The sequence below is a fragment of the Staurois parvus genome, unplaced genomic scaffold (genome assembly GCF_062004578.1).
Source record: "Staurois parvus isolate SC_StPar_1 unplaced genomic scaffold, SC_StPar_1.0 ptg001698l, whole genome shotgun sequence".
Taxonomy (NCBI): domain Eukaryota; kingdom Metazoa; phylum Chordata; class Amphibia; order Anura; family Ranidae; genus Staurois; species Staurois parvus.
Window position 1 is genome coordinate 8,753 of NW_028319494.1, and position 72,089 is coordinate 80,841.

Sequence of the window (72,089 nt, forward strand, 5' to 3'; positions counted from 1 at the left end):
TACCCGGAAATGCAAAATCAAGTGTATGTATGTGTGTGTGTGTGTGTGTGTGTGTGTGTGTGTGTGTGATTTTGCGTACCCCTGTAGCAGTATTTCTGCTTTAGGGCAGCGGGAAAGCGGTTAATTTGGCTGAATCGGCAGCTTTTATAGACACAAGAAGCTCTGAATACGGCAGCTGGGAAGTCTCGGGTTATGTTTGTGTGATTCATATATTCCAGTTTCATTGCTGGCTCTTCATCCCTCGTACTGGCTCCTAATTTCATGTAATGTCTCCATTATTATCCGGATAATCATAGATTAGCCTTTTGTTTTCTGATACTTCTGCGTATAATCCATTCTGAGAATAACAGAATCATCTAATATGAAGATCAGTGTTCGGACTGCGATCAACTTGTGATCCGAATTTTAAACACATCGAACTCTAAGGCAAATAATAAATGTTCCCAGCAGAGAAGCCATTAACCTGTTCAGCTGTCTCAACTGTATACCCCCCATAGGAACAGAACCATTGTGAGGCCTCATGCACACTGGATGTCAAAAATACCACTTTTAAGGGTGTTTTTTGTTTTATTTTTTATTTTTTTTCTTCTTGTTCTAAACGCCCCTTCATGTTTGCCTGTGTGTCCATGCATACATAGGCATTTAGAGGCAGACCCCCCCCCCCCCAGAGCCAGCACATTCAGAAGGAAGTGTTTTGCCACTAAAAAAAATGTCTGACTCTCCTACATGCATGTACACATTGAGTCCTGGTGAGTCCTAACACACTTTAACGCTAGGTGCGTCAAGTACTTGAGCGTTCCTTCATTTCAATGGCCAGAATAAATTAATATTCTGGCCAATGAAATGAATGAACACTCAAGCACTTCATGCGCCTAAGTGTGTCTGCAAAAACATGACTTTAGGCACGGTTTTGATGGTTCTATTTCCTGAAGAGCTGGGAAAGCTCCCAGGGTGCATGGGACCTTGCATTTCTGCTGCGGGCTTGTTGATTCGACAATAACTTCATTATTTACCCCCCCGGTCACTTCAAGCCCGACTTTGAAATTGTGCAACTTACAGTGAAGTCGAACGATTTCAAAGTTGGGGGACATGCTGATTTCAGGTGTGATTTGTAAGACATCTGACACAGATGTCTATGCAAATCGCACCAAAAGTAGTGCATGTACTGCTTTAGAAATTGGTGTGGCTCTGACCAAGTCAGAACCGCACTGATTTGACCGCTGTAATTGCGGACAATAGGGTGCGACTTGGCATACGATTTTCAAGTCGCATGGCATGCAAATCGCATGCCAAGTCGCACGTGATATGACCAGGGTGTTCAGATATCAGGTTAAAGGCTGCCATACATGGCTCCAAGTTTGGCACCACCTGGCTCAACAATAGTCAATTGTATTTTTTTCACCATATGTGTCCCACTGCGGAGATTTCCCTTCACTTCCTTTCACATAGCCAAACCGGAAGTGAGAGGAAATCCTTGAAAATTAAGGGAATTCCTTGGTCACCAGAACTAGTGTTCCCATTGGAAGATTTTCCTCCTATCGCTTTTTTAGGGATTGCTTTTCTTTTACTTTCACTTTCAATGATAATGGTGAACAGGACAAATGGAGAGGGTGAATCTCCCTAAGGCTAGGTTTACATCTGTGTGGGTGGTGCGGCTGCAGATCCGCACGAAAATGCCGTTCTAATGGCACGCCGTCCGCACTGGAAAATGCAACCGTACTGGGAAGCGAGGTTCCCATGTGAGCTGAATTTTCAGAAGAAGTGCAGAGACTTCTTCTCTGCGTGTCACGGGGCAAATGAATGGGCTCTCATGCCCACACAAAATGCGGTCCGCATGGTCGCATATATGTGAACGGGGTACAGACAGCAATAAAAATTTACAGATGTTCTAATTCCTCTCCACTCTGTCCAAAACAAAGAAAGTTTTGCCTTTAAGCTGGCCATACATGGGTCGAATTCTTTCGAAAATCTTTTCCAAGAATTGTTGTTCAAATTTTGCACAATTAGTGGGCCACTGCAAAGGTCGATTTTCGAGTGACCATCAAATTTGAGTGATCGGGCATGTTGGAAATTTTGTGAAAAACTAATGAATTTCTAATCAATGATGGGAGAATTTTGGGAGAAATTGAATTGAAAAAAATGAGCATGAGCTGTGACCTGAAAAGAAAATTCTCAGCCACGAAAAATCTTTTCTGTAGAAATATATAAGGTGAAATTTAAAGACATGGTTGGTCAAATTTCAAAATCAATGGTGGCACCATCGGATTACAAAATGTATGACATTTCAGATTTTCTAAAGAAAATTTCGTTCAGAATTCGACTCATGTATGGCCTGCATTAGTTCTACTTTAACTTTTGCTGAGGGAGCTGTGCAATAAAATCGAAAGCAGGCACTGTTCAGGTACACTGACAGCTACTGGAGAAATCTGCTGGATTTCTCATTTCTGTAGGCTAAACAAAAGAAATCTATAAGTGTATAGTTAGCGTAACGCGTGCATTATTTTTTTAGGACAAACAAAATTTTTTTCTGGTGGTGTATTACAAAAATTAGTTGTTTTATTCAATATGTAGACAAAAGTAACAAAACTAAAGCACACAATTTTTGATAATTTTGATCAATGTTGGGTAAAAAAAAACCCCATTGTAGATAAGAAATATTCATTTTATTCTGCTTTATTCCCTGTTTAAAATGACACTAATTATGACTCTGGTACAAGACACTGTAGTCATTTACAAATGAAAAAAGGGGTTTATTTCAATTTTACATAGTTGCATAGTTAGTCTGGCTGAAAAAAGACAAAAGTCCATCCAGTTCAACCATTAAAAAAAAAAAAAAAAAAAAAAAAAAAAGTTATAATCCTATACCCACAGCTGATCCAGATTCCTTCCTGATCCCCATAGAGGCAATTTTGCACTTATTGTTTAGCAATACTACAAAATAAATAAAACAATGAACAACATATCAACAAACAAAAGGGATAAGTGGAAAAATATTAATGGTTAAAAAAGCAATAATGTAACAGTTAAGGGGGTGAAGGAGTTAATTAGGACTGTTTTAGGATAACTAGTGGTTAATGAGGGATTAAATAGAAAAAAATTTGTTTAAAAAAAAACTTTTTTTTTTTTGTCAGGTTGCTTTCAATGATATCATATTCAGAGTGAAGCTCATCCTTTTGATGAGTGAAAATGTTATTTTGTGTCTTGCTATCTCCTGGACAATGTTTATAAGCAGTATCAGACAGTCCATTGATTGACAGCAACACATTCTACAGCTGCTGTATTTACACAGCAACTCCCACCTGTCATTTTGACAGCCAGGAGTTGAAGGCAAATACACAACCTTTGTAATAAAAAGACCTGAACGCATCCACGTCTTGCCCGTTTAGTCCTCAGCCATCCAGAAGAGTACAGTTCCAGCCATAGGAGTGAAATTTTCACTACTTGTCGGTTACAACCTATGCAATCTATACATACAAAGAAACAAATAAGTTCAGAAATTAAGTTATGTGTAATAAAATGGAGAGACACAAGGAAAAAGTATTGAACACATGAAGAAAGACAGGCGCAAAAAGGCATAGAAAGCAAAGACACAAACTGAAATCTATCAGTAATTAAAAAGCAATCCTGTCCCTTGTCAGTGCTAATTAATATCAGTTGGTTCAGTCTCAACTGATGACTTCTAAAAAGGTGTCTCATTACCAAGGTGTCATGCAAGAAACATCTCCTCATGATGGGTAAAAGCAAAGAGCTCTCTCAAGACCTTTGCAACCTTATTGCTGCAAAACGTGCTGATGGCAGAAGGATTTGTAAACTTCTGAATGTTCCAGTGAGCACTGTTGGGGTCATAATCTAGAAGGTGAAAGAACATCATTTTACCATACACTCGCCACAACCTAGGTGCTCCTCGCAAGATTTCTGACAGAGGAGTGAAAAGAATTAGAAGAGTTGACCATGAGCCAAAGACCACTTGTGGAGAGTTTCAGAAAGACCTGGAATTAGCAGGTACAATTGTTTCAAAGAAAACCATAATTAATGCACTCACGCTATGGCCCATATGCACTCTCACCTTGAAAGATTCCATTGCTGAAGAAAAAGCATATGAAGCTGGTTTAAAGTTTGCTGCACAACATTTAGACAAGCCTGTGAAATAGTGGGAGAATATAGTCTGGTCAGATGTGACCAACATTGAACTCTTCAGATGCTGTAATACACACCATGTTGGGAGGTCAAATGGCACTGCACATCACCCCAAAAACACCATCCCAACAGTGAAGTTTGGAGGTGGGAACATCATGGTGTGGGGCTGTTTTTCAGCATACGGTACTGGCAAACTTCATGTCATTGAAAGAAGGATGAATGGGATAAACAAATAACAAGACATTCTTGATAAAAATCTGTTGCCATCTACCAGGATGATGAAGATGAAACGAGGGTGGACATTTCAGCAAGACAATGAACCCAAACACAAAGCCAAGGAAACTCTCAACTGGTTTCACAGAAATTAAAACTGCTAAAATGGCCCAGCCAATCCCCTGACTTGAATCCAATAGAAAATCTATGGAAAGAACTAAAGTTCAGAGTTCATAGAAGAAGCCCATAGAACTTTCAAGATTGGAAGAATGGCTAAAATCACACCTGAGTAATGCATGCAACTAGTTTCCCTATACAGGAGGTGTCTTGAAACTGTCATTACCAACAAAGGACTTTGTACAAAGTATTAAATAAATTTCAGTTAGCGTGTTCAATACTTTTTCCCTGTGTCATTCCATTTTATTGCACAAAACGTCTGAACTTATTTGTTCTGCTTTCTTTGCATGCATGGATTGCTACTGACATGTCTATTTCATGTCAATCGCACCTTTAGAAATATATTTACTGAGAAAAATGGTGACGTGTTCAATACTTATTTTATCCGCTATATATAGGTCTGTTGCTAAATGTATGGTGGGGGGGAGCAAGTAATGGACAACTTCACTAAATGTAAGGCTATCCTTTTTATAGGTAAATAGACACTTTGTAAACAAGTAGGACATTTCCCCAGCAGGGACACATATAATAGTGAACACCTGACAGAGGTTCTACTCCTTTCCTGTTCTCTCTAGAAGTAAATGCAAAAGCTTTATTGGAGTTGGAGTTTAAATTGCAGGCAGTATTGTGGGGAAGGGGGTATTTTTTTATACAGCTGACTTCCTTTCCTATCTTTCTATTAAAATCTATAGGTCCACTGCATCTAATACCTGCACACAGGGATGGTACTCCATGTGAGGAGAGCAGCTGTGTTTATTTTTCCATGCTGATGCTGCACGGCATGACACAATGTACATAAACCCCTGCTGTTCATTAGAAGGCCTTATTTTCTGGTCCCTGGAAGTTATTGATCATCTGTTTTCTGCTCATGTGAATGCTGTACTGGATTCACTCATCTTCATACTGTGGCTGAAATCAAGCCAGGATGAGTCAGCTGCTGCTGTGCACCATTAACCCTCTCCTGCCTTTATGTTGACACCATCTCTTTGGACTCGTTGGACCCAGATTGTTGGATTCTTATGAGTCCAGCTGGACGATCAGCTGCAAAATCAAATATCTCTTGTCTGTTCCTTTTGGATTACCACATTTGACAGGTGACAGAGCAGGACTTACAGTCCATGACTTTGTTCCCTAGAGTCAATATTTGTATATCGGAGTTCTCTGGCTTGAAGGGGCTCCTTGAGGAGGCATTGGAAGTTGCATGCTTGTAGGAGGGCCGTTGGGCTCTTTGCGTTACTGGTCCCTGATCCTAGGTTCACACTTATGTAGATTTCAGTGCTTTCTCCAGTTTGCAGCATCTCCCTACAGTTCATTTAACATGATTTCCTATGCATCTAGTTCACATCTGTGCATTTTGAGTGGATATTTGAAAAGGTCAGGGACTTTTTTTTCGCAGCAGATTGTGTTTCTCGTGTGATAGAATTCAATGGAACTGCACCAAAAAACATGAGTATTGTGTTTTTTTTAATGCATTTTGTGTGATATTAAGCTGGCTGTGAAGAATCGGGTGGCTGCCGGCATCCTTAATAACCGAGGAGTCGTCATATAAACAAACCTATTGCCGGCAATTTAAAAAAAATTAAAATTAAGAATCGGGGAAAAAAACAGGGTGGCTCCGCCCATTGGCACTGACAGCTGATGACTCATTGATTGTTAAGGATGCAGCAGCTGCCTGCTCCTTAACAACCATTTTTACTGGTTGTTAAGGACACCAAAATGCAAAAAAAGAATGCATCAAAAATGGGTGTGAAATCTGCATAGATGTGAAGCTAGCCTGACAGGCTTAGAGGTACTTTCATATATGGAATGGCTTATGAATACTTAAAATGGACCTTCAGTATCTTACTCCTTCTGCATGAATACATTCTTGTCATGTCACAGTTTTACTATATATATATATATATATATATATATATATATATATATATATATATATATATATATATATAATAATTTTTTTTTATTATTATTATATTTTTTTTTCTTTTAGGGAAAAAATGGCATAGTTAAAAAGCTGCTCTTGCCTGCCTTGAGATGATGGTATAGGCTTACCCTAGGTTCACATCTGTGCGGGTGGTGCCGCTGTGGATCCGCACAAAAATCTGTGCAGCTGCACGACACGCACAGAGCAATGCAGACCCACAGGTGGGTGCCATTCATCCTAATGGCACACCGCCCGCACGGGAAAACGCAACTGTACTGGGAACCGAGGTTCCTGTGCGGGTTGCGTTTTCAGAAGTAGTACAGGGACTTCTTCTCTGCGCGTCATGGGGCACGGAAGTCCATTGAAATGAATGAGCTCTCGTGCCTGTGCAAAACGCGGACCGCACGGCCGCATATATGTGAACCAGGGCTAACTGCAGGCAGGAGGAAGCATTTCCTCAATCCCTTATTCCCCAGTGATCAGCCTGCAGCATTGTGGCTTTGTAGCAAGTCAAAACGCCAGAGGCTGCAGCAGGGACTGATCTGTGTCAGACATTTGTGAGCACAACCAAGAACTGAACAGGCCATAAGGTTTACATAATTATGTCATCTCCGAGTTGGTATTTCAGTCCAGGAAGTAGATGGTGACCCTGGATGATGCCTGAACATAGATGGTGCTGTTCTTCTTCTGGAGAGAAAAGCTGAAGAACTCATTGTCATTGTGATCTGTGTGAGAGATATTAAATTCCTAGAGGTGTTACACTGACACATTACTAAAGCGATACACTGTGAGAAATTCGCTCTGTGGCCATCTCCAGCCTGACATCCTTCAATTAAAATATTGAAGGAGCCGGGTAGAAAATTGTCATTAGAACAGCGGCTGCATCAGTCGTATGCAGCCACTGTTAGGGTATCCTGACAGCCGCCACTGGCATTGTGGGTAATTGCTGTTTTAATATTAAGTTGTTTCCAGGTCTCTAAGCTATTCTGTGGAAGGGTTAAATGTGTTCCAGCAGTGCCGTTACCAGTCAGGTCACTTTAACTGCACCTCGTATGGACCCGGAACACTCCCATCTGATAGAACAGCATTCACGCCCTATGAGCTCACTGCTCACCTTATCTGACAATACATTTTATTACAGGCCAGAAATCCCAGTGACTTCACCTCCCGCAGCCTCCGATTACAGCTGGGAAGGGCAGTCATTATTGCAGCCCGCTCAGGTGGCAATTGACCAAACTTTATATAAGACACCGCATGGGTTACTAGAGTTCAAGTTTACAGCAAAGTTCTGAAATGTACCCGGTGTAATGATTAATTTGATCTTAGTGACTCGTGTTACTTTATGGTTTTTAGAATGGTATTCTGATTATTCATTTCACTTTGTCAAGAGAACCTGAATATTTGACAGGACAAATGTGACAAAGCTTTACTTTTTACATCTCTTTAACAAAATGCCAGAAAAAATATGCTAATATGAGCATTTTTCCCCCAGGTTTTTCTGTTTTTGTGCCAGTGTTTTACCTCCATTTAGCAGTGTATAACTGGTTGTTAAGGAGCAGGTGGCAAGCTGCCTGCCGCATCCTTAACAACGACTCATGAGTTGTCAGCAGGGTTCCCCACTGACAGATGAATGTAAAAAAAAGAATTGCTGGCAGTTACAATTTGAGAGAAACAAAATGCGTGGGGGTCCCCACCACCCCCTTGTGATGTCATCAACCCTTTGCACCCCAATCAATGATGTCACAAAGGGGTGAAGTCATCCGGTGAAATCATTGGGTGCCCCGCCACGTTCTGCATGCTCGGATGAGGGTCTGGTATGGATTTTGAGGGGACCCCCACACCAATAATTTTTTTTTTTAAATTCTGATGTGGGGTCCCCTTAAAATGCATACCATACCTGAGGGGCCTGGTATGTATTGCGGAGGACCCCTACACGTGTGTGTGTGTGTGTGTTTCCCCTCAAATTTTAATTGTCAGCAACTCTTTTGTTTACATTCAGCTGTCAGCGGGTAACTCATTGACAGGTGAAGAGTCATCTGTTGTTAGGGATGCGGCAACCGGCTTGCTGGCCCGCTCCTTAACAACTAGCTGTTCACGCTGGCGGCTGCCACTACAGTGAGGAAAATAAAACACTGGAAACTGGCTCTTGGCAGCAGTTAGCAGCATTTTTTTTTCTGCCTGCAAATTGCTCCCAAAAACTCATATAAAAGCATTTTGTTTTCTGTTCCTACAATCTGGAGCTTCAAAAACACTTCTATCCTACAATAGTGTGCCCGGCACGCTTCTATCCTACAATAGTGTGCCCGGCACGCTTCTATCCTACGATAGTGTGCCCGGCACGCTTCTATCCTACAATAGTGTGCCCGGCACGCTTCTATCCTACAATAGTGTGCCCGGCACGCTTCTATCCTACGATAGTGTGCCCGGCACGCTTCTATCCTACGATAGTGTGCCCGGCACGCTTCTGGCCTACGATAGTGTGCCCGGCACATATTTTTAACAAGCAGTAGAAGAGTCTTAGGGCTCCTACCATATGTAGTTGAATGCGTTTTTAAATGCAGGAGGAAAGTAGATGCAAGAACAATTTATGCATTTCAGTGCGCCTAGTTTACACCATTGCAAATACGCCCTGTGTGCATGAGGCCTAAGGCTTATTACTCATGTTTAGAGCAAGGGAGTGTTGTAAAAGAATTCGCTGTAGGTGTCAGATATTCAAAGCATGACCGTCTTTATTTTTTTTTTATGTAAAACTTTTACATTGAGAATGCATTCTGACAGCAATTACATGCGAGAACCCCAGGAGGGATTCCTGCGTTTAGCTGCTAGGAGGCTGCCCCATTGAAAGCAATGGGAGGCTGCCAGCTCTTGCAGCTAATCACACCGAAACGCATGTAATATCTCATTCTGTGGTCAAATGTGAGTGATCAACCCTAAACACACAGTGTCCCCCTTACTAGAGACCAGGGACCTCACTAAGACTGTAGCCTATCCATTTTCTAGAGACCAGTGACCTCACTAAGAATGTAGCCTATCCATTTTCTAGAGACCACTGACCTCACTAAGACTGTAGCATATCCATTTTTTAGAGACCACTGACCTCACTAAGAATGTAGCATATCCATTTTCTAGAGACCACTGACCTCCCTAAGAATGTAGCCTATCCATTTTCTAGAGACCACTGACCTCCCTAAGAATGTAGCCTATCCATTTTCTAGAGACCAGTGACCTCACTAAGAATGTAGTCTATCAATTCACTAGAGACTACAGCATCAATGAAAATGCAGCTGGTCAATACACTATAGACCGATGACATCACTGGTAATACAACCTATCCAATCACCAAAAAGCTTGGTGACGCTCACTCACTGAGAGTGCAGCCTTTAATGTATTGGATCACTAGAGAAGCCATTTTGGAAATTGCATACATTTTTTTTAAAGCTTGTGTGATTTTTTTTTTTTTTTTTATTGATTTTTTTCTTTTCTTTTTTAATTTATCATCAAGAATTTTCTTGGTATGCTTTCATCTGTCACATACTTTGGGATGGTGCCGGGTCCTGGACTGCCTATTGGGTCAGTACATGGCTGGCACAATAAAAGGAGAAGCATCAATTTGGTGTTGTGATCTCCTTTTTCAAGCAATAAGCAGATCGGAATCTGCACGGTTGGAATATAAACGTGGCTTCTTGCTGACGCATGGACTGCAGCCTGTATTATCTGTATTTCTTCAGATGGAAGGAGTCCTATTGCAGAGAGCTTTGAGGACATCCACTAGGAAACGTGTGTGAGTGTAAACAGGCTGTCATCTCTCACCTCCTTTCCAGGGCTTTATCGCTGATGTCACCCAGTTAATATTAAACCGTAGATTTCATGTTGTTTCAGACTGAGGCGGCTGAGACAGAAAAAAGTCAAGATCTTTTTATGAACCAGGCTGCCTGCAAATGTTATCACCAAATAGGAACTTTATCCAGTGATGTTACTAAAAATTGAGACCTTGATGTGTCAAAAATGACTTCCTAAATACATACACTTGGATTGACCAAGCATACATGGTTGAACCAAACAGGGAGGCTGAAATGAAAACCAAGGAGCCTAGGCGTAATGATCGGCTAAAGCCCAGCCAATCAGAGGTTCCCCAGTGCGGTCAATGAGTGGTTTCTATTAGACGTTGTGGTCTTCCACTCAATCATTTCATGCTAGGGATTCATTTAAGCAAGATCTTATGGCAGATGTTGTCTTCTGGTCCATTTATTGATTCCAGAAATAAAAGTTCACCATCACTATATTGTACAACTACATGACATTCATGTAATTCTCTCAGTGGACACCGAACAGCTGAGATCAGGCTGCGAATCGGAGCCAATTGCATTGCAGTTCTGTTCCTATGACATGTTCTAGCTGCAGGGTGATCCATTCAGGAATCTTCGAGAAGAAATGATGTTCTTCAGCTGCAGTTGTGCTCTTTTGTAGTCCAATAAGCAGGCAGGGCACACTGAAATCTGCAATAGTGAATAATGGTGTCATCTGCTATATAGTGTGCTAGGGATACTTGGATTGGAAGACTTTGGGGCCGGCAGATCAAATTCAAAATGAATAGATTCATTTTTGTCTTCAAATTACATCATTTTGGTAAACTGAACAAAGATTGCACCGTCAGCTTGTAATGTGTCTGGTAACCCTAAAAATGAATGGTATCACAGCACACCAATACAGGCATTACCACAGTGAACCCAGCCTAAAGGGCCAGCTGTTTCTGGTTGTCACCTTGTTTCTTCTTCTATGGTGTGCATAACAATCTGACAGTTCTAAAAGCAGCGTGTAATCCATCTCTCCTGGTTGTGTGTGCGCATGCGGTGTCTGTGTCCTGGTCCCCTGCAGGCAATGACCTCATCTGTTTGCAGAAGCCGTGTCTGCTCTCTGCGGTTTGGTCTTGGCTCATCCTGGAATTTTTATATGTGAAGAGTCATTGATGAACTCAGGGGCTGTATTGTTGTTTTTTTGGACAGAGGGAAGTTTTTTTTTTTTTCTAAATACCTTCTCAGAAGTGCTGCAAATGTTTCTACGCAAAACACTTTCCAGGGTGTCTTCATACTGCTGGGTACATTTGCTCTAAAATTAAATTGGATGTAAACCCAATCAAAGATCTTGCTTAATATTTACCATTGTCCCTTCAATATTCACACACAGGCTCCTGAAGGCAACTACAAGTGGTCATTTAAACTGGTCCACTCTTGTCCCCATCATGAAACCTGAGAAATGCCATGCAGCCATCGCTGGAGTTCCTGTAGCCAGTAATGGTTGGAAAGAGGCTGCAGGAGATAATCAGCACTGAGATGCTAGAAAGGAGGAAAAAAAGGAAAAACAAGTATTTTCATGTTAAAAAAACAAACAAAAACAAAACACAAATGTTTGATCCACCACGCGCAGGGCCAGCTAAATTTAATCTGGTTAGAATTTCCATCTACTGGTAAACTATTGCCCTCAGCCTTCCTTTTATAATCCGTTTAAAGCAGGAACTACCTACAACTCCTCCTAGATTGTAAGCTCCAAGGAGCAGGGCCCTCCTATCCCTCTTGTATTGAACTGTATTGTTGCTGTATTGTCTCCCGTTATATATTGTAAAGCGCTGAGCAAACTATTGGCGCTATATAAATCCTGTATAATAATAATAATAACTATAAATGCAACCCCATGATGTCTTGTCATTTTCTGCGCTTCTTTTCTGCCAGCATATTAGTTTAGGGCAGCAATGGGCAAACTACGGCCCGCGGGCCGTATACGGCCCGGCGGACCTTTTAATCCGGCCCGCGGAGCGTGATACTGTCAGGATGGCTGTCAGGATGTGTGTAGGCGGGGCAGCGTGACGATTGCGAGGGGAGCTAGGCTCCTCTCACAGTCCGCCCTGAAGACCGGTGTAGCATGAAAATCTGTCTCCTATGAGGATCTGTCCCCCTCGACGTATCTGCGCATGTGCCGGAGATCGCCGATCGGCTGCTAATGCCTGAAACTGGCACGTGCGCAGATACGTCGAGGGGGACAGATCCTCATAGGAGACAGATTTTCATGCTACACCGGAACGGCGCGGGAACACGGCGAGAGGAACGTGCGGAGCAAAGGTAAGTGAATTGACACAGGGGGGACTTAATATGGGGGATGAATTAATATGGGGAATGAATTACTATAGGGGGGATGAATTAATAGGGGGGATGAATTACTATGGGGGATGAATTACTATAGGGGGGATGAATTACTATAGGGGGGATGAATTACTGTAGGGGGGATGAATTACTATATGGGGGATGAAATACTATATGGGGGATGAATTACTATATGGGGGATGAATTACTATATGGGGGATGAATTACTATGGGGGATGAATTACTATGGGGGATGAATTACTATGGGGGATGAATTACTATATGGGGGATGAATTACTATGGGGGATGAATTACTATGGGGGATGAATTACTATGGGGGATGAATTACTATGGGGGATGAATTACTATATGGGGGATGAATTACTATGGGGGATGAATTACTATATGGGGGATGAATTACTATATGGGGGATGAATTACTATGGGGGATGAATTACTATATGGGGGATTAATTACTATGCTTACTATGGGGGAATATTACTATACTTACTATGGATGACACATACACATCATTAATCTACTCTTGGTCCGGCCCCCGGGTCCAATATATGAACCCATTGCGGCCCTCAAGTCAAAAAGTTTGCCCACCCCTGGTTTAGGGGCATGCCAGGTTTTTACAGTGGTTAGTCCTCATGCACATGGGACGTTTTTACAGCGGCTGTTTTTGGCTTTTGATGTGTTTTTTTTTTTTTGTTTGTTTTTTCTACAGCCAGTAAACCCCCCAGCATGTTATCCTATGTGTCCATGCATACATAGACTGTAATCAACGTTTTTTTGGCAGGGGCATTTTTTGGCTGGAAAAAAAAAACAGGATTGGGGGTTTTTAGAGGAGTTTTATAGCTGTAAAAACGCTCTAACACTGAAAAACACAGTAAATCGCGGCAAACCTGCATTTTTGGATTTTTTTTGTAAAAAAACCCCCATAAAAAACACATGCAGCAAAACGCTGCTAAACACTAATACAAAAACGCTGAAAAATTTAAGTTTTTTTAATGTGACTTTACACAACTAACGTTAGCAGTGTTAACGCCTTAGCCCCAGCGCCTCCCGGCTCCCTCAGAAGCGGGGCAGGGTTTTAAGGTCATGTGACCACCTTGATTCGCTGTCCCGGAGGCCACATGATCGGGAAAGGTCCCGATCGTAAGAGGAGATCAGGACCTTTCCGTGAGTACCGTAAATGTGTGCTGGGAGCGCGCAGGGTGCGTGCTCTCTGCACACGTTTTTCTTAATTGCACGCAAAATGTGCGGCCGCTCGGCGTCAAGGCCCAGACGTGTGGCCAGCGCCAAGAGGTTAAAGCGCCCAGTGTGCATGGAGATTCCCACTACAAGAAAACAAACAAGATTAAACGTGATAACCAGGTGTATATATTGGAGCGCAATTTATCATTTTAATGCGGAATACCAAGCAGCTGTAAAAGTCCCTTTTTTATATAGTCCAGTTATATGGTAACTTGCTTTGGATCTAATTGGATTAATGTAAAATACATGATTTGATCTTAAGTTTTGTGGTGGGGTAAAGTGAACCTGTCCTCCATTTGAATCTTTATACAGGTGTACTGAGCAAAGCAGAAACCACAGGTTTAGAAAAGCATCTTATGTGCTCCTCTCTGATTTAGTTTCACATTGTTACTGGTGCCTGATTTAACAGCCATTCCTGACAACTGTCCATTTATTTTATTTATTTCAGGTACTTAGATAGCGCCGTCAATTTACACAGCACTTTACACATATATATTGTACATTCACATCAGTCCCTAACCCTCAAGGGGAGTACAATCTAAGATCTCTAACTTACATTCATACATACACATACTAGGGTCAATTTAGATAGGAACCAATCCACCTACCAGCATGTCTTTGGATTGTGGGAGGAAACCAGAGTATCCGGAGGAAACCCACACAGGCACAGGAAGGACATGCAAACTCCAGGCAGGTGGTGCCGTGGCTGGTATTCGAACCAACAACCCTAGTACTGCCAGGCGGAAGAGCTAACCATTTAGTCACTGTGCTAGGTATGTGTCCATGATGTCCATAGAAGCTAGGTATTCCTGGTGAAGGGAGGAGATGACAGACCACTTTCAGTGCTTTGGAGATCCAAGATAGGGCACACTGGGTTAGGGAATTGTGAACAGGTTGCAGTAAAACTATTAAAAACTGTTCTATTACAGGTAATGGGGCAATGACACCTTGATCCAGAAGACCTGAGGGGTCTACTTGAAGCTCTGCAAACTGGTGGCGTGGATGGAAGGAGGAACTGAGAAGGTCCTTCTGATAGACAGTCACTCTTTCATTGAGAGTCCCTGTATTGGCCACTGAAGCAGTCTAATAGGACAAGAACGATGACAGTTAGTGGGGCTTAGCCACAGTCAAGGGAGTTGAGGCCCAGTTTACAAAGTGAAACTAAACCAGAGAGGAGCACACATGAGACTTTTTCCCTCTCCTGCCTGCGTGGAGCAGACTGGGTTAAACAGACACAATCAGTGAGCTCAGCCCTCTGTTCCTGGTTTCCTCCTTGTGATTAAACATAATACTGATGACCTCATTGTGTGTTTTCTTTCTCTGTCCCGGCTTTAATTGCCTGTGTGTTCCTGTAATGTTTTATTGACGGATTTCTTGTCTGTGATTTCCCCCCCCCCCCAGAATTCTCCCAGCGTCCCAGGAAGTACCCCGAGCTCCAGGATCGACGCTCTGATGATGTCATAGTCGCAAACGGAGAAAAGTTTCTGCTCGGGAAGTTCTTTAAACCCTTCATCTGGTGGAAAGGCTTCCCGGTTCCTCGTTGCAGTGCCAACAGCATCGCCCAACCTGCAGAATGCCCTGACACCAGAGAACGCAGCATGTGCTGGACACGGGCTTGAGACTTCCCGCTTGCTTAACCCTCCCCACACCTGAGGGCGGAGGTGCCGCCATGGCTGCCGAGGGCCTCCGATGTCGGCAGGTGAGTGCCGACAAGCTGGTGGCGTGGATGGAAGGAGGAACGGAGAAGGTCCTTCTGATAGACAGTCGCCCTTTTGTGGAATATAACACCTCCCATATCCTGGACGCCATCAACATTAACTGTTCCAAGCTGATGAAGAGGCGGCTGCAGCAGGACAAGGTGCAGGTGGCTGAACTGATCCATCACTCCGCCAAGCAAAAGGTAAGTGCTGCTACCTGAGTGCGTTGAGGATGAAGTACACCACCAACCTTGTATATGAGGGGTTGCAAGGAGAAGGTCAACAAACTAAAATGTGACAGCTGGAAACCTTTTTTTTTTTATTGCTCCCAGAATACAGACACTTACCTGTGAAGTGTATCCAAACCCAACAACAAAAATGTAATACTCATATACTGCAATGTAGCAATATATGATGTGGTGGCTGCAGTAGTTTTATTTTTATTTACCTTTTATCTTTTCTTGATGTTCCTGCTGACACTTCCTGCCCTAGGGTGACAACACATTTAATGACCGTACTGTATCTGTGGGAGAGCAGCATTGTCAGCCTTGGGCAAGACTACAATATACCTCCCACTGTCTTTATTTCCATCACATAGGAGGTGTTCTGTATTTCACAGATAATAGCTGGGAAACATTGTTTGAGATTTCAGTTCAGCTAAATGGAAGAGATATGCACACTGGATTTCTGGCAGGATCTTTACTTACAGAAATTGTCCATAGTCTGAAAAAAAGAAAATCAATACAGCCACTACATCAAAGTACTGGTAAACTACAATGTATTAAGGTTCAGTTCTTGGATTTAGATACTTTTTTTTTTTTTTTTTTTTTTATAAAGCAAACTTTTATTGAGAGGAACAGATATGCAGCCACATCTCACATTCAACAACAAAAATCATAGGACAAATATGCAAACGAGTAATGCATTATACAGATTATAGAGCCTTTTCTGCAGGCAAGGAAAGGAGGACCAGCATAAGAACAACCAACATAATAAATTTACAAAGAGTAATCATTCCTCCTCCTCATCCTCGTCACAAGTAGATGTAGAGTCAAGCCATCTATCCCAAACTTTGTGATACTTAGCAGGGCATCCTATATGCATATAAATGACCTTCTTATATGGTAAAGTACTATTTGCCGCAGCTACCCCCTGTGAAAACGTAGGCATCAGCGCCTGCAACCACATACGGGCAAGCAGAAGCCTAGCCACAAGTAGCGTCTCATGCAAAAAAAAGTCTGAAATTTGTCGGTTTCTGGGCTAAGAAGAAGACCGAGCAAACAGTGTTTAGGACACGGTAAGAGGAGAGCCCATCTTGTCATGAAGGAACCTGACCACCTGGAACCAGTAGCCCCGTATGAGGGGACAGGAATATACTAAATGAAAAAAAGTACTATCAGGGTCTCCACATTTAGAGCAAAATGGGCTATGTTGCGGCCTGTATTTAGACAATCAAATTGGTGTCCAGTAGGTTCTATGTATAATATATAGCTGAGTAAGACAGTCCGACAACCTCGGGGAAACCATCTTAGTCGAGGACAACACCTCCCATATTTCATCATCCAGCTCCCCCACGTCCACCCCCCCCCAGCGGGTTTTAAGGCAATAAGCCAATAATGATACAAAAGGTAGGAGCAAAGCATTATAGAATGTGAACGGGAGTTTCTTAGATTCCGTGCCCATAATCATATCCAAAAGACAATTAGAGTTGAGTTGTAAAACAGAGTTACCAAACTGGGCCCGCAGAGCATGACGGAGCTGGAGACAGCGAAAAAACATAAAGTTAGGGAGATCATATTCCCTCTTAAGGTCTTGAAAAGATTTGACTTCCGCACTGGTGAACACCTGGAAAACCTACAAAATCATTTAGATACACTTGTATACATTTGCTTTGTTTGGTAATGTTGTGAGCACTAAAGTTGGGGAAAAGCAAATATTGGCTATACTGTATACAAGCGGCATATGTATTCTTGGTTGGTATGCTTTGTATATTTCTTCAGATCTGTTCAGTAATCCAGTGTGAAACCTGTAATAAAGACCGGTCACTGCTGCTCACTCACCTTGTGTAGGGTGACTGATTTGTCAATGCCCCCCATCGGGGTTTGCAACAGTATTTAGTACACACAAACTAACTTTATATCCTTTGTGGTTATTGAGGAATATATTTGCATTAAAGTTTTGTGCCCAGAGTTCAACTTTAAAAGCTAACTTTGGCTAAAACCAAAATTTCAGTAGTGAATAGTTGCTGGCTTTTGGTATTTGTTTAGAACCCCTGTTCCACCCATATACTGCAGTCAAATTATGAATGTATGGTGTCATGCTGTTCCTCCTGTTTACATAGTTTAGCTGTGTGAGAGAGTGACACCCCGTTACTGCAGAAGGAAGGGAGACACAAACTGCTGCAGGGAGATTTCACCCCAAGAAGCTGCAGTTGAAACGTTGAAGAGTTAATGGTTTTGCCTGCAGTTAGCAGTTACTTTATCTGTAGCTATAATAAAGAGATTTATTTTTTTGCTGTTTATGATCCCTTTGTGGGGATTACACTTCACTTTCTGTTCTGAAGGCACAAGGAAGTCAAGGGAAAGATATACAAATTGGGGCAAGGATTCCCCTCATGAACAGTTGACGTGAATCTCCCCAGCTGGGAAACAGGGAACATACATATTGTTCTCCATGCTTCAGTGACGTCACTTTTTTTTGCAGATGATGGATATGTGGACCATTGTTGAAGATGAAAGTGTTACTCTTGTATGTTTTAGGTGGAGCTGGAGTGCCAGGCCCAGCAGGTGGTGGTGTATGATCAGAGCTCATCTGATGTCTCCTCTCTGCCCTCCGACTGTTTCTTGACGGTGCTGCTCCGTAAGTTGGAGAAACTCTTCAGCAATGTCCACCTACTTGCAGGTAAGTGAAGTTAGGGCTTGGCCATGGTGCTTTAGAGGGAGCTCTCTCACACCCTGCTAGGGCTCTGGGAATGGCCAAAACCTCAATGTGGAGTGGTGGAGCCCAGATGGTGAAATTTAAAGTACACCTCTCATGTGGCTAAAAAGAACCTTTGAAAACAGTTGTTAATCCCAGAAGCCAGGCAATTCTGAGACAGGGCAGTTATCTGCAGCATTGATGATCTAGCCAGGTTCAATGCCATGCCTGAGGACCAGGTGTTGCCATCTGATATCACAAGTCAGCAAATCCATCTGTGAAAATATATATAATTTTTTTTTAAAATTATCTTTATTTGCATAAAAAGGCATAGGTTACAAAACAAAGCCTATTGGGCATACCCAGGATTAAGAAAACACAAGTAAACAAAACTAATAAAACTCCTAAACTCTCAGCAACCAGTTCCTATAGAAACAATTCACTCCAGTTGTCACCGCTACAACCACTAACATAAGGAAAACAAAATGCATCTATCCGTGGTGCTATAGCTATAGGTATTGATGATCATATTGGAAATGTAATGTCCACTTCACTATTGGGATAAGTCAACAAATGCCACGGTTTCTCTGGACTCTATCCAAATGTTCCATATTTTAAAGAATTTTTGGAGTACCCTCTGACCTCATATGTAAACTTATATAGAGGCACCATTTTCTTAACTATGTTTCTCAAAATCGGACGTAGGTGCATGTGGGGATTTCCATTTGAGAAGTATAACTTTCTGTGCATAAAAAAGGAAAAAACGCCCCAGCAAGGTTCTCATTGCCCTGGACACAACCAGGAGATGTACTAAGCCAAACATACAGACATCAACAGATAATGGTATAGAGATGGTAGTCACAGAATGAATACACTGAGCAACATCCATCCAGAAGGATTTGATCACCGGGCATTCCCAGAAGACCTGGAGGAACGTCGCCAGATCCTTCTGGCAATGCCAACACTTCGAAGAGTGGGAAGGATAAATCCTATGCAATTTTTGGGGAGTGAAATGAATTCTGTGTAGAATCTTAAATTGAATTAAGTGGTCTCAAGTGGAGACTAGTTGTTGTATGGTATATTCCCATATATCCTCAAAATCTTATTCAGGTACTTCCTCACGCCAGCAGGAGAACAGCTTGTAAAGACCTTCATGTATAGTAGGCTGAAGAAATTTGTAAATATTGGAAAGAGGTTTTTGAAAAAGTGCTATCGTTCAATAGGGATTCAATTCCAAATTCAGCAAGTGGGACTGGTTGGTTACGAAACTCCAAGCGAAAAGCATTATGCAGCTGGAGGTACTGGAACAGCTAAGAATTGGGGAGAGCATATCTCGGTTTTGAAGAATCAAAATTTTGAAGGATACCCTCTGAGCAGATTTGAGGAAGGTATTTGATTCCCTTAGATGCCCACACATTGGGATCTGGAGCTTTGAAAAATTCAGGAAGGCGGGGGTTTAACCATCAAGGCCTATGGGGAGACCACACATTAGCGCAAACAGAGTGTTGCAATTGCCATGCCCTAATTAATGTTTTCATAGATTCTGTGATGGGATAGGGAGCTGAGGCGCCTCTGTACAGTAAGTTTTGAGGGCTTTGTAGGAGCCTAAATGTGCTGCCTTTAGAACCACTGCAGCATTATTATTATTATACAGGATTTATATAGCACCAACAGTTTGCTCAGCACCTGTTTCATCTGCCACCAACCAATTATGAGCATGGAGAAGCAAAGTAGCTAGATGATAGGTATATAAATTGGGACATGCTAGCCCCTCCGGCATCCAGGGCCGCTGAAGTTTAGACAATTTAAACCTGGGCTGACAGGATCCCCATAAGCAGGAAGTCAGCGCGGAATCAAACTGTTTGAAAAATGTATTCGGGAACCATACAGGGGCATGTATAAGAAGGAAGGAAGCAATTTCATTTTAATGAGGTTAATTTTACCTAAAAGTGAAAGGGGTAGGTGTGCTGATGCAGACATGCGTTGTTTAGCCATTTGTAATAAAGGTAATAGGTTCATAGAGCAATAATCTGAGGTCCTGGGGGATATTGTCACCCCTAAATATTTGTCAGATGAGGTTCATTTCAAAGGTAGTCCTGGATCCGCCTGCTCACATGCTTCCTGATGTATAGGTGAAATTTGGAATTTGTCCCAGTTGACTTTTAAACCAGAAAGGGGGTAAAAGGAGAATATTAAATTCAGTGCAGCCTGAAGAGAAGGACCAGGGTTGTGCAGAAACAAGACTAAATCATCAGGGTATAATGACACTTTTTCTATCATGGGGTCTACCTGTATACCCCTAATAAGGGGAGAGCTGCGTATAGCTTGGGCTATGGGATCCACCATCAGAGCAAACAGATCTGGAGAGAGTGGGTATCCCTATCTTGTCCCCCTACCGATGGAAAAAGGCTCTGAAACGGCTTCCCCTAAATTTTATCTGGGCCAGTGGGATTTTATAGAGAATAGTGATCCATTTACAAAAATATGGTCCTAATTCCATCACTTCCAAAACTGCTGACATATAGAACCAGTCCACAGAGTTGAATGCCTGTGCAACATCCAGTAATGCAAGGACCCGTGAATCAGATTTATCCCAGGGAAGTTGAAGATGAGTGAAAACTCTATGCAGATTAATATCCGTAGACTTCACTCGTATAAATTCGGTCTGGTCTATGCTGACCAAGGAGGGAAGGAATTTCATTAATCTAGTGGCCAACACATTAGTCTGGATTTTTAAATCATAATTTAGGAGGGATATGGACCTATATGAGGCACATTGACCATTAGGCACATTGTCTAGGGTTCTTACGTGGTTTAGCAGAAGCACAATGTGTGCTTGATACGTGGACAGGGGTAGAGACTGGGCCTCATAACAGTCATGAAACACTCTATGGAGCTTCTGTGATAAATCCCCACCATGCAATTTGTATCAATCCCTAGGCAAACCATCCAGATCTGTTTTATTTGAGGAAAATAAGAGGATGGACACTTCTATTTCCAAAACCTAGATTTCCTTGTCAAGGTCAAGAGTGTCTGTGGCAGATAAAGTCATCAAGGAGAGATTTTGTAAAGTAGTCATCAGGGACGGGACCTGGGGGGTGGGGGGGAAGGAAAGGGAGTATATAAAGTTTAAAAGAACTGCTGAAAGTCTCAGAGAATAGTAGTTGAGTGAGACGCTCCCCAGATTCTGAGATCAGCTCAGAGACAACTGTCATCTGTCTCAAGTCTGCAACAAGGTTGGCTAATAATCTGCCATTTTTGTTACTGGGCTCGGAACAGCTTATCCGCTTGTATGGTAGCATCAGATTTAGTGAGGTATGTGAGATGGAGTTCCAATTCTCTGTGGGCATGGGCAAGCAGAGAGTAGTTATCCCCGGTAGAAGAGGATGCAAAAGCTAAAGCTGCCCCAGACTTTTCCTGTTCAAGTCTTGTGACTTGTGTGGAAAATTCCACTCTCATAGATTTGATGGCTGAGTTGTATTTGCCTCTGGTGTAGGCTTTAAAGGCATCCCCTACCACTTGGGGGCGTGCAGAGCCTTCATTCAGTTCCAAATTTTAAACAATAGAGTCAGCTGCTCTCGCACCTGCTAACAGGTAAATCGGTATCTGAATACCACAAACTGTGTGCTTAGCTGAAAAATTTCCTCATCCAGATGAAGGAAAAATAAAAAAATGTCCATGAAGACTCCTGGGGATGTATGACATCATTTTGGCCTAGGCCAGAAACCAGGCAGCAACTTATGAAATGTAAAAAAAAAGTTTAAAACCAGTAAATATAATATACCTTCCTATCTACAGTATTTACTAAACCCCGGACCCTGCATTCACTATGTCTGGTCTCCCACAGTACACAGAAATGCAATTATTTTAGTAAATACAAACTGCTAAATACCTTTTCTCATCAGCAGTATATAGCGGTCTTGTGACTTTTATCAGTGTCCTGCTCAGCATTGGTTAAAGCTTGTAGGAGGAGTTTTCATTTTGTTCTGACTGTCCTATGAGGCTGCATGACCCCTGACTTTCTTTCTGGACAGTGCTGATTGGCCATGTGCTGATCACATGCACCCTCCCATGGAAAAAAAAAACTAGCAATATATACTAAACTGAACATGTACAGAGTGACTCCTAGAGCTCTGTACTATCAGCAGATGGATTGGGGAGAAAGGGACGATCAGAGAAGATCAAACAGCCTTTTTGCACAATGTGAACGATTAACCCCTTAGGTTCCACAATGAGTATAACAAGCATGCTTTTACAATTGATTCTGCAGCCATACAGGTGAGTATGTATGTGATTTTGATTTCCCACACTTCTTCTAAAGCCATCTTGTATTTCCAGTCAGTGACTTTGCCTAGGATGAAATGACGTTATCAGCCGCAGGCAAGAGGAAGCATTTCTCCCTTTCTCTAGTGATTAGGTTGCAACATTGTAACTTTGTAGCAAGTCACAAGGCAAGAGGCTGTAGCAGGGGCTGATTTGCATCTGACATTTTTGAACTCGGCCAAGAACTGCACAGGCACCAGAATTTACATGACTGAGCTGGCATCTTAGTCCAGGAAGTAGATGGTGACCCAGGATGATGTCTGAATAGAGATGGCTTCACCTTCTGGAGAGATAAGCAGAGGAAGGCATTGTTAGGGGGAGTACTGTGTTCTCTGTAAGATTCTGACTGTGGTCTCCCTAGACTGTATTATAATTTTCCTCCATATGCGGCTGCAAAAGGGAAGGTCCCAAATCGCCTGCTGCCATTGATGTCATTGTCCCCTCCTAACCTCCGATGTCCCATTCACAGGTGGATTCTACGAATTCTCCACCTGCTACCCCGGACTGTGTGAAGGGAAGGCTTCTATCGTCCCCACCTGCATCTCCCAGCCGTGTCTTCCTGTCTCCAGTGCCGGGCCCACCCGTATCCTCCCTCACCTCTACCTGGGCTGCCAGAGAGATGTCCTTAACAAGGTGAGACCAGCGCAACACTGGAATGTGCAGAAACAGCACATCTGAAAGGAACATCATCATCATTATTATTATCATGTTTATGTGTAATGAAAGCTGAACTCCAAGCAAACGGCTAACACCGAGATAAAATACATATATGTGTATATCCTGAGAGATACAATACATATATGTGTATATCCTGAGAGATAAAATACATATATGTGTATATCCTGAGAGATACAATACATATATGTGTATATCCTGAGAGATAAAATACATATATGTGTATATCCTGAGAGGTAAAATACATATGTGTATATCCTGAGAGATACAATACATATATGTGTATATCCTGAGAGATACAATACATATATGTGTATATCCTGAGAGATACAATACATATATGTGTATATCCTGAGAGATACAATACATATATGTGTATATCCTGAGAGGTAAAATACATATATGTATATATCCTGAGAGATACAATACATATATGTGTATATCCTGAGAGATACAATACATATATGTGTATATCCTGAGAGATACAATACATATATGTGTATATCCTGAGAGATACAATACATATATGTGTATATCCTGAGAGATACAATACATATATGTGTATATCCTGAGAGATACAATACATATATGTGTATATCCTGAGAGATACAATACATATATGTGTATATCCTGAGAGATACAATACATATATGTGTATATCCTGAGAGATACAATACATATATGTGTATATCCGGAGAGGTACAATACATATATGTGTATATCCGGAGAGGTACAAAACATATATGTGTATATCCTGAGAGGTACAATACATATATGTGTATATCCTGAGAGGTACAATACATATATGTGTATATCCGGAGAGATGCAATACATATATGTGTATATCCTGAGAGATACAATACATATATGTGTATATCCTGAGAGATAAAATACATATATGTGTATATCCTGAGAGATACAATACATATATGTGTATATCCTGAGAGATACAATACATATATGTGTATATCCTGAGAGATAAAATACATATATGTGTATATCCGGAGAGGTACAATACATATATGTGTATATCCGGAGAGGTACAAAACATATATGTGTATATCCTGAGAGGTACAATACATATATGTGTATATCCGGAGAGGTACAATACATATATGTGTATATCCGGAGAGGTACAAAACATATATGTGTATATCCGGAGAGGTACAAAACATATATGTGTATATCCGGAAGAGCATGCAGCACAACTGATTGGCTCCTTGTGCTGCTTCTTTCTCTCCTAGTCTGAGCTCTGCTGCTCCTCTATGGAAGCATGAGGTTTAGCTTAAACAAAGTGTAGAAATTCTCTTCTTGATGAAGGTGACACATTGTCATAATCTAGCACAGTACAGTCCCTTTTTTGGCATGGTAACTGGCTAACTTGGACTTTCTGTAGAGGGAAAGAGTGTTTTATAGCTGCCCTGAAGGAAGATTGTGTTCCAGGGGAGTTGAACAAGCATTGCATGCAATAACATTTTTAATTGACAAATATATGTAGAAGACCAATTATGAATTCAAATATTTGTTTAATTTCCAATTTTCTTTTAGGACCCATTCAGACTTTGGTGTCCTTGTGCATTGCATTCACACATGTGTGTTTAACGCAAGTTTTTTTTATTTTTTCATGTGCACAGATTATGGCAGGCCATTCAAATGAATAGGCTTGTAAAGCACCAAAAAGTCAAAATGTGGAAAGGCACCATTTTTGGGAACCCAGTGCACCACCACACTTCCTATTGTGTTGTACTTTTTGGTGCACTGCAATGCGATGGAGATGGGTTTTATAAATATGAATAGCATAAATCTAATGACTGAGTTTGAATGGCACAATAACACACGAATGTATATGAAGTGGACGCTACCAGAAATTACAGCACTAGAAAGGTGTGAATAAAAGTTCACCATAACAATAGCTTAAATTATAACTAAAGGCAAAAATTGTATTTTCGTTTTGTATAGTGGAGATGGATTAGAACACGTCAGTTTTTATTGCTGTTTGTGCCTCTGTTAGGGAGATTCATCCTCTCTCTTTGTCCTTTTTACCATTATCCTTGTAACTGAAAGTAAAAAAAAAATCCCAAATTTCGGTTGTCCGTAGAAAAGTAATAGAGGTGAAATCTTTCAATGGGGACACTAGTTCTGGTGACCTGGGGGTCTTCAAGAAATTCCCTTGACTTTCAAGGATTTTCTCTCACTGCCTGTTTGGTTATGGGACAGGAAGTAAAAGTAAATCTCCGCAATGGGACACAGATGGCGTAAAAAAAAATCTAACCGGTTATAACCCTCCCTTACTCTATCAAAAAAACAAAAAATATTTTGCCTATAGTTCTACTTTAATTTTGTTTTGGTTTTTTTTTGGGGGGGGGGGTGCATTTTAAATTTTGAACTATATTTAATAATAAAGTGGTTGTTTAGTCAAAACCTTTGTTTGGCTTCACATACAGTTAATACTGGGTGGAGTAACTTTCACCTTAAAATATTGATTAAAGGTGGAGTAAGCATGGCTGTGTCTGCCGGATCTCACAGACTCTAGCTTGCCTTGGATGGAAAAGGTTCTGTGTTTCTATTGGAGAATCCAACTTTTATTTTGTAGATTTGGACTGGGGGTCAGAAACAGGGCCATGCTGAGGTGTAGGCAGAAGAGACAGCTGTCATGGGGGCACTTCAGCAGAATGGAAGGGCAAAAATGTCACAACCTGCTGCTAAAGTTGCAGAAGTAGTTGTATTAGGGTGGTGGGCACTTTGTCTTTTTTCCCTTTTTGGTGCAAATTGCTTCTAGTTCTACCCAAGTGTATGTAAGAAACAATTTCCTTCATGAGCATGTGTGCCTGGCCTGACGTTTTTTGTTCTGGCCATCCAGCAGTAAATCACACACAGAAAATTAAATTGTAATCATTTTTAGATTGGAGTGACAGTGTCTGTAGCTCACTCACTTCCTTGTATCCTTCTCACCTCATTGCCCATGTTTCTCATCCAGGAACTGATGCAGCAGAATGAGATCGCCTTTGTGCTTAACGCCAGCAACACTTGCCCCAAACCTGACTTTATCTGTGACTCCCATTTCCTACGGGTTCCTGTCAACGACAGTTTCTGCGAGAAGATCCTCCCGTGGCTAGACAAGTCTGTGGATTTTATAGGTGAGATTTTTTTTTTTTTGTCCCGTTTAAAATGACCCTACAGTTATAATCCTTGTACAAAGCATTGCAAAGTTAATGAAATACTACTTTTTTTTTTTTTTGCATTTTTTTTTAATTATTAATAATAATGTGATTTGGAAAAAATAATTAACAAACAAGACAAATAAAAAAAAGACCCTCCAAAATAGTATTGTTTAGAAAAATAGAAATAAAAAAAAACAAAAAAAAACAGGACAATAGTAGTTGAGGGGAGAAACTAGGTAAATATGTTATGGAAGAAAATCCAAAAAACATGCAGCTCTTCCCTGATCTGCAGGTGAATGAAATAGAGATGTTACAAAAGTAAAAATGTTACTTTGTATCTTTCTATTTTGTGTCTGAGCAATGTTTATTTAAACACTGTCAAATGGTTGTTTATTGACAGCAGCATCTTCTAGATCTGCTGTATTTACAGAGCAGTTCTTGAAAATCAGTTCTACAGTCTGGAATTGCTGGTAAGTATGAGGAAGGCTGTGACAGCAGGGGAGGGGGACAGGATGTACTTCAATGCAGTTTTTTGTAGTGGTGCACTGAAATGAAAATTCTGTTGCTGAAACCGATACCGAAAATGTGGCCAAAGACCGAACTGAAACCGAAATGTCTGCGTATATGGGGAGGCTCCAATTTTTTTTTTTTTATGTATTTCATTGTGTGTGTGTGTGTGTGTTATATTTATTTTTTTTAAACTTAGGATTTTATTGCTATCACATAGGGGACCAATAGTCCCCTATGTGATCGCATATGAGTGACATTTCCTCTTTGTAAGGGGCAGTGTGTTCAAGGAGGGGGCAGGAGAGGAGCAGTGTATACAGTGAGGGGGCAGGGTATACAGAGAGGCTCCCTCATTGGCTGTCACTATATTCAGTGCCAGTTTTTAAATTCAATTGCCAGCTTTTTTAAAAAAAAAAATGTTCACTATAGCTCACAGAATTAGCTGTCACTTTCCCAGGAGTTGAAGGAAACTTTGTTTCTTTTGACTCTGGGAAAGAAACTAAAAGGAATCTTTGTTTCTTTTAGCTGGGGGGAAAGTGACAGCTAATCCTGTGAGCTATAGTGAAGAAAAAAAAAAGCCAGTAATTACATTCAAAAAAACGGCACTGACATATAGTGACAGCCAGTCACTGTATACACTGCTCCTCTCCTGTCTTTCTCAGCCACCCCCGCCCTCACATCTGCAGTACACACAGTTTCCTGTATCGGCACCTGTATCAGCTAAATTTCTCCTATTGGCAATATGCTGATAGGGCTGCTTTCTGCCGATATGTTTCAGTGGCCAAAATTTCGGTGCATCCCTAGTTTTTTGGGTATGTGTCATAGTGCACAATCCAAAAAAGTAAAAGCGGGAAGGGGAGGAAGTAGAGAGGAGACACTGCTGCAAGTGGCAGCAGAGGAGTGTGAGCGTTTTGACATTGGTACTGGTGGCCTGAGCAGGATGTGCACATGACAGACTTAATTTTCAGATTCATCATCCATAATCCATCCATCCATAAAGCCGTCAGGTTCTTTTCCCATAAAGCGCTGTTAGACCTCAGAGTTTGCGGTCTAACTTTCTGATAAGCAGCAGTGTGGATCACTGGTCGCAGGTGCACAGAGCTGGTAGATTGAAGGGAGATTAACACATAGTCTCTCTCTTTGGGTACATGGGTTTTTTTTCTTTTCCTTTTGTTGGTGGACTTTTATGAGATGATTTAAAGGCTTTATTATTTTATGACACCTTACATGTCGTGGCTTATTTAGAGGCTTCACTTTTTATGATGACTTCACTCCACATGGACTCTTTTTATTTATTTTTATTTTATATATAAATATATGCATTTCACCTATGAATTTACTTAAAGGGCACTACATGTTTATGCAGTAGATGTGTAGTAGTACACGTTGTGTTCACAAATAGACAGAACCCTACCACATCCACGACCTCTGGAACCACTTTGTGAACTGAGCCACGTACCAGCAATTTATGGAAAGGTCATCTTATTCATTATGGCCCTCCCAGCTTCATTACATTGTTCTTCTGCCATGCTTTGATCTGCACACAAAAAAGAACAATTATAAGGACAATGTCACAATTATTATAAGTAGTCTGCAGGCATTACTCCTGCAGAACAGACCAGGATGTTCCTAGTGCACCCAAGGTCTAGATCATCTAGAAGTACGGTGAGATTTTAAGCTGACATTTACTTTTGTCTTTCTGCAGAAATGGCCAAAGCCTCTAATAGCCGGGTCCTGGTCCATTGTCTGGCTGGAATCTCTCGCTCAGCCACCATCGCTATAGCATATATTATGAAGCGGATGGACATGAGTCTGGATGAAGCCTACAGGTAACCTTCTGTTCTTCTGCCTGCACACCCAGGTTCTCAATTTTTTTTTAAGTCCAACAAAGATTCCTTTACCATCCAATTTGTCTTGTAGTCATTGCCCTCATTTGTTTAGAGATCGTCTCCTGCTTGTTCGTTGGATTCCTGATGGACCTTGCCTACCCTTGCTTTGTTGCTCTTAAGAAAAAGGGTGGGGGGGGGGGGCTTCTAGGTATGTGGAGCAGTTGAAAATTTGCTAGGCCTGAACACAGTTACTTGGGGGGGTTAGTGACATCCTGGAGCATAGTTGGTGGATCCCAGCAGCAGAGACCTACAGTAAGTGTGTTAAGACTTCAGAACATCCTCATCCTTTCCAAAACGTAGGGGAGGAGGTGTTCTGTGGTCTTTGGATAATTGGACAATGAATATAATAAAAGACCAGCTTAGGAAGTTGGCTGATAAGATCAACAACAGGTATGTTTGTCAATTTATTGAGCTCATATAACAAAAATGTTTTTAATAGGATATTTGACAGACCAAAAGGATTTAGCACAAGTCTGTTCATTGGAGGACAGGCAGGCTGTTCTCCCTGCACAGCCAGAAAATTGACCATGCTGGGATGGATGTGCTGTCATGCCTAGCATGGTCAGTTTGAAAAAGGAAAGCAGGCAGACTGGCCGGAGCACCAGGTATTTTACACAAAGGAAGAAATACAAAGAGAAGAGGATACTTAATAAACAAGTACATGTTACTTGGCACATAACAGGAATATGAAATCTTGGGGTAACTTACTCTTTAAGGGTAATTGCCACAGAATTTGGAAGCAAACCATAGCTCACAGGTGTTTATTTTCCTACTCTTTGTTTTATACAGAATTTCTGAGACAAAAGAGGGCCATGGTGACTTTTTTTCTTCTTTTTCCTTTTCTGCAGGTTTGTCAAGGAGAAGCGACCGACCATCTCACCGAACTTCAATTTCCTGGGCCAACTGCTGGACTTTGAGAAAAAGATCAAAACTCAGGGTGATCAGGCACCTGCCACCATCTGCAAAGTGAAACTGCAGCTGGATCTGGGCTGCAGTGCCAATGAAAACCACCTCCCTTCAGCCACCATAGAGGTGCCTCAACTACAGAGTCCACAGCAAGCTCACCCTACCTCAGAAGAGCCACCACAAGCCTCGTACCTCGAGGAGGCACCACTCCTGCAAGGCCTCAATGGACTGCATGTGTCACACAGGGAGGACAGCAATAAAATAAAGCGCTCTTTCTCCCTAGATATCAAATCGATGGCTTACTGCAGCCTGTCTGGTGCAGCATCACTCGTTTCTGCACCAGAGGACAGCAAAGAATTCTATAAACCTACGGCATCTATGGAAGGTGGTAGTAAGATGTGCCAGTTCTCGCCTGTGGAGGAGGTCTCTGAGCAGACTCCAGAGGCTAGCCCCGATCGGGAAGAGGCAAAGAGGGTACCGGAGATGCCCGCCAGTTGTCGTCAGACTGAGGACAAACACCGGCAAGCACAGCAGACATCATCTCGAAGCAGCTTCCTGTCTCAGCGCTCTTTAGCTGCACCCCTTTTCCGCAGTGGCAGCATGGAGGACCACCGCAAAACTAACTTCCTGTTTGGATTATCCAGCAGCCAGCAGCACCTGGCCAAGCCAGCGCTAGGCCTTAAAGACTGGCATTCTGACATATTGGCAACTCAGGCCTCATCATTAACCGGCAGCTGGTACTTCACCTCTGATGCACCCTCACACTTCTATTCTGCCTCCACATTGTACAGCGCGGGAGCCTTTGCAGCCTACAGCTGCGGCCAGCTGCCCATGGACCCCTCTTGCGCGGTGCGTAGGAGGCAGAAGCCCTGCACCCGTGGAGACTCTAGACGCAGCTGGCATGAGGAAAGCCCTTTCGAAAAGCAGTTCAAACGCCGCAGCTGCCAGATGGAATTTGGGGAAGGCCTAGGGGACAGCAGGTCCCGGGAAGAACTGGGCAAAGTAGGCAGCCAGACTAACTTCTCCGGCAGCATGGAAGTCATTGAAGTGTCTTGAGACCCGCCAATCAAGGGGGGAGGGGTGGGGGTGAAAAGAGCCAGCAAGCTGGACTTCTTGGGGTGTAAATTAAATTTTATTTTTGTGCTTATCTTGTTCCCTGTGAATCTGAATGTTGTGTTTAGGGAAACTCACTATGAAAACATTGACAAGAAGCTCTTGCTCGGGTAGCAGAAATCGGTTCTGTTTTGTTTGGAGCCTTCAGAACATTGATGTACGATTTGAAGATGTAAGGGTTAGAGCAGGCATAGAGAGCCTTGTCAAGGAACTACAAGTCCAAGCATGCCTTTCTAACAGGAGCTTGCTGGAACCTGTAGTACCTTTCGGCTGGTGGGACAGGAGTGCCCCCTGCCTGGACTACAGTGGGAGCTGTTTGGAGATTTGGCACTTGAACTCTTTATACACAGCACTTGACATGAACAGAGTTGGTACTCATAGAAACTCTCTTCAATTCCTGAGGGCAAATGTGTGTTCATTTTAGTTTCAATTTGTGTTAAATTTGAAGGAAAAAAATTGCACCAATCGCAGTGATATGTAACCAAAACAGAGAGTCTTGATTTTAGGAGGTGGTAGCAGCTGAAATCATCATATTAATCAATTTATATCTGGGGTTTAAAGGAAAATCCTTGCTCTAAATATTCATTTTCATAATAAATTGTGTTAAGCTGGAATTTTTAGATTTGTTGGAAATGGAATAGGACGTCTGAGATAAGAGGCTGTCTGGAAGGAAAGGGGAGCAAATTTACATTGCCATACTTTTACTGGGCTTATAATTTAATAGAGGGAAACGTCTGATGATGGCAGAGATTTGTCATTTTTAGCCACCGCAGTCCAGGTTTGTTGCCACGTATGTGCCAAGGATGCCTTTAAAGGTAAAGAAACATAACAAAGTTCTGGATGGATGTACAGTGTGACTGAGATGCACAGGAATTCAGTACTTCTTACTGCATCTTTTTTGCAGGTCCAAAGTAAACTTTTCACAAACCTTCAGTACCTCTGCACAATGATCGAAAAAGTATTCACAGAACCAGTATTCCAATGGAAATGGCATGTCGAAGCAATCACTGTAGGCACAGATCTAAACAGACAAGGTTATGTGCAAATTCTGAAAGGAAGATTGCCGGAATCATGGTACAGACAGTCAATACATTTCCTGCATAACGGCCATACTCATGAGTAAGGCCATTATGGTGGAAAGGCGTTGACTGTTTGTTCTGAGTACACCGATGTCTTAGCCTCTATTCACACATATGCAGTGCAGGAAATGCAGCGATCCCTGTGCCTTTCCTGCACTGCATCACAATTGCACCACAAAAGCAGGTTGCAATCACAGTGTGTTTGGTTTAACCTGGTTTGCATGGGTATATTATTATTATTATTATTATACAGGATTTATATAGCGCCAACAGTTTGCTCAGCGCTTTACAAAATGAAGGTAGACATTACAGTTACAATACAATTTGGTACAAGAGGAAACAGAGGGTATATATAATCATGCGATCCAGTTCCAGTGTGGCTAAAAAGAAGGTGCCTTTACTTTTTTGGTGCAGATGCGGTGTGATTTGAGCCATTCAAAATGAATGGGCTCAAATCGCACTCCACAGAATCGCATGTAAATTGCACAGGAATGTGGTGCAGTTCCTGTGTGATTCACATGCGATCCATAGTGTGGACCTAGCCTTAATAAAGCTGATTTCTTGCTGCAGTTGACTGTGATGCCAGCAATCTTTTTTTCTGCATTTCACCAGCAATTGCAATCCATTCCTGGTCATCCAGCTTTGGAAGTTTAACTATGGAGGTAGAAGCCCTGCTTTCTGTTTTTAGTTGGTATGTGCAAATTCTGAATTTTACTGTAAAGGTTGAGCTTGGCCCTTAGAAGGCTCCCTGTTGGTCCTTTAGACCTTTGTACATAAGGACTTCAGCTTACATTAAGGAAGTGTGTATAGCAACCTTTTGCAAAGCATTTTAAAAAGTTTCAGTAGGCTTTAGCACTACTTGAATCTTGAAAGCCTGATAGTCATGAGTGTAAGGTGACAGCGTTGCCAGTAAGCAGGAACTAAGCTTTGGATGCTGTGTCCAAACAAGGCAGGAAGAGATCACATAACTAGTCATTAGTATTGCCTGTCGTCTCCTTGCAGATGATCTTTTTCCCTTTACTGATTTTACTATGCCTTGCACTTTGTCTCTGTATGGAGATGGCCATCTTAGTAAAGAAGTAAGGTTTTTCTTCCTGGTGTCAGACTGCCCCTCCCTATTGATAGGTGAGGTAATGAAGAAGCAGCAGGGAAACTGGAGGAAGCACAGATCCACATAATGGATTAAACACAAGCAGTGATATCCTTGCACTGTAGGTCTTCAGGTACAGCTTTCTCTCCAGCAAGGAGGATATCCACTTGCACTTTCAAATTAAAGATTTCAGGGTCCGTGCACACTAGGCAGCAGAAAAAATGCCAGAACTGCTGGCAGGTAAAGGCAGCATAAAAAAAGCTCCTATGGAGCATATTGTACAAGCATTTGCGTTTTTATAAGCAGTTTTCCTCACATCCTTAAAACAGTAGAACAATTGGTGTTTAAGTGCATCAAGCATTTTTTCTGCATAACAACTTTTGTTTGTTTTTTTTTTTCCAGCCTGTAAACGCTCCTCTAAAAATACGCCTGTAAACACCCAAATGTGCATAGACACGTAGGCTAACATTGACTTGCTTTTACAGGCTGCGAGAAATAAAATGCCAAATGCCTGTATACAGTAAGCAGTATTTTTTTATGCCTTTTTTATTTGCATGAGGCCTGAATGCTGCTGGCATAAAGGAAGCAGAAAGGAACTTTTGGGGGGAATGTATCAAATCTGGAGCAGAGAGAATCTGAAGCAGCTGTGGATGACAACCAATCAGCTTCTAGCTTTCATTTTGAAAACTTAACTGAACAAGCTGAATACAGAAATTCATTGGTTGCTATGCACAGCTGCTCCAGATTCTGTTTGATAAATTCCCCCATTTTGTGTTTTCTGTGATTTTCCTGACTTGCTTACATGTTTTGCATTTGTGGCTAAGGCCCCTTTCTCAGCGGGGGATCTGTCTGCTGATGCCCACTGAGCAGGTGGATGACCGGTCCATTTCTGCTCCGCTTATGCAGAGCAGACACGGACACAACCCACTCTCCTCTATGGGCGGATGGATGTAAATTGACTGCCTGTCTGTTTATACCTGACTGCCATCCACTCCGATCGGGCCAGATGGGTTCCCATTAATTTTTTTGTCAAAGATCGAATTGGATGTAGACTGGCGTGGTTTACACCTGCTGCTCCATGGAGGAGAATGGAGGTTCCAGTCGAGTCTGCCTGAAAAATGGACAGATGAAATCGATCGGAATGTTTGCATGAAAGGGCCCTAAGATGGTATTGAAGTCAGAGGAACAGCTTAAAAGCCCGGTAACCAAAATCTTCACAAGAGGTTCACCTGTGGGAGCTTATAACAGGTGCACTTTTGGTTGGTGGTTTGTGTGGTATGCTAGAATTTTTGTTGCAATTTTGGGGTGGTTGGTGGGTTGTTGGCACTTGGGGTAGCCATACACTATACAATATTGATTGTACAACCTCCTATAGATTTACTAAAATTGTAAAATAGGAGGACACACCAAATCTATCCAATCTGGCAGGCCCTTGCACTACATATTTGATGGTAGATCTGAAGGAGATTGTACAATCAGATTGTATGGTGTACATTTAACAAGGAACTGATAAACCTAGGAGGAGGGTACAGCTGCCCTGTGAGCAATATGGATGATGTATGTTTTGTTATGCCTGTCATAGTCTAGCTAATGATAAGTTAGGATTGCAGAATTTTTGGGCGTAGATTGGGATATCGGTCATCAACAAGTGTAAAAGTGTACCTGTCTCTAAAACAAAGTGAAAAGGTCTGTCTGCACAGAAGCAATGTTCATTTCTTTGCTATAGTTTAGTGAAACCCCAATTGTCAACTGAAATTTAACAAAACTAAACAGCTGCCTTAAAGAGAGGCTGTCATTGAGAAAAGCAAAATGTAGTTAAAACCACAAGTGGCCCACATGTAAGACAGCTCTTACATTGATCATCCCCCTTGCCCGCCCTTAATTCATTGTGAATGGGGGAATCCTTCCCGCTGAGTTACTGTATTCTAACAGTGGGGAAACTTCCCCACTGTCCTAATGCAGTGATCAGTGTTGCCAGCTGTAGCCATCGCCACTGATCATTCGGAATAAACCCGACATGCTTGTTGTACACAGTCGATCTATAGATCGACTTGTGTACAACCAGTGAGCAATATACTTGGACTGAAATTTGTCCAGTCCCAGCTGAACTTGCCGAATTTTGTTCCATGTATGGCTGGCTTAAAGAGTGTTGTTATTAGGAGAGGGGGACTGGGGAAGAAAATCTGAACTTTGATTGGTTGTTCATGTTCATTTAAAAATAGATTCACTAACAAATGAAGATTATAACTAAACTCCAGGCAAATAGATACAATACACAAATGCACAGAATAAATATTCTATAGAAGCTGTGTTACCTCTCAAAGGATTTGTATTTCTGGCCATCCAGTTCTGAGACTTACACAACTCTGCCACACAGCATGGCCCTATCTGGCAGGGCAAGAGACTGGATTATTCTCTGCTGCAGTTCAGTAACACTTACAGGTCTTATCCCTCTATTAGGTTTTTGACTGAATAATGACAGAAGAAGCAGTAGACTGAGATCTCAACTGTCACTAAGCTTTCCCCTCTCATCAGCATGTTCATTCTTAGCACATGAGCTCACCTGACACTCTGCTCTCTTCTAATATCAGCATGTTCATCTTTGGCACATGAGCTCCCCTGTAACTCTGCTCTCTTCTAATATCAGCATGTTCATCTTTGGCACATGAGCTCCCCTGTAACTCTGCTCTCTTCTAATATCAGCATGTTCATCTTTGGCACATGAGCTCACCTGTCACTCTGTTCTCTCCTGCACTGCAGCACAACTGTCTCCTTGTGGTATTTCTCCCTCCCCAAGTCTGAGGTTTGCTGTGCAGGGATTGCAAAAGGCCAATACCAGGTCACAATCAGGCTGCATTTAAAAAAATACATTTGATGTTTTGACGAATACAGAGCTACATTAATTTGTATTATTTATATCTGTCTGAAGTTCAGCTTTAGGGCCAGCTCATACATAAGCATTATCTTAACACTTGCATTGTGAATGTGCATTATCAGTTTTTTTTATATGTGTTGCATTAGGATGGCTATTCATTTTTAAATGGATAATAAAACGGTGGTTTTTGCAAATGTTTGAGAAAAAAAGGCACGTTAACGCAGGGGCCTTAAATAATCCATAGATGCCACTTTACAGCCTACCAGTTTAAAGTTACATCGGAGGTCTTGCTCTTACTCTGATGTTTGTGCCGATACCTCACGTGTGGTGCGATCACCGTGTACATATGTGTGCGGGACCCATGTATGCATTTGCGCATGAGCACCGAGGGCAAAGGGGTACTTGGAGAAAATTTTTTTTTTTTTCCACATGCCTTACTTTTTTTAATGCATCGCAGAGACTGTTGAGATCTGTGTATTACAATTTGTTGGGCTGCTATTTAAAATGAATGGCACTACAGTACACACATTGTTGCACGATTGCAGTAATGCACAATCAAATACGTTTTTTACAGTGCATTAGTGTGAATGGGCCCCTATCCCTTCTACATGATGGAGTCTTTGATGCAGACTTTCATTAGCCTGGCATGAAGCCCTCAGGTCTCAGTGAAAGCAATTCTTTTATTAGCCAACTTTCTGGACGCAAATGCAGTTGAAGCTTTTCCTGTGATGGGATCGCACAGGTGCAATAGTAAGCTGCAATGGAGTGCCTTTTGACAAATACACTGAACTGAACCAGAACTGATCATCTGTCACACCCTCAGATCTTGGGACACCAAGTCAGAATGTTGTGTTCCCCTGTCCTGCCCACGTCCGTGCAGAATAGTAATGATCCAGGTACATGTTGTCATAGCGAATGTCAGTCACGTGCCTTTTTTCTTTTTGTTATATCGCTTGATGAAATGCCCAACTGTGGGAGATGCAAATCTGTGTATGGTTTTGTCACAGGAGAGATCTTTCCAATCATTTCTCTTTTCAGGGACTCGGAATGTTTGTTCTTGTTGATTTTGTTTGTTTTTTTTTTTCGTTCAGCCCATAAAACTGCAATTTTGCATTGGAATTGTGGAGGCGTTTCTGATGCCTGGGTTGTCATTTCTGTGTCATCTGTCACTTGTTCAGTTTGGATCTTGAGCCTTAATTTGGAAATATCTTGAACCAAACATTAAAGAAAAATCTCATTACTCCAAAGTGTCCTGTGTTCACTAAACCGAGGTGTGATCAGTGCAGTAACCCCTAGCAAATGAATGTTACTGTATTCACTGTAGCCAAAGAAGGCTTCCGATTGGTTATTTAGAAGTTCAATGTATCTATTCCTATGCCTCATTAAGGCTCCATGTACACTAGTGTTTCTTTAAGCTCAAAAAACACTGGTAATAACGTTGCTTTGTAGCGTTCAAAAGTGTTTGAGTGTTAGTATTTTATTAATGATTTTTACAGTACATGTAGAGGAAAAAAAATAAAGCTATTAGGAGCATTTTATTAGCGTTTAGCGGTTTTTTTTTTTTCCTACTGGAAAAATGCTCCAAAAAAACTCTACAAAAACATTTTTGCTGTTCCTAGACACAGAAACTCAAACAAATGCTAAAAGCCTAAAATAGTGTGCATGGACACATAGGATAACACTATTTTAGCTTCTAGGAGCAGAAAAAATGCTAATAATGGCTTCTAAGAGTTTAAAAAAACACTAGTGTGCATGGAGCCTAAAGTTGATCTCAAGCCAAAACTTTTTTTTTGTTTTGGGTGGAGTCTGCTATTCATATATTCATTTTTGAGTGCAGTCAGTGTAATCACTTGCAGACTGCTTTAAAGCGGAGCTCCACCCAAAAGGAGAAGTTCCACTTTAAAGGACTGCTCCGCCGCTCCCCATTAAGTAATAGCACCTTTGGGGGGTGGGAGCAGGTACCCGAACTTGACAGGTACCCACTCCCACTTACGGTCAGATCGCCTAGGCGACCGGAAGCGGAAGGTGTCCTTCCTCCCTCCCTGTAGTCTTTTGGGACACGTGACCGGTCCCAGAAGACTACAGGACCATTCATGAAGTGCAGCTCTACTCACACATGCGCAATGGGTACCCGGCTGTGAAACCGCAAGCTATCACAGCCAGGTGCCCACACTGAAGATGCCAGCCTCCTGGAATATAGGACGGCTGGTGAAACGGGCTGCGGGGGACACACCGTGGGTCCGAGGGACAGGTAAGTGCCTGTTTTTTAAAAGTCAGCAGCTACAGTTTTTGTAGTTGCTGACATTTATTTTTTGACAGGGTGAGTAGAACTCACACTACAGGCCATTTAACATGGTTTCCTATGGGACACGGTCACATCTATGTGTTTTCAGCCACTGCATTTTTGGTAAGGCTTAGGGAATTTTTTCCCGCGGCAACACGCATAGGTGTGAACCCGGCCTTCAAGTGAGTAGATACACACCAATTGAAGGCAGAAATCAAACTTACATTTTACGTCATGATCTTATTCTAGCAATGTCACAAAAGCCAAGACAAGGAGCGTGCATGGTCATGTTCTTTTACATTCACTATAGCGTTGATGAGGGACAAATTTGGGAGTATAAGTCACTAGCTGTCGGCCTGCAGGTTGCTCATGCTGACAGCAGACTTGCAAAATATGGAGAAAAACACCCACACACGTTCAGAGACCCTGTCACCAGATAATTACAACAATTGGCTTCCAATAAACGTAACATGCATAAAATGTTAGCTGCGCATGTATTTACCTGTAAAAGCCTCCTATGTGTAGACACTGAAAACCCCGGAGACTGCTGCTGGATGTGATGTCAACAGCCTCAAGTGACACTTTGTAGCAGTGGTCCCCAACCTCCCTCAGGGAAAAAAAACCCTTTATGGACCCGGGGGATGTTTAGGGGTGCAGCCTGCCACTTTAAGTCAGCTCAGTATGAAGGCCCCCAGGATATGGTGGTGTCTCTCTCTCCCATAGACCATAGTGGTGTATGGTCTCACCAGTGCTTATGACGATCCTGTCCCCTCCCTTTTCTCATTGCTCTTCCTCTTTTACATGTGTGTCGTCGACGTAACCACAGAGAGGGAAGGGAGTAGGGGTGCTGGGAGAAGGGAAGCGGGTGGGCACCCTCTGGGTGTTAGAGAGTACAGGTTGTGCTGCCTTGCTCACACGCCGCCCACCCGCTGCTGGCACTAGTCTGCGGCGTGGGGGTTGAGGACCTCTGTCCTATAGTACTACCTTTCATTCCACACCTAGCTGCTTACTTAAAGTATTATATAAGAGAGGGTTGTAAGAGCTGAGGCATTACAGAAAGTAATTGGACACTCCCACAGAAGGGAAGATGGCTATGGCATGCAAAGAGGGAAGGGGCTGTGCTACGAATTGACTTTTCTGGAGTAGTCAAATTTTCTGAAGGGGCTATGCTAGCGAATTGAATTTTCTAACAAGTTCAGAGGTACATTGCAAGTGAATAATATGATTTATGGAAAGGAGAATTTAAATTCCTTGTTCTTAATTTCAAATCAGCTAATGTAATTACCTAAAGCTGGCCTACCTATTTCTGACCCATCAGTTTTATAGGGTTTATTTTTTTGTCCCCTTGTATCATATTCCTTTTACAAAGAGGGAGAGGAGAATACCCCTTCTGACACTTATCAGCAGATCAGGTCCCCCTATGGGAAGATATATTCTCTACATCTGTTTTTCTGGTGATGTAAAATTTTAGATTTCCCCCCACTTTCTATCCCTGTGACAATGGTCAACAGGACAAATACAGAGGGTGAATCTCCCCTGCAGCAATACAGGTAGCAAATACTTGACAGAGGTTCCAAGCCCTCCACACTCCATTGCCATTTAAACATTTTTATCTTAACCATACTTTACAGGACACAGACTGAGTACTCCTAGACCCTAGTTTTTAGGCTCTTACCCTCAGATGTTTGGACTCTTGAGGACCTGTCCTGTGGACACCTTCGTTATAACCCTATCCCACTCTGTGAGTCCTCTTCTTTTTTTTTTTTCTGGTGTCTTAAGGTGATAGACCTCTTCTCCCTTTATGAAGAAATCACTCCTAGCTTAACTTGTCTATTATTTTATGTTCAGATTCTTCAATCAACACCTTACAGTTTCTAATACCACATCATGCCTGCATAGCATCAGCGCTCTACTGATCAATGGTGGAATGCTTTCCAGGCTCCTTTGGACAAAATAACAAATGTGCATTTATTATTTTTGTCCAAAAGGTGAATTTAGCCTAAGGATTTTATTCAAACCTGTTCACAGTTCCAAAGCCCAATTTTCCTGTACTAAACAAATCCCTTCAAATTCCAAAATTTTACATGAAATCTGCAAGGTTGGTTATTGCCTCTCTGAGACAAGGGGCATTGCTGGCATCAATCGACATCCAAGATGCCTATCTGCATATTTACATTTTATCCACCTCATCAGCATCTTCTGCACTTTGCAGTGGATGACAATTTCTAGTCACACAGCGTTTTGCCTATCCTCTGCTCCTAGAGTATTCACAAGGTACTAGCATGTTCTAAGAACTCAGGGTATCCAGGTCAGATGTCATATGAATGACCTTCTCCTGAAGGACTCCTCTCCCTTCCAAATGTTTGAAAATATCAGGACAATTCAGATACGTCAGGCTTGTGGCTGAATGATTAATTTCCAAAAATCTACTTTCCAGCCTTTCTTTGCCTGGAGCACTTGAGTCTGGTCTTAGAGCATGTTGCATGGAAGCAAAACCTTTGCTTTGGGATGTGTCCAAGAGCTTATGCTTGGGAATTGAGGTCAAAGAGACATCCCACAATAAGATTCTCCATAAGAGTGCTAGGCCTTTTGGTAGCCTCCTTTGAGGCTGTGCCATTCACTCAATTTCTTTTAGGACCTCTCCAGCATAATATCTGGTCGACCTGGAACAAGCATGCACCTTCTATTGACCTACCTATGCTCCTGTCCAGCCAAGCAAGGACGTCCCTAGCTTGGTGGATCTCTAGCCTAGCCTTAAAAGGGAAGTCTTTCTTCCTTATCACTGAAAAGTGAAAACAATTTTTCAGGCTGGGGAGGAGTGTTCCAGTCTCTCACAGTCCAGGGAACATTGCTGAAAGCCAAACTCCTCATTAACATCCTGGAGCTCAGTGAAAAAAGACAGAGTGGTCTCGGAGTCAGTCACTCCTACCTTGATAAAAGCAACTTCCAAAATATCTATAATTGTGCCTGGAGACTCTTCTTTGCTAGTACAGTTGCTCCAGAGCTTAATAAATGAGGTAAAAGCTTCCCTTTGCCAAGAATACCCAATCACATGCAAGGAAAATAATAAAAAAAAACAGCATTTTTTTGCTTGCACATGATTGGATGATGGAAGTCAGCAGATCTTCTGCTCATTTACTAAGTCTAATTGCCTTTAGTAAATTAACCCCTATGTGTCTCGCATTCTAGCCTTCCTATAATCTGAACTCGACGAGAATTTGACCTTAAGCACATTAAAAGGAAATGTTTGGCCTTGTCAAAATGAATCTAAGATCAGCCCCCCCGCAGCAACCTGTGCTACCTTGGGATCTCAACTTGGTTCTCTTTGGCTTGTGGAAACAGCCATTTGAAACAATCAGGGATATCCTCTTGAATGATCTCTACTGCAAAGTGACCTTTTTGGTTGCTATCACATCTGGCTCTCAAAGTTGGCAGCTCTCTCTCGTTAAGAGCCATTTCCCATTCTTCACAATGAGAAGGTAGTTCTACACCCAAGACCATCCATTCTTCCTAAAGCTGGCAATAGAAGGATCAAAATTTAGAAGGAACTGGCTGAATTTCCACCAGTGTGTAGCTGTCCCTGTTTGACAGAAGTCAATCTATCAAGTTCTGTCAAATGGAAAACTGCAGTGTGTGATCATTGTATTTTGACAGAGCCTGGGTTCCATTATCAGCATACAATGTCCCAGCAGAGGGGTTTCTTTCATTCACTTCATTTGTGTGGATGAAGGAATCTGTTAATATTTTTTTTCATTCAGTCCACTGGCTGAGCAAAATAAAAACAATTGCACATCAATGGTCAGCTTAAGGTGGTATCAGTCTTCCACCTCAATGAGGACATTATCCTTCCATCTGTATGCTCTGCTCCAAAGCACCCAAAGGAAATTTCTCTTCATTTCCTTGACATAGAAAGGGCCATCATAGTCTACCTCAAAGCAGCAGCTTCTATCAGGGTGTAGAATTTCCTTTTTTTACATATCCACAGGAACTTGTAAGGGACATCCTGCTTCCAAGTCAACTCATCACTAGAGTTTATATTCTTAAGGACAAATCTTCCTCCTGCGCCTTTGCCTGCTCCTCCACCATGTCAGTAGGAGTTTCCTGGACATTCAAGAACCAGGACTCTGTAGCACAGCTTTGTAAGGCCACCACACATGGTTCTCTGTTTACACCTTTTCAAAGTTCTACCAGGTGGACATTTGATCTTCTGCTGATGTAGCTTTTGTCCACAAGGTTCTTGCAGTGGCACTCTGAAGTTGGGTCTGTTGCAGCTGAAGTTCAGCTTCAAGTTTCCATCTTTGTAAGTTTGGAAACTTTAGACTCCACACAAGGGAGACTGAGCTCAAGATTGGCACTGCCAGTCGAAAGAAGACCAGAAATAGGCCAAAGAACAGAGTGGGGGCAGTGGTGTATTTAGGTTTTGTTCTGCCCTAGGCAACACAAAAATTGGCTCCCCCCCTTCACAGAGAGACCCTGACACCGACCAACGCCCCCCTCCCCCACAAAGGGAGCCGGACATTGATCAACAACACCCCACCCAGAAGAGCCTTCCATTACCACCACCCCCCATACAGTGGCAATCTCACCCCACCCTGGTGAGAGAGAAGACACTCCCCCTCACAGTTTTGGACATCCCCGTGAACAAGAGTCAGGCTCTGCATACACCATCAAGGAGCCTCTCTCAGATCCCACCTGGTCCCCATGCTGCGTGTGTCCCATCTTCCATCCATTCTTTCGGGGGCAGCACTGCCCCCCTGAAAAATGCCGCCCTAGGCAAATGCTTTGTTTGCCTTGTGGTAAATATGCCCCTGCATGGGGGAGAGGCATAAATGTGCAATCAATGTACAATACCTTTACAAATCTTCTGACAGGCAAACATTTAATATATATTGTCTAGAAGACAGAGTGCTCTCACCAAAAGTCAGTCACAGACTTGCAGATAAAGTTGTTATAAATATTTTAATAGCTGTGCATGGACAATGTGCACAAAACAGTTTGTATGGATGGAGATGAATGTCACAGATCATATTCCTAAAACAAAAACATCACAGAAATCTGGCTGAATATTTACATACACAATAAATTCCCTCTCGTACCCATTTGTAGAGCATAATGTGCAGCAGCTGCCCTGTCATTGAGAATGTGGTGCTCAGTTCTCCAGGATGACAAGAGAGTTCAGAATTCAGGAACTGGATGGTGTTTACGGTGCAAGGGGACAATTCTCTTTCTACCAAGGAAGATGCAAATAAACATAAGAGATGTAAACAGTCACAAAAAAATGTAACTATGTTCTGTTCCAAAAAGCAAATGATCTCTAATCAAAAATCAAACTGGATGCTTGAAAATCATTTTTCCCTCTAATTGCCTGTGATACATCAGATTTCACAATATTTTTTGCTACCCACATCTTTACAATCACTCAAACCAGGGGTGGACTGACCATTTGGAAACTCGGGCATCGCCCGAGGGCCCGGGGTCAGTATGGGGCCCCATGAGATGCCCCTGGTACCTTTTTCATAGGCTTGAGTTTGGGCAAGGACACAGGAGCCCCATGATCCCCTATTGCCCGGGGACCCCATGAGTTGTCAGTCCACCCCTGACTCAAACCATATGTGTTTAACTTACTTCTTCCCCGCCTAGGTATGGGTGATGTAGCCTTTTCCGCACCGAGCCTCCTAGGATAAAATGTCACACACCCTAGAAGGCTGCAGGACCATAGATGCCTTGTGATAGCTCCTGACTATGGCAACATGTAATGTTTATGACATTGCACCAGGAAAGGACAATGTAGGATTCGCTGGTCTTGTAAGTACATTGGATAACTGTCATATAGTGAAATAATTTTCATGGGCATGGGGAAAAAGTCCACTTTAATCAAGGGGCAAAAACATGGCATTTTTCCCCAAAGACCACCAGACACCAGCAAGTAATGACACTTTGCTTGTATGGGTGCCATCATTTCGCTGCTTGTACCTAGCCAATCACTTGACTAGAACAAGCATGCAGCCAATGATGTCTGGACTCTTGTTCTGCATACGTGTTGCAGATAGGTGACGCACTAAATATCAAAGTCAGGTTTAGAAGGGCAGCTTCAGTTTTTTTATACTCCCAGGATCAGAATGATAGCCCCAGAGATAGGCAGCTCTAATGTTTATACTCCCAAGCTCACTTTAGAAGCCCTAAGAGGCAGCCCACTTATGTTTTACACCACACCACTTTGAATGAGGGGTTGTCTCCTAGATGCACAGAAAGTTTTAATAGATTTATAGAACACCTTTTAGTTTAACTGCCTGGGCCATGTGCAGCACTTTTAAAGCTCAGGAATAGAGCAGGCTGGGGACTCTGAGTCATCCCAGCAAGCCTCGTGTCTTCAGACTTGGGGCCCTGAGGAGGGTCTATAAAAGCGAGTGAAATTCGGGTCTGTCTGTTGCCCCCCGTAACGATCTTACTCGCTTCTCTCTGGCGCAATGTATGAAAAAAGATGCGGGTCTTTAAGGTTTATGCTCCCTGTCTGGACTCATGCAGAATGGCTCCAGTCTCTCGCTGTCAGGCAGCATAGCATTTAGCTTCTCCATCAGTGGCACCGTCTGATCGATCCCCATCTGAATCCGTCTCAAAATGGCTGACATCTCGTTCACCTTCTGGATCTGCTCGGCATATTTGGCAAAACGCTTTTGGCGTTCCTGCATGTAGCTGTACAGGGTATCTACAGAAGCGTCCATCTGTCGCATGAGTAAGAGAAGAAAATGATACAATTTGCATTACAAAAATGTCCACAAGACGCCGACCCCCCAAATCCAATGTTGCTCAATTTAAAAGGGGACCTATCTGCATAGAAACATGGGAGCTGCCATTACTGGCCAGCTTTTAAAAGGTAATGCCTAAAGCCGTCATCCTTATCCCATCATCCTATCACTTTTTCTGTGGTTAACCTTTATACAAGACTTCCCCTTTGGTTGCCTGTGTAAAGCAGATCAAGTTGGCCTGGAGTAGTATGCTGATGTAGGGGGATGGAGCAAGTCACTATGTACTCTGGCATCCTGGCCACTAGAACTTTCCCCATTGACTGACATAAGGAGATTAATTTATTAAAACTAGAGTGCAAAATCTTGTGCAGTTATGCTTGCTAGCCAATCAGCTTCTAACTTCAGCTTGTTCAATTAAGCTTTGACAATAAAACCTGGAAGCTGATTGGTTTCAATGCAGCACAACCCTCTGTAATGGTATACAATGTGTCATAGTGTGCTGGTGCGCTCATTAATGAAAACAAAGTATTTTGGTTTCTGCTGTGGGGAAACAAATGTACATCAATGCAATGCATTAAATGCATATCAACACCCATCAGCTGCAAAAGGTGCATATGGGAACCTTCATACCTTTGCGATTTAAAATGTTACTAAACCTACAACAGTAAAATCAGTCTGTATATGCAGTAATACTCACTGTGGAACCTAAGGGGTTAATCCTCAATTTGCAAAAAGGTTGTTTGATTCTGTCTTCTCTGCTCCTGATAGTAAAGAGCTATAGGAGTCACTCTGCACATGCTCAGTTTAGTATGTATTGTTAGAGGTTTTTTTTTCTTTGGGAGGGTGCATGTGATCAGCACAGGGCCAATCAGCACTGTCCAGACAGAGGGTCAGGGGTCAGGCAGCCTCATAGGACAGTCAGAGAAGAATAAAAACTCCTCCTACAAGATTAACCAGTGCTTGGCTGGACACTGATAAAAGTCACAAGACTGCTATATACTGCTTATGAGAAAAGGTATTTAGCAGTTTATATTTACTAAAATAATTGCATTTCCATGTTCTACGCACTGCGGGAGACCAGATATAGTGAATGCAGGCTCCTGGGATTAGTAACACTAACACGCACACTGTAACAAGTCAAAGCATGCACACAACTTTGCCATTGTTTTCGATGTTAGTCCACATCTGTGCTCTGCGCAGTGTTCAAGTCCGTTTTTTTAGCCTATCAACATGTGTTATACGCCCCATGGATGGCAATGGCAGCACATATAAACACATGTAACATGCATTTAATAACATTTCCAGCACATGGTAAGCAGCCCCTCCCGAAACAACCTCAACTTTACTCTGCATTACCTTGACTGACAGAACCCAACAAAGCAGCACATAACACGCATAAACATGCATTAATACACTCCTTAAAATGTGCATAAAAATTCAAACATCAAACAGGGAAAGGTGTAAACCTTAAAGTGTGCTAAACACAATGCACATAGTGTGAATTCAGCCTGCATGTTAAGCCACATACACATGGGTGCTTTTTGGGCATCTAACAAATTGTGGGCATATTTCTGTGCCCAGGAGACACAGATGGTGCATACAGCTGCCCATAATAATTAATGGCTGTACACAGGCTTACACAGCTTTCTGCATAAATCCATTCATGAATACGGTCATATAACCCTGAATGCAGAAAGTCTGCATCCAGGGGGCGTATGGCTTTATGCATGTGCTGGTTTAGGCAAGTAGCAATGCAAACCTGCATACAGTCATTAATTACTATGGGCAGTTGTATACAGCAGCTGGGGCTCCCAAACACGAAAATACAGCCATAATTTACATTTGATGCATGAAAGTACCCGTGTGCATGAGGCCATACCATGTCAGTGCTGTTTTTATGGTCTTGCCCAAATTCCACCCATATGAAAACATCCATGCATGCCCATATGATCAGTTAGATGCAAAAACTGTTGTCACAGAAAACTAGAGTGTCAACATGAGTACCAAGACATGTAATAATGGCTGTTGTATGCGCACCCTACTGTGCTCCTCTCTGATCGCGCTTACCTCTTTTATACGTTTTACCAGTGCGTTCTGGTCGAAGGCTACTGCCTCAGCGCACTGGTGTAGATGATCTTGGTAGCGCACACACAGCTGCAGCACCTGCGGGGAGTCAAGACGCTCCAGACGTACATTGGGTGGGGACGTCTGGCCGCTCAGAAGACCTGCAAGAAGAACAAAGGGGTAAGCAAGACCAGATTAAGACTCAGATGCATTAGAAATCCAATGAGCCCAGGACAGGCCGGCTGAGGAGGAAAGAGCTAGATAATGATGGACATCATTCAGCCAGGAAATTAAGTGGGCTCTGTCTAACTTGCTGCAGTTTCTAATGCACAATGTGTGAAGCTCACAGTGTGCAGTGAAATCAGAGTAAGCAATTTCAGTACAGCAGAGGAGTCTGTACAACTAAAGGGAAGGCTGGAGCTCAGATTTAAATAAACTGGATTTTTCTTCTTGTACATGATTGGATGAATGAAGAGAATGAGCTCACTGACTTAGTTTGGTGAACGTTCACTTTTATAAGTGAACAATCTATAAGCCTTATTTATAAAACTGACAAATGAAATGTGGCATTATATTTTACCAGCCGTTTTCCACTCGAAAAAAATGGCAACTGTCCCAATCTATAACCAGACTTAGCAGTAAGGTGCACATGGAAGGGCAATGCACATCACAGACAAACAGAGGATTTCCCAGCAACACTTACCAGCCAGCCTGCAAAACAACCAATTTGGCCCTGTCTAAGAGTTTGCTTTAAAAACGAAAGAATACTCAGAATGGCAAGCACTCATTGATCGGCATGATCAGGAGAAGCACTTCTTTCTTCTGGGACATGTTTCCAAAAAAAAAGAAGCCTTAGATGTGCTTCTCATTGGTCAGCACGGCCACAAGGCTGTGCTGACTGATGAGCGCTTGTCACTGCAAACATTATGATGGATAGTGACTTTTGGGCGGTGTATTGCAGTGTATGAACCGCTACACAAATGACAAGGGGCATCACAGCCGCTATGTGCAGCACGATGCATAGAATTGGATAGGATATTCGGAGTTAATTCACCTCTTCATTTTTCGTGAAAAGGTGAATCTAAATATATTTCTCTGTATATCCACAACAGATAAAAATCCACTTTGTGTGCACTAAACACCTTTGCAAACTGTTATTACTTTTTAAATTCAGCAGTGAAATAAACACTATGTTGTACCAGTGTGATTTTCTTTGCCAAAAATATTTTTGTCATAATTTTCATCAATTGCATGTTTTCATTGACAAAAATTAAACAAAAATCAATTGCAATTTTTTTCAAGCAACAAAAATGGAATGAAAATATGAGGGAGGGATGTTTACCCATCTGAACTTCAGCTTTCATCAGAGCTCTGCCTATCTGTTAAAGCCCCAGCCCCCTGACTCTATCGGCAAGCTGTAATGGCCGAGAGACGCAGGCTTCCTCTGTCTGTCTGCTGCCTGGAAGTTCTGGAACAATGACCTGTAAACCACAAAATAGGAACTCCTTCGTTGGATTCACATCTCTCTAAATGTGATGAGTGTTTCTTCCGCCATCAAGGTAACAGTGCTTAGCACTGTGTAAAACACCAGCCTCCCCAGACCATCCAGTTCCCTGTCTTGTGCACTACCTCACTCCCATTTACTTCCCCATCCTCACTTTCTGGTCACCTCCCAATCCCCAAAGTATAACGCACCCTGCCCTGTACACTACCTCACTCCCATTTACTTCCCCATCCTCACGTTCAGGTCACCTCCCAATCCCCAAAGTATAATGCACCTGCCCTGAGTACTCCCTCACTCCCATTTACTTCCCCATCCTCACGTTCAGGTCACCTCCCAATCCCCAAAGTATAATGCACCTGCCCTGAGTACTCCCTCACTCCCATTTACTTCCCCATCCTCACGTTCAGGTCACCTCCCAATCCCCAAAGTATAATGCACCTGCCCTGAGTACTCCCTCACTCCCATTTACTTCCCCATCCTCACGTTCAGGTCACCTCCCAATTCCCAAAGTATAAAGCACCCTGCCCTGAGTACTCCCTCACTCCCATTTACTTCACCATCCTCACATTCAGGTCACCTCCCAATCCCCAAAGTATAAATCACTCTGCCCTAAGTAATCCCTCACTCCCATTTTACTTCCCCATCCCCACTTGCAGTTTAAATCTGTGTCTTTAGTGCATGTTCAAACCTTAATACCATAAATAACATATTAGATTTTTTTTTACTCCAGGAGTATATGAGTTGGAAATTCTAGAGAAATGCTTAAATAATGTATTACAATTTACATAAACCCATTAGATTTTAGTCAGCTAAAATGTACTGGAGATTTTAGTCAACTAAAATCTAACAAAAACTAAAACAATTTGGATGACTAAAATACGACTAAAACTAAAATGGCATTTTAGTCAAAAGACTGACTAAAACTTAATCAAATTTGATGTAAAAATTAATTGTACATGATCTATGCAGAGAGCAGAGCCATGAGATGAACCCAGCAGGTCTCACCCACTACCGGCTGCCTGCAGAAAACTACAGGAGGGGGCAGACACAAGACCAGTCATCCTGCACATGGAGAGAGAGCCACAGTGACTGGTCTTTATTACAGGAAGCTCCTGCACAGAGGTAAAGTTTCACACTGGACTACTGCACAGATGGAAGAAATAGACAAATCATACCAAGATTCAAAGAAGAATACACATGACTCGTATATTTAGATGATATTTGTTTTGCCTGGAGTTCAGCTTTAAAATAGATGTAAACCGTAATGGGAGAAGATAATGTAGGGATCAGGGCCGGACTGACAACTCATGGGGCCCCCGGGCAATAGGGGATCATGGGGCCCCTGTGTCCTTGCCCAAACTCAAAAAAGCCTATGAAAAAGGTACCAGGGGCATCTCGTGGGGCTCCTACTGACACCGGGCCCTCGGGCAGTGCCCGAGTTTCCAAATGGTCAGTCCCCCCCTGGTAGGGATGTGTATGGGAGTAATAGACAGGTTAAGATAGGAATGGTTAAAAAGGAGGTGGACAGGGTAATTAATGGGTGAGTAGAGAAGGATGGATAGGGGTTTGGTGTTAGATAGGAAGGTTTATAATATTTAGTGGGATTAAAGATATTGTGAGAAATTGTATATTGTTATTTGTTTATGTACTAAAATGAGATTTAATAAAAGACGATAAAAAAAAAAAATTCAAAATAAAATAGATGTAAACCCAATCACTAAAATCTCATAAAATGTTTACCATGTTATTATCATTTCAAAATGCACTTTCAGTCATTTTAAACCTGCAATTTTTGTTTAAATAATCCCTGACAATCCTACCATGAAGGTCCTTATTCAAGCTCTTCCTGTTATAAGTTGACAACTCTCTGTACCCGTCTCCCAACTGTGCTCCTGCATTGTCACATGGGCTTCTGAAGGAGACTCAAAGTGAGCATTTCAACTCACATTACCTATGCATGGTCCACAGTTGTCACCTCCAGGAAACCTGTCCTGAGAAATGCCATGCAGCCATCCTTTAGGTGCATATGGACAGGACGTGGCTGCAAAGAGGCCACAGTGGATCAACATCATTGAGATGTAATATAAGATTAAAAAGGTTTTTTATTAAAAAAAAAATAATAATAATTTGTTTATGATACACAGTGCACAACGTAAACTAAAAATACCTTTTTTTAGGATTTACATCTACTTTAACCTTTTGCTTGAGATCATCAGCACTCAGATGCATCAAAGAATGAAAATAGTATGACAATAAGCAAGTTGTAAACGGCATTTTGTACTTCAGCAAAATAAGTATTGTTCGGTTAGGGTTTCCTTTCATTTGAACTTTTCACTTCACCCTGCTGTAATAAGGCTCCTCTACTCCCCAGTAATGTCATGCCTTCCTTTGTGTACATATATGAGGATTCTCCATACAGATCTATGAACAGGAGATTTCTGCCTATCAGATGTTCCCATGCACAGATCAGAGATCTTGGGATTGCAGGGAGCTGTGACAGTGAAGGGTTAAGCAGGCAGGGATGTCTGCAGCCAGGGCTGACCTCACTCCATTCTTATCGGCTGATGTCATACAAAGATCAGCTCCCCCCTCCCCCCACTTATTGTCAGGCCCAGGGCCTATTTAAATCAGGGCAACACAAAACAGAATGGCGTCATTTGCAGTCGGGAAAAGAATACTTTATTTCATGGGAATTTCTAGATGATCAGCTTTTTACCGGATATCTCACTCTGCTCCTGGCCACATGGGTATCAGGCTTCGCTTGTATTCAGCCCAAAAATGTTACTAAAGTAGGTTTTGCTGTAATATTCATGCTGCAATCATCTAGATAATTTTTAAATGATAAAGATTAGGTTCACAATTAAGTTTTATGGGGATAAAAAGTATTTAAACTCTGGCAACTGTGCCATAAAAGTTGTAAAAGATACGACTTAACCCTTGTGTGGCTCAGTGGATACACAGCTAAAGGATATTGATCCGAATGTGGCTCTAAATTGGGTTCATTTGGAGACCAGTCCCTAGTGGTGTACCACAAGAATCATTACAAGGCCCTGTTCTGATTAATAGACACGTGCCCAATGTATAAAAATTTGTTTCCTTTCGTTTGGGATCGCTTCGTTAAGTTACTAATTTTGTTTAATTTCATTCATAACGAAATTCGTTTAGCTTAGTTTTGTTTACTCATTTTTGACCAGATTCAAATTTTTCCAATGGATTTGAAGTGTTTGAATCAAATTTGAATTGAAAATAATGAATCGATCCAAATTCATTGTGTAGAATAGCTGGTTCAACTCTATTTAAAATTTGAATTTTGGAAGTTCTATTCTATTCTTTTATTTTCTGTTCTGGTCTATTCTATTCCTTTATTTTCTATTCCATTTTATTCTATTCTGTTATTTTCTATTTTATTTTACTCTATTCTTTTCTATTCTGCTTTATTCTATTCTTTTTAAAAATCGAATTTCCGAAGACGGGTATATTCTTTGTATTGTATTTTTTTCTATTCTAGTCTTTGTATTCAATTTTTTTCTATTCCAATCTATTCTTTTTTTTTTTCTATTCTATTCTTTTCTATTAAAATTATTTTCTAAAACTTGAATTTTGGAAAATGGCTCTACTCTAACACTAATACACATAGGCTTTGGAGGAAATCAGTAATATGTTAATATTTTGCAATTGTTTTCAAATTTGATTTTGCTCCGAATTCAATTTGAATTTTGGAAGAAATTTTGTTTAGTTTTTTTGTATTAGATGAAATTTGTTACCTTTGTAATTTGGAAATTCAGATACATCCGAATCTCCGAATAATGAAAATTTCATTCTGAATTTCAATGGGAACAAAACGAACCGCACATGTCTATTATCTAATGTGGAAGAAAAGCCTAACTACATCTTTTCTTATAAACATTCCCTCCCGTCTACTACCTAATGTGTTTAAAAAAAGATCTGTATACTTAGTTATTTTTAATCTGCTATGGTCTGGTATGTGTAACAATGGCTCTGAATTGTGGGAGCAGTGACATCACCCATAGGCTCCCATTAACCAGCTGTTGTCACCCTTTCCTCCTCTCCCCTGCAGCCACTGCTTATTGACACAGGGGAGCCAGAGCTGGGGGATTACATGGCTGGAACAGATTAGGCCCAATACACACGTGAGCTTAAAGACGCTATTTTTACAAGCCTTTGAGCTTTTTTTTTTTTTCTCTGCCTCTAAACTCTCCTCCATGTTAATCTATGTGTTCATGCACACTATAGGTGTTTACAGGAGTTTAGAGGCAGAAAAAAACATCACTTGTGTGCTCAAGAGAGGAAAATTTTCACAGAAAAAAAACAACTGATGTGCCTAAATACAGGTAAACGCATGCAATTTGTCTAAACATGCGTTAATTCTAGGCATGTTTAGCATCTTAGCATTTTTTTTCATTTCAATGGCCAGAATAAATTAATATTCAGGTCAATGAAATGAATAAATGATTGATGTGCCTACACCATTTTGAAAAAACATGGCTCAGGAACGTTTTTGCGGCTGCTTCTCTCCTACCAGAGAGTTTACAAGAGCCCCAGCATGCACAAAGTCTTAAAAACAAGTAAATATACACATTTTTCATTACAGGTTAGGCAGGATAGGTAGGAAGAGAGGGGTGGGGATGTTTTCTAAGCGCAGACATAGTTAGACTTTTCTTCCACTTTCATGTTAGTGATATAAATAAAGGTTTTGTGGGTAAGGTATGTCTGATGACACTATGGTGTGCAATAGGGATGATATTCCTGCAGGATTTTATAACATGGAACATTATTTGTCATTGCTGCAATATTAGTCAAAGCAATAGAAACTGCAGGTCAACGTTTCTAAATGCAAAATAATGCTTTTAGAGAAAAAGAAGCCTATGACAGAGTACAGCATTGGGGGTCCAGTGTTAGCCAAAACTATACTTGGGGGTGCTTATTTCAGATGATAACAAACTGAGCAAAGTGAGTCCAGGCAGTGGATGAAATTAATGGGGGGATGTTGGGGTGAACCTGTCACTTTCTGGAGAAAGAAGGTCCTGATTCCTCTATATAGAGCTTTAGTTATCACTTGAGGGATCCCAGCAAGAAGAGAGAAGTCCTGATTCCTCTATATAGAGCTTTAGTTATCACTGGAGGAATCCCAGCAAGAAGAGAGAGGTCCTGATTCCTCTATATAGAGCTTTAGTTGTTACTAAAGGTATCCCCAGTAGGGTGAAGAAGTCCTGATTCCTCTATATAGAGCTTTAGTTGTTACTAAAGGTATCCCCAGTAGGGTGAAGAAGTCCTGATTCCTCTATATAGAGCTTTAGTTATCACTTGAGGAATCCCAGCAAGATGAGAGAGGTCCTGATTCCTCTATATAGAGCTTTAGTTGTTACTAAAGGTATTCCCAGTAGGGTGAAGAAGTCCTGATTCCTATATAGAGCTATAGTTGTTACTAAAGGTATCCCCAGTAGGGGGAAGAAGTCCTGATTCCTCTATATAGAGCTTTAGTTATCACTGGAGGAATCCCAGCAAGAAGAGGGAGGTCCTGATTCCTCTATATAGAGCTTTAGTTATCACTGGAGGGATCCCAGCAAGAAGAGGGAGGTCCTGATTCCTCTATATAGAGCTTTAGTTATCACTGGAGGGATCCCAGCAAGAAGAGGGAGGTCCTGATTCCTCTATATAGAGCTTTAGTTATCACTGGAGGGATCCCAGCAAGAAGAGGGAGGTCCTGATTCCTCTATATAGAGCTTTAGTTGTTACTAAAGGTATCCCCAGTAGGGTGAAGAAGTCCTGATTCCTCTATATAGAGCTTTAGTTATCAATAGAAGGGTCACCTGCAAGGTTTGCCAATTCCCATTTAAAGATCTTTACTCATCACAAAAGGGATCCTCAGCAGGAAGGAGGAGATCCTGATTTCTCTACAAAGATTTGTAGTTATCACTAGAGGGATCACCAGCAGGAGGAAGGAGGTCCTGATTCCTCTGTATAATAATATAAAGTGGTTAATGCATTAAGGCAAAAAAATGCTCCAATACTAAATTTCCCCCTTGCTGTCCCTAAACACTTTCCTGGGTCCTCTATTGATCCAGTGCTGGGACTGTCTTTAGCCCCGCTCTTCTATCTTTCTCTTTTTACAGGACATACAGGCAGCAAAAGGAGCCATAGGCTGCTCTCAGGAAGGGGGGGAGGGTTGGAGCATGGCAGAGTTGTGCTGTGTGTGTCTGCGGATGCACACAGCCAAGCTCAGCAGCGTGCCTGTATGTGTGCCGCCACACACAACTTGCTATGGAGCACATGCAGAAGAGGTAAAGCAAACAGCGCTAGCAGGGAAACCTGAAGAAGAGCTGAGGGAAGGCTCTGTGCAATACCATTGCACAGAGCAGGCAAGTATAAAATCTTTCTAATTTTAATGAAAAAATACCCTTTATAAATCCGTTTAATCCTCATGTACAATACTATGTCCATTTCTGGAGACCTCACTTACAAAAACTTATTGACAAGACAGAACTAGTCCAGAGAGTAGCAACAAATTGGTGAAAGGTGAGGATTAAACTGTATTAGGAGAGTCTGCAGGACCCTTATATTTACAGTCTTGAGGAAAGAAGGGAAAGGGGAGACATGACTGAAGTCTAGTACATGAAGGATGTGAATAATCTTCAGGAGGACAGCATATTCGATATAAAGCCAGGATCAAGAACACGGGGGAACAATCTAGCAGCAGGAAAGTTCAAAACTAACCTTAAAAAGTGATTTTACCAAAAGAGTAGTTGATTCACAGACTTTCAGAAGATGTAGTCACTGAAAGCCTAAATCTATCTAAAGCTAAAAACAGGCTGGGTTTAGACTTGCTTTGCTGTCTGAAGCATGATCCACATTGTATTGCCTCCTCACAGTCTATTTTAACCCCCTAATTATCACCAACAATCCTAGGTCACGCTTGGTGGGCAGTACAGCTCTGCGGAGCGTGACAGGAGGTATAATTCCTGCCGTGGCCATGATGCATAGCATCGAGGCCACAGTAGATGTACACCCCTGGCTGCTGCCTTAGCAGCAATAGGGGGAATGGTTGAGGGGCAGTAAAAGAGTGGGATTTTACCGCCCCCCCAATGGCAAGTGTAAACCAGCCTTTACAGATAGCATGATGTGTTCCTTTTCTGGATTCACCTGCTGCTCCTGGACAATATATGGAAAACTCTGTGTAAAAATCACCTTTACTTTATTCTTGGCCTCCTTCATCCTTTCCCTTTTTCTGAAGTTATTTATAATTTATTAAATAAATCCAGTCTATCAGGACAAAAGAGATGATTTAATTGAATCCAGACAGATTGTAAGAACTGACTTTATCAGCAAAAGGGACATAGCTTACAGCGAGTCCTCATGCACACTGGACGCAGGGGTGGACTGACCATTTGGAAACTCGGGCACTGCTCGAGGGCCCGGGGTCAGTAGGGGGCCCCATGAGATGCCCCTGGTACTTTTTTCATTGGCTTTTTTGAGTTTGGGCAAGGACACAGGGGCCCCATGAGTTGTCAGTTCGCCCCTGACTGGACATTTTGATAACACTGGTAACGTTAGCTGTGTAAAGTTACATTAAAAGCGTGAGTTTTTCGGCTTTTTTTAGCGTTTTTGCATTAGCGTGTAGCAGGGTTTTCGGTTTTTTAGTGTTTTTTTTTTACCAAAACTTTTTTTGGGTCAAAAAAGCTTCCAAAAACGTTGGTTTGCAGCATTTTACCACGATTCACCACGTTTTGCTGCATTTTTCAACGTTAGAGCGTTTTTACAGCTAAAAAACTCCTCTAGAAACCCACTAGTCCTGGTTTTCTTTACCAGTCAAAAAACATTGATTACAGTCTATGTGTGCATGGACACATAGGATAACATGCTGGGGGGGTTTACTAGCTATAGAAAAAAAACTTCAAAAAAATGTCAAAATCCTAAAACAGAAGCTGTAAAAACGTCCAGTGTGCTTAGTATGATGTGTCCATGGTGTTGATCTTTTCACTATAATCTTTCCGTGCAGAATTTAATTTTTTTCTAAAGGGGTGTGAGGACTTCTTTTAAAGAGACTTTGCCTGCCCTTTCCTGAATCTAAAATGTGAAAAACAGTAAATATCTCAATAGGCATTCTTGTCCGATGATAAACTGAAATTTCCTACTAGTCCAATCAGCTTTTGCCTGACAACATGGTTCAAGCTCTCCACACACAGCCAGGCAAATATAAAGGACACAAACCATTGTCTGGATTCAATTTTTCCATCAGAACCTGTTTTTTTTTATTATTAAAGTAGTACCTAAGTACCTAAATCTGTCTTGGTATTAGTCTCATGCAGTCCCTGTACAGCAGAGCTCAGACTAAGGAGGGAGAAACTGCCCAGGAGGCCAATCAGCTGAGCTCATCAGCTTCTCCTTTCACTATCTAGTCATACACTGGAAAGAATTTACATTGTTACATTGGTCCAGCAATGTCAGTTTGCATGTGCTCCACCTGTGGGATCCCCTTGAAAGCTGGAATTACCTCTAGCTTCCCGGGTCCCTGCTGTATAGCTATCTTGCTACTTACTGAACAAAGAAGGTGCCCTGCTAAGCATGCGCACCAGTTAAAGAACACTTCACATTTTCTGATTCACCTTGTCCAACCAGAGAACGCATTGCATTTATTCGGAAAAAACAAAGCATTCCCTGAATGGAATCTGTACTGAGTATGGACAGTGCAGCAAGGCAGCTGGTCAACACAAGATTTGGAGGCCTATGGAGATCACTGTAAAAGCATTGATATTCAGCCCCCACAGGGGATCCCACAGGTGTGGCACAAGCTAGACCAAGGTAACGATGTAGAAGTTCCATACCTGGAATTCATCCTTAATCCCAGAGGATTCTGGGAAATGATGACATAGACCGGGATGAAAACAGGAATCAACATTTGGTACTTAGGAGATGAAGAAAATGAAGTTGGGTCTAAAGTCCGGTCGGCACAAGTGTTTGTGTTGTTTCATCAGAATTTTCTCCACAAAAGAAAGCAAGGGTCTGTGACCGATGGACCCCCGGAGGATGAACAAGCTGCATCCTTAGAGATTAGCGGTCCTCCAGAGAAGGAACTCTGGACGCAAATGCTTTATACGTGACAGGGAGACATATTAATTAAGGACAGAGATTAGGATGCCAGCATGCTGAAAGACATCAGAACTTCGGACATGAAACACTGCGGCAGTCCTTTCATGCTATGACAGATGGACGTCTTTGAATTTTAATAAATGATTTTATATTAAAACTCAATTCAAACAGAGCAGGCAGCATTTTGGAATCATCAAAGACTAATGAGGAAATTCATGGTTTTAAAACTTCTTTTTGCCACCAAAAAAAACAACCGCATGGTCCTAATTTTAATACAAGTTTTCTAAAGAGTAAAAAGCTAATTTGTGGTAAAGTTAATGATTGTCAAAACCTGAGAAGAGGAAAGAGAAAAAAGGAAAGAGGGGGAGGAGGATAGGGGTAAAATAGAGGGAGAAAGAGAGAGAGACAGACAGACGGGGGGGGGGGGGGGGGGGGGGAGGGGAGAGAGAGAGAGGGAGGGGGGATAGAGAGAGAGAGGGAGGGGTAGAGAGACAGAGACACACAGGGAGGGGTAGAGAGAGAGAGAAAGACAGGGAGGGAGGGGAGAGGGAGAGAGAGAGAAAGACAGGGGGAGGGGGAGGGGGGAGAGAGAGAGAGAGAGAGAGAGAGAGAGAGAGAGAGAATGACAGGGAGGGAGGGGGAGGGGGGAGAGAGAGAAAGACAGGGAGGGAGGGGGAGGGGGGAGAGAGAGAAAGACAGGGAGGGAGGGGGAGGGGGGAGAGAGAGAAAGACAGGGAGGGAGGGGGAGGGGGGAGAGAGAGAAAGACAGGGAGGGAGGGGGAGGGGGGAGAGAGAGAAAGACAGGGAGGGAGGGGGAGGGGGGAGAGAGAGAAAGACAGGGAGGGAGGGGGAGAGGGAGGGAGAGAAAGACAGGGAGGGAGGGGGAGAGGGAGGGAGAGAAAGACAGGGAGGGAGGGGGAGAGGGAGAGAGGGAGAGGGAGAGAGAGAGACGGGGAGGGAAGGGAGAGAGAGAGACGGGGAGGGGGGAAGAGATAGGTGGGGGGGGCGGGGGGCAGGGAGGGAGGGGAGAGAGAGAAAGACAGGGGGAGAGAGAGAGGGGGGCAGGGGACAGAGAGGGAGGGGAGAGAGAGAGAGAGAGAGAGAAAGACATGGGGGGGAGAGAGAAAGACAGGGAGGGAGCGGAGAGAGAGAGGGGGAGAGAGGGGAGAGAGAGACAGGGGAGGGGAGAGAGAGAGACAGAGACAGACAGGGAGGGGGGAGAGAGAGAGACACAGGGAGGATTCATATAGTGAACTCGGTGTAGAGCTATTCACCCTGAGATCATCACAGAGGACAAGGGGGCACTCTTTATGTCTGGAGGAAAAGAAATGTAATCTCCAAACACGGAAAGGTGTCTTCACAGTGAGAGCTGTGAAAATGTGAAACAGACTCCCTCAAGAGTTGGTTCTGGCCAGCTCAGTGGATTGCTTTAAAAAAGGCCTGGATTGTTTCTTAGATACACAGAATATAACTGGATACTAACATTTATAGGTAACGTTGATGCAGGGAATATCTGATTGCCTCTTGGGGGATCAGGAAGGAATTTCTTTCCCTGCAGGGGCAAATTGGATCATGCTTTGCTGGGTTTTTTTTTGCCTTCCTCTGGATCAACTGTGGGTGCAGGATTATAACTTTTTTTTTTTTAATACTTGAACTGGATGGACTTTTGTCTTTTTTTAGCCAGACTAACTATGTAACTATTAGAAAAGTCTTCAATAAAAAACATTGAACCAGAAAACTAAAAAGGTTCTTGCTGGAGTTGTGCTTTAAAGTGCAGACTGGTCACAATGTCTGTATATTAGAGCAGGACCGATATTTTGCCTGAACACCAGTAGGCACCCTTGAGATCTGTTATGGGCTCAGATTAAGCAATCGAATGTTAGCCTGCATAGGAGACCAGCTTTGAAAAAGCAGATTGTATGCATCTATACACAGGTGAGGGATTTCTCAGTTTTCTGTATACCGCAGAGCCTGACACCTGGAACTAAAATACATTCACTTAGCAGATAAAACTTATCATTTATATGTTCGATTTCTCCTGTAGGTTCAATGGAAAGTGAGCATGATGCTGAATTCTGCTGCCCCCTACTGATCATCGTTAGTACCAACTCCAAAAAACTGATTATTATTATTATTCAGGATTTATATGGCGCCAACAGTTTGCTCATTGCTTTACAATATAAAGGGAGACAAAACAGCAACAATACAGTTCAATATAAGAGGGCTACAATCTAGAAGGGAGGGGCTAGTGGTACAAAAGGTAATAACTGTGGGCGATGGACTGGTAGGAGGAGTAGAAGATTCCAGTATTAGCTGAAGGCAGGATAAGCTTCCCTGAAGAGATAGATTTTATTATCTGATTATCTTGGGACAGAAACTTGAACAAAGAACAACAAATGTGAAGTAATGCAGAACATAGACGGGTCGATTATCGGCCAAATTTTCGTCCGCACGAAAAAAAATCGGCCAATATTCACGCCGTTAGTGGGGCCACCCGGTCGGCCGTTTTTCGCAGATCTTCACATTTATTTTTATCAGTCATGCTGGAAAATCCACTAAAAAACATTGGTGGCAGCATCGGCAATAGGGCCGACCGATTTTTCGTTTATCGACCGAAAATTCGGCCGATAAACGCCCTGTCTATGGCCTGCCTAAGGTAAGTCTGGGTGACCAATCAGAAATGATCTCTAAACTCATCACACTACAGCATAATTAGGCCTGCTCTGTACACTACATGGCTTATTGACCATTTTAATCTAAAATCATGGCCATGAATATGAAGTTGGCTTTTGTTGGCGGCAATGACACCTCCATCCTTCATTTTGTATAGCGCAAAGAATAGCTCAAACACCTGTCAGATCTTTGTTCATTTGTATTTTGTATCCCATTAGGGAGAAATCTTCTCTCCTCCTCATTGCAGGAAGTGGGGAGAAATCTCCGCAAACAGAAGGGAATCCCCTATCAGACATCTGTCACCAGCACTGGTGTCCCCATTGGAAGATTTCACCTTCACTTCCTGTTTTGGTGACAACTACATTTTTGGATCTTCTCTTACCTTCAGGCCCAGTGATAACGGGCACCAGGGTTAACACAGACAGCAAAAAAAAAAAAAAAAAAAAAAACTGACAGAGGTCCTAATCTCTTAACACTCTAGCCCACAGATGTTACACTGGCGGCCCTCCAGCTGTTGCCAAACTACAAGTCCCATGATGCATTGCAAGACTGACAGTTACAAGCATGACTCCCAAAGGCAGAAGCATGATGGGACTTGTAGTTTCGCAACAGCTGGAGGGCCACCAGTTTGACACCCCTGCATCTAGCCAAAAAAAGCCATTTAAAGCAGAACAACAAGCTGCTCTTCAGACTTGCCCAGTTGTATTGACTTCTCCTCTGGACTGAAATTGCTTACTCTGATTTCACTGCACACTGTGAGCTTCTCTCAATGTGAAGTAGAAGCTGCAGCAAGTCATATAGAGTTCGCCTCATTTCCTAGCTGACAGACATTCAGCATAATCTCGCCCTTTTCTCCCCAGACCAATTGTCCCTGGCCCACCCCTTTCATTCACTAGATTTCAGTTCTTTTCAATCACAGAGTCTCACATGTGGGTGTTACCTATGGTGATCTGCATGCTACAGCCTGCCTAGGAAAGCCCATTCCTCCAGACAGACATCCACCCATCAAGATATTTTGATATTAGCATAACTCTTCCCAAGAGCCAGCACACTGCTTACCTCAAGGCCGAGGGCTCTTGGGAGGAGTACGGAGGTAGGGCCCTGTGATGTTTTCAGGAAGCTATGTACAGCACCCTGCAGGCCCCTCCCACCAGCCATGATCTGCCTGCATTGCATAGAGAAGCACAAGGATCAAGTGATGACATCACTGGGTCCAACTTAAGGTATATCATGAAAATGGAAAAGTTGTTTTTTTTATAATATAAGCTGCTTTAAAGTCAGCTTAAGGCTACGTTCACACTAGCTTTGTCATCAGGTGTCAGACAGGCGTTTGGGAAGTGTTTTTAATGCTTCTCAAACACCTATGAAAATTCTGCACATGGCAGCACACAGTGCTGTTCACACTGAAGCGTTACCATAGCGTTGCAGCAAAACTGATGCCTCTGGTCGAGTCAGGAGGAGTTGAAGCCTCCCATTCAAGTCTATGGTGCCGCTCCTCAAACGCCTGGCAGGTGTTTGCAACGCAGTTGCGATGCGGCTGTGAAACGGGTGCGGAGCTTTAATACCATTTAACTTCATTATAGGCGTTTGTGGTGCGGTTTTAACGCCTAGCAAACGCCTATCAACCGCCTATCAACCGCCTCAAAACCGTGCATGGGGCGTTTGTGGAGCATTAGAAATGCTTCCCAAACACCTGTCTAATGCCTGTCAAACCCTATAGGGGCATTTGGCAAGAGTTAGAAATAAAGTCAAGTGTGAACGAGCCGTAAAGTTTTCACTTTCCTAATGTTTAAAACAAGAATCTTTTCGGTTACAATGGGATCACACTTATACCAATTGATTTTTTACATTTATTTTACATTACTAAGAATATGACAGATGCAGGGAGACAGAAGCAGAGGGGACATATTAGGGAACTCAAGCAGAGAGCACACGCGTGGCGTCATTGGGCACTATAAGAAGCTCACTCTCACTACTGCACTCTACACGCCAGGTGCCGACCCCAGCTAATACTGGAATCCCCTACTCCTTCTACCACTTTATCCCCCACAGCTAATTACCTCTTGTAACACTATCCCCTCCCTCCTAGAATAGGGCCCTCGAATCCCTCTTGTATTGAACTGTATTGTTACTGTATTGTCTCCCTCCATAATGTAAAGCGCTGAGCAAACTGTCGGCGCTATATAAGTCCAGTATAATAATAATAATAATAATAATAGATATGTAGAATAAAGAGTAGAGGTTTCCTGCTAATCACAAGATTACACAACAAGTAAAACTCAACATAGCAAATACTACGCATTTCAGATAACGACGCATTTCAGATACAGACTTAATGATTGCATGATTTCACCTATTGTGTAATAAAGACTGCTTTTGTCCTGTGACCAGCTGGAGAATTATTCTACACTTTCTCTAAATATAAAAAGCACCTCTTGGAATTTCAGGTCTGAAGGAGTAAGAGATCGCCCATTGCACATAACAGGACAGAAAAGCCTCTGACCTTTTAGGAGGGGCTGGAAAGTGGGGATCTCCTGCAGCTTGATGACTTCGGGGTCTTTTGTGATGTTCCGGTGAGATTGTGTCCCAGGAGCCACCACCACAATGTCATCCATCTTGGCTCTCTGTCTGGCTGGGGAGGGATTCGCTGGGAACAGAAACATGAAGAAGTATAACCATAAAGACTTTGCATGTGACTTGTGGTGCCGCTACTGAAATGTCACAACAACTGCTCGCTGGCTCAGCTATTGCTGACTACTACTTTCACTTCCACAGTTCAGATCCTCCAAAACACAGACTTTTCAGTGAAGGGGAAACAGACAAGAAAATGAAAGATTTGAAACCGTTATGTGTATGTAACCCCCATCAGCTGTGTGCCCGCAGTACCATTTTACTATGTCTTATATTCAAATAGTCATGTGATGGAATAGGAGTGTGGTGGGTCCCCACAGTCTTGTACAGTTGTACCGACTCCTCTCCTATACTGAAATTACTTACTCTGATTTCACTGCACACTGAGATTCTCACAATGTGCATTTGAAGCTGCCTCATTTCCTGGCTGGAGAATGGCCAGCGTCATCTACCCTGACTGTCCCTGACCAGCCCCTTTTTATTCATTTGATTTCAATCTTTTCAATCATATAGGCTCAGAACCAAACATGGGCATTACTTACGGTGATCTGCATGCAAATACAGCCTGCCTAGGAATGCCCAATGCTCCACCCATCAAGGCATTTTTGTATTTACATAACTACTTCCAAGAACCAACCTACTGCTATTGAAAGGAGTACTGAGGCAAGGTGTCTTGATGTTTTCAGGAAGCCATGTAGAACACCCCGCTGGCCCCTCCCACCAGCAATATTCTTGCTGCGTGGCATAGAGAAGCACTGAGACCCAGTAATGACTTGATTAGGTCTAAATAAAAGGCTAACCGTTGAATACACAAATGAAATACAGCTGCTTTTACTGTCAAAGGATTTGTATTTCTGGCCATCCAGATTTATACAGCTCTGCCACATAGCACAGCCCTGTCTGGCAGAGGAAGAGACCTGATGTTTCTCTTCTGTAGTTGTGATGGGAGTCACTTTGGGTGGGGGGCCCATGGAACACAGCCCCCTTTGGAGAGGTGGGGAGACCCCTGTCTCAGCTCCCCATATCCCTATTATGTGTAAGTCACCGTGTGCCTGTTAGGGGTACAGGGTGATCTGTCCTAATATTGTGTATACATGTATAGGTGGGGTGGAGGTTGTGGATTGTTTAATGCCATGTGGGTGCATCCCATTGTTCTATTGTTTGTCAGGCTTGGGAGCAAACTATTATGGGATGTATGTGTTTATGTGTATTAGCTTAGTGGGGATGGGGGGGGGGGGGTCTCCAGCAGCCCTCCCTCCTGATGGGACTGTCTGCTGGTGTGAAGTTTGAATACCTGTGTGTCTCTTGTTACTAAATGTAGATTGGCCCTCCCTGTTTCATTATGCAGGGGGGGGGGGGGGCTGTCCCTTGAGTGTATGTATCTTGTATCTGTGTTCAAATAAACTAGTTTTACCTTCTGGATTACTTCAAGATTGGTGTTGTCTAGTCTTGTACCGTCAGCTGTGGTGTCTGTTGTCGGTGTTCGGACGGAGAAGCGGTAGTCTAACGGAAATACCCAAGTGCAGTCTGGGTCGGTTCCGTTACAGTAGTTTAATAACAAATAGAAGCATTATCCTTTCTCTAGCCTGTAACTGTTCAGTGAAGAGAGAAGCAGCAAACTGATGAGCTTTTCTCTCTCTGTCACTCTCCTATTAGTATATCCCTCATTAGCACATAAGCACTGCAATACAACTGATTTGCATCTTGTGCTGCTTCTCCTTATCCCAGCCTGAGCTCTACTCTAAAGGGGTTGCAAAAGGTGGGCACCAAGTCCAATGCATGTACTTGCATGACAAAATGTAATGATGTATTAATGGATAAGTTCACCTTTTGAAAAAAAAAAAAAAAAAGAAAATAATTGCAGGTTTTTTTTGCAGGTAAAAAAAAATGTGCATTTTTAATTTTTTTTCTAAGGTGCCTGTAAAGGTGAACCTAGCCTTTAATGCATTCATATTATGCATTCATTTGTGCCTTGCCCATAGCAACTAATCACCTTCCCAATTAATTTCTGCAGAGATTCTAGACGATTGCTATGGGTAACCAGACATAATGACCACTCCAGCCTGACATTCTGTAGCCCTTGATTTACACAGGCTCAAACCAGAACTCACACTCACCAGAGTTGGAATCTCCATGCCGAAGGTCATGCTCATTGCTCTGCTCTGCTCCCATGATGCAGGGCGTTGGCGGCGACTCACCTACCACCAGTTCTAGAGCAAGAAAACAGAAAATGGTGAAGACCTGGTATAATTACCTCTCCATACATGACAACCCAGGTCACATTTCTGCATAGCCTATTCTCCTAAATATTTTGCAGGGACACTAGAGGTTCAGTTCACAAAGTTAACAAACCAGGATAAGGCTCCTTTTTATATAATTATTTTCAGTTGAGTGCAAAGAGATTTAACAATTGGCTACATTGCTAAAATAAAGATCATTATCTTTGCATTAAAGCTGAACTCAAGCCCAAAACAAAGCAATAAAAATTAATATCTAATTAAAAGATATAAAATAAAAACAGCTTTTGCAGCTACTATTCTTGTTGTAATGGTGGACTATTGTCACGTTACTATTAATTCTGATTAGCATAATAATGTTTTTTACGGATTGTACTTTAAGTCCTTAATAAAAACACTGAAAGTAAAAAAAAATACTTTTGCTGCAAATACATACATTCAATCCAGAGATTTTCCCTGCAGTACTTTTCTTCTGCCACTAGATGTCCTCGGTTGGATGGCTAGCATAAAACTACTTCCTCTGAGCCCAGGTCATCCTAGACCTGCTCCAAGTCAGTGACTGGACAGTGAAAGGAGAAACAGCACAGTGCTGAGCTCGTCTCTCAGTCACTCTTTTAGAATGGTTATTGTTAGCACATGAACTGAATGACTCTTTAGCTGCTTCCCTCTCTGGCAGTCTGAGCTCTGCTATACAGGGACTGCAAGAGGCGGATATTGGGTCAGATTCAGGTACTTTCACTATGTGTATTCAAAATACATTTTGTGATATATCACTAAATATAAAGCTGCATTATTTTGTGTCTTATAAGTCTACCTGAAGTTCAGCTTTAAAGCTTTGTGAATGTATTGTTTTTACATGAAGACTATTTAAAGTGATTCTAAAGGTTTGGGTTTTTTTTTTTTAAACAAACATGTCATACATACCTATTCCGTGTAATGGTTTTGCACAGAGCAGCCCTGCTCCTCTTCTTCTCGGGTCTCCTGATGGCAGTCCTGGAAATTCCCCCTTGACTAGTGCCCCCAATAGCAAGCCATTTGCTATGGGAGCACTGGTGCATGCTCGCTCCTGAGCCCAGCTCTATGCAACCATAAGAGGGTCCCTACCCCTGCTCTCTCCTCATTGGCTCACTGGCTGTGACTGACAGCAGTGGGAGCCAGTGGCTCCTTCTGCTGTGTCTCAGCCAATGAGGAAAGAGAGACCCGGGACAGCGTAGGCTCCCATGCACATCAATGCATTGGGAGGGGGTTCAGGTGAGTATAAGGGAGGGGCTATGGGGGGGAGCAGAATACAGAAGGTTTCTTACCTTCATGCACAGGATGCATTAAGGTGAAAACCTTCAGCCTTTACAACCACTTTAAAACCACAAACTTTACTGCAGTGGTGGCTTGGCGGTTGATATACATTTGTCCTGGTGACCATTGTTACTGGTACAAAAAGTCATGGGTAAATGAAAATGTTACAGTTGTCAATGGCATGGGGAAGATGTTCTAATGGGGAAGGTAGGGGGACTATACCTGTTCTGGTGAGAACTAAAGCTAGCCATAGATGTTAATCACAGTGGACATACATAGATCGAAATTTGTCCGGTCCCTGCTGAACCAGCCAAATTTTAATTCATATTTTCATATCTGGGCAGCTTAAGAGGAGCTTTGATATACAAATCTTTTGCTGGGAATCTAGATTGGTCCTGCCAGTCTGGCCAATGGGGAGCTACAGAAGGGCCCCCACCCTGGACTAATACAGAAAAAGATTTAAATATCAGAAAACAGTGATGCTTCTGAGGTTGTTCGGACTTATTACCTTCTTATACCCACTCAGCAGTAAATTGTCCCTTAAAATATGAGCACAATAGGCCAGAGGGTGTGAACCCCACACACCAAGTATGGAAAGTGGGAGGCCAGGGTCAGGAGCAGAAGCTTGACCAAGCACGGACACTTCCAAGACAAAACTCAGTATATTAAGTAAAAAATAAATTTAAAAAAATCTTTGTTACAGACCAGAATTAGACATCTTCAACTACTGCAAGTGCTACCAATCAAATGTGAAGTATAGGGACAGGGTCTCTCTAAGTGGGAGGCTTTCTTTTGAGCACCCAGTCTACTAACTGTCATAACTGTAACTGTAGTTGGGATTTAAATTTCATTACATCATAAGATGTGAGGTGTACATGGATTTCATTCCATTTAATGTACAGACCATTATTATTCCAGGTATAAATGTGAATTTATGCAGCACCTTACATACAGTATACTGTATATTCATATCAGTCCCTGCTCTCACTTAGCTTACAATCTAAGGTCCCTATCTCACATGCACACATACTAGATCCATTTTATACCAGAGCATGTCTTTGGAGAATACAAGGAAACCTATGCAAGCACAGGGAGAACATGAAAACTTCATACAAACTGTGCTGTCTATTTGTAACTACAGATCATGGAAACCCAAAGCAAGCACCACTGCATTTACAGAGAGCAGACAAGGGTTTACCCATTCCATAGATAATCCAACCTCCATTTTAGCAAAGTGCTTCCTAGTGATTATAAAGGTTAACTTTTATTTCTGCACAGAGGAGGCCCGATCCTCCTCCTCTCGTGTCCACTGGCCGTTGCCCCCCCCCCCCCAGCCGAGTGCCCACCATAGCAAGCCACTTGCTATGAATGGGGCACTAGTGCATGCTCGCTCCCGAGTCACGCTCTATGCGGCCATAAGAGGGTCCTGGCCCCTGCTCTCTCCTCATTGGCTCACTGGCTGTGACCGGTGGCTCCTTCTGCTGTGTCTCAGCCAATGAGGAGAGAGAGACCCAGGACAGCTGAGGCTCAACCCTACCCTCCAAACTAGCTATGATTGACGGCAGTGAATCCCCCTGCTGTGTTTGAGCTTCTTGTTCAATGGGGCAGTGATAGGTGTAAAGAAATTTAAAGCAATACTTCTTGATTAAAGCACTTTTCTAAAATGGGGGTTGAATTATCTATGGAATGGGTAATCCAATGTCTGCTCCTAATGATATAGGACTCTTTTGTCAACCTACAGCAATCCATCAGCACTCTTTCATTTTACATTCCATTTATGATTTACCCTGTACAGCAGTGCGTGGAGGGTACCTCTTCTTTGGTGCAAAGGGTTTCCAAATTCATCAGTTGCAGGCAAGAGTCCTAAATTGTTAGAGAACAGAGGAGAAGGTGAAGTAATCATTCTTTCCAAATATTATGTCACTTAAAGATGTAATTAATCAACATTCTTCATTCATCATTCAAATTCTTCAAAATTGCTGAAAAGTAAAGCGTAATTATTTTATTGCCCTACATTTAGATATAAACAGTGAAAATATGTATTGAATAGTCTGTTGGTGTATCCCTGTGTTTACAGTATATATATGCAGTGTATATATGTAGTTGTATGTGGGTGTATGTCTACCATGCATTGTAGAACATGGCTGAAAATACAGCATGCACATTTTTGGTCCGTTCTGGTGCATTCGGAAACCCTTTTAAATGAATAGGCTGCTCCAATGCACTGTTTCCACATTACCATTGCAGAGTTCATTTCCTTGGCTGATCACAGGAGGAACGTAGGAGCCGTGATCACGGTAGAGCAGCAAGGGTCACAAAGAGAACAGCGTACAATGACCAACGCTTCCCAAGCACTTATGAAAAGTCTGGTCAGTAGAAATACACAGTATGTAATGAAAGGTAGATTTCTAAAACTACAGGGTGAAAGAGATAGAGAATACGTGACTAGCAAGTTAGAAATGGTAGAAATTGGTGCACACCCCAGTAAGGACCCCGCTTTCTATAGTCAAATGACAGACCTTATGTAGAGGTCAGATAATACCATGGAAGCTGAGCTCACCGACTGCACGCCTTCTCTGCTCTAGGCATCATCTCTGCTCTGTCTGTCTTCCTAGTTCTAGAGGAAACAGAATGAGGCTATGCTTCTCAAGTCTCGTTCTCAGATATCCAAACCTCAGTTCTCAAGTAGCCAAGCCTCGTTCCCAGATATCCAAACCTCGGTTTCCAGTAGCCAAGCCTCGTTCTCAGATATCCAAACCTCATTTTCCAGTAGCCAAGCCTCGTTCTCCAGTAGCCAAGCCTTGTTCTCAGATATCCAAATCTCATTCTCAGATATCCAAGCCTCATTTTCAGACATCCAAGCCTCATTTTCAGACATCCAAGCCTCATTCTCAGATATCCAAGCCTCATTCTCAGACATCCAAGTTTCGTTCTCAGATATCCAAGTTTCATTCTCAGATATCCGAGTTTCGCTCTCAGATATCCAAGTTTCGCTGGCAGGTATCCAAACCTCACTCTGGAATTCCCAAGTTAGGGAATTCCAAAGAAGGGGTTATAACCCCTCATGTTTTTTTGTGTCCCATTGGGGAGATTTCTCTTCATTTCCTGTCCTACAGACAAAACAGAAAGTGAGAGAAAATCCCTCCAAAGTGAGGGATTCCCAGGTTGTCATCAGGGTCACTAGAACTAGTGTCCTCATTGGAAGATTTCCCCTCTATTACTGTTCTGGGGACAACCCAAAATTTGTGTTTTTCTTTTACTTTCAATGATGATGGTAAACAGGACAAATAGAGAGGGTGAATCTCCCTAATGGGAGCACAGACAGCAATAAAACCGACGGGAGCGCTAACCCCTCCCCACTCTATCCAAAACTTACAAAAAAAACCAAACAGCTATGACATAGTGGTCACATGCAAGCTGGAGGCTTCATTGATAACATTAACCTTCATCTGGAGGTGGCAGTGTTCATCTGTTTTATATTGTAAATGTAAAATAAAAAAAGATAATTCAAAAATAATCATAAATAGAAAAAAAGGTTTTACACTGAAAAAAGGTTAAAACAAGAAACATATCATATCTTCCTATCTATTTACTAAGGCTCTAGTAGCTTAAGGGTTAAAAATATTTCATGTTGATTGAGTTTATTTATGCTTTGAATAGTTTGGTGCATTACCTGTGTTTTTAACAAGCTGTTCTGCAGATGTAGCAGTTAGAGGGTTGAGACAAACCAGTGACCACTGATCGGGGCAGTTACAATGATCAGCTTTTATTTAGTTATGTAAAATCATTTTCCCAAAAGGAACAAAGCTTTTGTTCTGACTGTTTAAAAAGTATTAACTGGAGTTTGACCTCCATTAGTTAGTGTATCAAAATCTGCTAGTGCATCTAACACTCCTATGCTGCTAGAATGACAATGCTGATGTCCGATGGTGTTTCTTTAGCTCCTCCATCCAGAGTGTAAGCCCACTTAGGACTCGTGCACACTGGCATGAGCTTTTACAGGCATTTTTTTCAGACAGTAATTTCACCTCTATGTTATCAAATGTGTCCATGGACACATAGGCATTTGTAGGCATATTATAGGAGGAGCAATTATAGGTTGGAAAAAAAAAGCCTTCATTAGCACATTCAGGAGAGGAGCTTTTGGGCAGAAAAAATGCTTGATGCGTGTAAACTTGTCCAAATGCGCTGAAATGTGTTGAGTGTTCATTTATTCCAATGGCTAGAATAAATGATTATTCTGGCCAGTGGAATTCATAAACGCTTAATGTGCCTAAATGCGCATACAATACATGGCTTTAGGCGGGTTTTTAAGCTGCTTTTTCCTGCCAGGAGTATAAGACGATCAGGGGAGAAAACCAAATGCTCAATGTGCATGAGCCCTAATACAGAAGGTATGTTACTGGCCAGATCATCAGGTGAAAACAGAGGGTAAAGGCCAAAAAAGGAAAACCAGAGCAGATACCACAGAATGATTTGAAAGTTGCAAAATATTACATTTGTGGTTTTGTTATTTTTACCGTTTTATGGAACAGTTCAATTTCTTTATAAACATCATTTTCATCAATAATAGCATCTAATGGTGATAAGTGTACACTGCGGAAATAAGACAAGAGAAATTTTGCTGATAATATAATATAATATAATAGTTTAGAGGTGTTTTTTTAAATTCACATTTTTTTTAAATAAGATTTTTTTTTTATTTAAGAAGAGGTGAAAATACAGTGGAACAGAGGACATAGCAGACATTCATTGTTAATAAGAGCCACAGTGACTACATAGTGGATTTCCCGTAACAGATACTGTACATTGTACACAGCAGACATAAAATAAGTCACAAGAGCATTTCTCTCTGGTTGTGACTGGCAGAACACAAAACTGTCTCACCATGTTTCTCCACACCCCCAGAAGTTTGTAACTGTTGTATTGCTGAGTTTTTGGGTCCCCCTTAAGTTCTGCACATCCAGGCAACACGCATTTCCACACTTGCATCCAAAATCAGTAACCAGTCCATGAGCTTGTTTTTTGTTGTTTTATTAGGGGTAAACAACTTGGATGGGATCTAGGCGTATATAAGATACCCAATGGAACTGAAACAACTTGGAAGACAACTTCTTAGGTACAAAAAGTCAGAAATCCAGCAAAAAGTATATAAGAACAGGTCTAGGCTCTCTACTCCAACAGGAATGGCTCTTATCTTCTAAAGAATCAACACACAGTATTATCAAGGTCCCCTTAAATGAACCTCCTCAGACCCCAGATGAAAATCTTCTTATCTACCTGGCTGTTTTGAAAGTATCCCAGGGCAAGGGACTACTAGACTCGCAAACAATGCAGTCCCAGGGAGAACTAGTTGGGTAATGCGCCTGACCGCCCTCTCCCTTGTAGGCCCAGGGGGTGTAGAGGTACTCACCTAAAGGTGAAGCTGCTTTGAGGCCTTACGGTAGGTTGGCTTCTTCCATGTCTGGCAGGCT

General features: G+C 42.3%; 2 protein-coding genes across 4 annotated transcripts; one reads left to right on the forward strand and one right to left on the reverse strand.

Moving 5' to 3' along the window:
• The first annotated feature begins 15,247 nt into the window (after nt 1-15,247).
• On the forward strand, nt 15,248-37,315 carry DUSP16 (dual specificity phosphatase 16). The gene is made up of 6 exons (XM_089663480.1): nt 15,248-15,744; nt 18,301-18,442; nt 23,250-23,413; nt 26,433-26,592; nt 28,829-28,952; nt 29,861-37,315. The coding sequence occupies exons 1-6, from the start codon at nt 15,514-15,516 to the stop codon at nt 30,972-30,974; spliced, it is 1,935 nt and encodes a 644-aa protein (XP_089519606.1). The 5' UTR covers nt 15,248-15,513; the 3' UTR covers nt 30,975-37,315.
• A 5,984-nt stretch (nt 37,316-43,299) lies between these two features.
• Nucleotides 43,300-69,312, reverse strand: BORCS5 (BLOC-1 related complex subunit 5). Of its 3 annotated transcripts, none has more exons than XM_089663481.1 (6): nt 69,176-69,312; nt 68,402-68,478; nt 65,203-65,295; nt 62,958-63,101; nt 47,173-47,330; nt 43,300-45,081 (listed from the first exon to the last, which is right to left on the reverse strand). In XM_089663481.1, exons 3-6 carry the CDS (start codon nt 65,255-65,257, stop codon nt 44,851-44,853), a joined length of 588 nt encoding a protein of 195 aa, XP_089519607.1. In that variant the 5' UTR covers nt 65,258-65,295; nt 68,402-68,478; nt 69,176-69,312; the 3' UTR covers nt 43,300-44,850. The 3 variants fall into 3 exon arrangements, with proteins under 3 accessions (XP_089519607.1, XP_089519608.1, XP_089519609.1); XM_089663482.1 differs by having other exon boundaries at nt 69,158-69,265; XM_089663483.1 differs by having other exon boundaries at nt 69,135-69,260.
• Nucleotides 69,313-72,089: the final 2,777 nt, after the last annotated feature.

What these genes read in the sequence shown, in the direction of transcription:
- DUSP16 (XM_089663480.1), top strand. Translation starts at nt 15,514, where the DNA reads ATGGCTGCCGAGGGCCTCCGATGTCGGCAGGTGAGTGCCGACAAGCTG. An exon ending in CAATGTCCACCTACTTGCAG is followed by an intron (nt 18,443 to 23,249) that starts GTAAGTGAAGTT and finishes TCCCATTCACAG; the next exon opens with GTGGATTCTACGAATTCTCC. An exon ending in CAAGTCTGTGGATTTTATAG is followed by an intron (nt 26,593 to 28,828) that starts GTGAGATTTTTT and finishes GTCTTTCTGCAG; the next exon opens with AAATGGCCAAAGCCTCTAAT.
- BORCS5 (XM_089663481.1), bottom strand. Translation starts at nt 65,257, where the DNA reads ATGGGAGCAGAGCAGAGCAATGAGCATGACCTTCGGCATGGAGATTCC. An exon ending in GCATGGAGATTCCAACTCTG is followed by an intron (nt 63,102 to 65,202) that starts GTGAGTGTGAGT and finishes TTCTGTTCCCAG; the next exon opens with CGAATCCCTCCCCAGCCAGA. An exon ending in TGGTAAAACGTATAAAAGAG is followed by an intron (nt 45,082 to 47,172) that starts GTAAGCGCGATC and finishes CTCATGCGACAG; the next exon opens with ATGGACGCTTCTGTAGATAC.